At 37.5% G+C, this 72089-nt stretch overlaps 1 long non-coding RNA gene across 1 annotated transcript; it reads left to right on the top strand.

Moving 5' to 3' along the window:
* Positions 1–25086: 25086 nt before the first annotated feature.
* On the top strand, positions 25087–55261 carry LOC141570552 (uncharacterized). The gene is made up of 4 exons (XR_012494671.1): positions 25087–25217; positions 46052–46188; positions 47203–47303; positions 54114–55261. It is a non-coding gene; the product is annotated as an uncharacterized LOC141570552 (long non-coding RNA).
* The last annotated feature ends 16828 nt before the right edge of the window (positions 55262–72089 follow it).

Here is a 72089-nt window from a genome sequence, read left to right as displayed (position 1 = left end):
ATGCCTGCCAGAATCTCAGATCTGTTTGTTTGGCCACCACCTCGATGTGTGTCGTGGATTGTTGAGTACTTTATAGATGATTAAATTGAGTAAGGGAGAATTTGCTTTCATTAAGGTTTTATGTAGGTTAATTATTCATTTGTTACTTCATCAGATATACGTTCAGTTCCTATTATGTTACTGCGCACTGTTCTAGCTGCTTGCGGATACGGTGATCGAATCAGAACATTTAGGACAGAAAGGTCCCTGAAGAACTCTAGGACACTGGTTCTCAAAGTGGGCTCCTAAGATGGAGAGCATCAGCATCACCTGGGGACTTGTGAGGACGGTCAATTCTTGGACCCCACCTGAGAGCTACCAGTTGAGGAACTCGGGGTGAGGGGGGTGGTAGCAATCTAATTTACCTCCCCTCCAGGTGATTCTGCGGCTGAAATCCACTGCTGAGTCTAGTTCAGGCCCGTGCTAGAGAGGCCACCTGTGTTATAGTGAAGCGGACCAAAGTTTTGCCACCCCAAAACTATGCCTCTTAGGATATTGATTTTTAGGCCAGTTAATAAGAAACAAAAGACTCAGAAAGACCATTTGACCCTCCCCTTTTCCTTCTTAAGAGGTTCAGATGGAAAGGCTGGCTCTAGGAAGGGAATCTTAACATACTCACCTTAGCATTAGATAGGAAGTCTCCAGGCAGGAGCCTGGTAGCTAGTCCCCCCCACACACACACACACACTTGTGCCCCATAGTTTCCGGGTTACCTAGCAAGAATTTGACTGCCATGTGTATTCTGCTCTTCCTCAGCTACCTGTCAATTGCCTATCTCCTTTGAAATCTCAGACCCCAGCCCTCTTTCCCCTTTGTACATAATGGCATATAAATCTCAACTGCCCAAAATGTTTGGGGTCTCATATCTTATGACACCCCAGCATATCCATCCATAATAAACTTTGTACATTTTCTCTTGTTAATCTGTCTCTGTTGATGTGATTATTAGCCCAGCTAGAAGGACTCAGAAGGTGGGAGGGGAGGTATTGTTTCTAGCCCCACCATACAGCTTCCAACTGGTCCTGCAGATCTACAGCTCTCTGCCCTGGGGAATGAACCACAGCACCAGTGATTCTCATGCCCTTGACTTCCAGTTGGGCTCAGTCAATGGGCCGGAAGGGAGAAGAGTAAGGACAGGTATTTGTACATTCCTCCCTGCAGGATTACCCCAGGCTGCCTGTGTCTCTCAAGTCAAAGCCTCCTAAGAATGCCTTCTTCTCACAACACTTTTTGCAGCCTCTGGGAATGGCCCCTCCCCACCTCCCTTCAGGCCTGGGTGAGCTAAGGGCACTCTGTTGTTCCTAGCCCTACATTACTGCACAGGACTTGGGATCCCCTACTTGCACCCCACCCTCAGGTTACAAATAGCCCTTTTGTGAATAAACTCTCTTGAGTGTCTTTTCTGTTTTCTACCAGAATGTCACCATTTGGTTTAGATTTTACCATCTCATTTCTGGTCTTCTGCAGTCCAGGACTAACTTCTCCATTAGGCATGGTGAGTACGTGCCTAGGGCCATGATATTTTTAGGGGCTCATGAAAATGTTTCAATTTCTTTTAATATCACAAGAAAAAAATTGATATAATCCAGCCTGGATTGTGTTTGTCCTTATATTGTTGTAAAATAGAACTTTAAACATTTTTTTTTTCATGAAGGAAGAGGGCCAGAAAGACAAAAGTGCCTAGGTCCTACGAATGTCATAACGTGGCCTTGTTGTATGCTCCTGCTAGTTGATTTTCATACCTTTGTGTCATCTACCCCCTGGCTCCTCTCTTCCACCCACAAAACACTATACACACATATACACACATTCATGTATATCTGCCCCTCCATATTCGCACTCCACTTTTCTCCACTTTCTCCTTTCCTGCCTGGGAGGGAGGTAGAAGCTTCTTTTCTGGGACAGTCAATAGGAGGTGTCAGCAGGAGATCAGAGGGCCGGGGAGGGAGAAGTCAGGGTATTTACTCTCCTGGCACCCTCCCTGCTGCCCGTTGGTAGGCAATGGCCCTGTGCTACCTAAGGCCACAGCTTCTGCTGGTGAGCCCTCCTACACTACAGCTCTTTCCAGGTGCCCAGAACTACTCCCTCCCCTTGCCCCTTCAGGTCTAAGGGACTTTTGGCTCTTTATTAGCCCCTGGTGCCTCACCATCCCTTCTTAGTTTCTTTAACCCTTTGCCAAATGCCTTTGCAAATAGTTTTTTCACTAACATACATACAGGCCTATTGTTAATTGATAGTACAGAACCATAGCAGTTTTTGATTTGTTCGTTTAATATATCACAAACTTTTCCGGAGGTTTCTGCAAAGTCTCCATAATGACCATTTCATGGCAACACAACATCTTACCTTATAATGTACAATAATTTCCTAATATAGTTTCCCCTTTATTTTCCTTCCTCTTTACTTGCATTTCCTTTTTCACTGCCTTTTAAAATTTCCATTAGAGACAGAAAAAACAAACATTCCCAAGATGCAGATTTTTACCGCATATAGGTTTTTACTGCATTTATGTTCTTTAGATTCTGATGCCATCTGTCTTATAGCCACATTTCTACTCCTTCTTCTGAGTTCTTCTATAGGCAAATAGTTTTACTCACTTTACTTGGAATGTATTTACACTCAGCTGTCAACAGACATTTGTTTAAACTATTCTCTCCACTTGAAATACTCTCTTCTCCCCAGTTTTTCAAATGTCAACTTTCCTGCCTACCCACGTTAAATGTTATTCTCTCTTTTGAACTTCCTTTTGAACTAACCTATTCAAATAATTTATTTGGCAATTAGTGATTTTTCCTATTATTTTAAAATGTCATTTAAATCTTTTAGATTAGTTAACTTTAAATACATCACTATATTTCCCCCCCAACTTGATTATTAATTTCTTGACAACAGCAATTATTGTCTTATATCACTTTATGTTCCCTGTAGGGACTTTCATATAGTAACTGCTTAATAAATATTTGTTGATTTAAAAATCTTGGAGTCCCGTGTATGAAAGATTGACTTTTAGAATCCTAGATAGGTTTTTACTCAGCCATAAAAAAGAATGAAATCTTACCATTTGCAACAACATGGATGAAGGCCAAGTGAAATAAGTCAGACTGAGAAAGGCAAATACCATACAATGTACATGTGGAATCTAAAGAACAGAATAAATGAGCAAACAAAACAGAAATAGACTCAGAGATATAGAAAGAAAAACAAGAACTGTTAGTTGCTAGATGGGAGGGGAGTGGATAGGAGAGAAGATGAAGGGATTAGAAAGTGCAAATTGGTAGACACAATATAGTCATGGGGGTATGAAATACAGAATGGGGAATATAACCAACAATGTTGTAAAGATTATGTAGGGTGTCAGATGGGCACTGGACTTATCAAGGGGATCACTTCATAGGCTGTAGATGCCTGACCAACGTGCTGTACAACTGAAGCTGAAGTAGAATAATATTGTGTGTCAACTATAATTAAATGTGTGTGTGTGTGTGTGTGTGTGTGTGTGTGTGTGTGTGTGTGGTCACAGGAGGTGGAGTACAACATGAGGAAGATAGTCAATGGTATTGTAACAGCTATATGCGATGTCAGAGGGGTAGTAGCTTGTGGGAGCAGTGTTATCACTTTGTGAGGGGTGTAAATGTCTAACTATTATGTTGCTTTGTACACCTGAAACTATAAAAAAATTAAAAATGAACAAAATCCCAGATAGGTTTAAGTGTGATTAAAGTTGAGTTCTCTATCCATTTCTAGGTCACAAGCGGTGACTTCATCACATGATGCTTGGATTTCTTATATAAATTGGAGATGTTATTGTTCTTAAGTGTCACTAGGAGGGGACATGCTTTAAAAGCGTTTACATCTCTCTAAGCCAAAGATGAGCACATGTGTGGGAAAGAAGCACCTCAACAGTGTAGATTCAGAAGAAATAGTCAAGGCAGTAAAAGCAGTAGTGGTAACAGCTCAGCTTCTAATTACTAATAATAGAGATCCTGAGGCATTCTGTAACATATTGCCCTATTTAATTTTCATCAGAGCACGTATCACTTCCAAATACATTTCTCATTTGCTTTATTATTTGCAAATATAATAGAACTTTCCTTACTCCATCTAAGATATATGCCACATGAGAGTGAGGGCTCTTCTCTTGTATTCTGTCCTATATTTCCAGTCCTAAAATGAGTCTGGCATAGAGTATGCACTCCATAAACATTTGTTGAATAAATGAATGATCAACATTTAATAGTATTTCATGATTTTCAAGACAGTGCTCTAAGTGCTTGGCATGACTTATTTCACTTAAGCTTCACAACACCCTATTAAATAGGTACTGTACCTATTTACAGAGGAGGAAACTGAGGCCCAGAGAAGTTGAAGGACCTTCATTTCTAGTAACTGGGACTTAACTCCAGGCAGTCTGACTCTGGAGACTACAGTCTTTGCCGATATGTTAAATCTTAGTCAGTAAAATATTGTGAAATACCAACAGCTAGCATTTGCTATGTGCTTCTAAAATGTATGAAATTTTCATATGCATTTCCTCCTTTGATAAATGCAATGATCCTGAGCTCATGTTATCATTATCTCTACTTTACAGACGGGGAAACTGAGAAAAGAAGTGATTTGTCAAAGGCCTCAATGCCGTAAGTGGCAGTCCTGGAAATGAAACTCAGATATTCTGGGTCCAACCTCAATCTCTCTCCTACTCTCTCCTCCCGCCATGCACTTAAATGTGGCCAGAGACCACAATTTGTGGCTTTAGACATACATGAGAAGGAATTCTTTTATAGTAGACACTAATAAAACCATGTTAGTAGTCACCACTAAAGAATTATGTTTTTATATGCATTGATTCTGTTTTACTAGTTACTAAGTTGTTACCAAAAAAAAAAAAAAAAAAAAAATTACACAAGGGTTCTAAACAGGGGGTGGGGGTGCAGTCCTCAAACATTTATTTTAGAAGGATATGACAGTAACAAAATTTTCATTGGTAACTTTGACAAAGACTGCACAATCATTTGTTCAGAAACGTTCTGTGATACTTGGCAATCACTGTTATACTCACGTATCTCACCTTCTGCTCTTACATACTTAGTCCTACAATGGGTGATGGTAAGTGACTCCAAGCTGTATTTTCTTGACAATAAAAATTATAAACATGATTCTGATAATTAGGACTCATGGCAGGAATGCAAGGAAAAGAAAGGAGTAGCAACACAAGTCACTGAGGTTGAAGAGATCAATAAACTCCACGAGTCACTTGGGAATGGCAGGGGGATGGGATGGGGAGATCTTTGGAACAAAGTGCTGGAGGGTGGTCAATGGCAAGACAACAGGGAAAAGGAGAGCAATCAACAGTCTGACCCTGGCCCAGACTTCACAAGTTTGAAGTTGAGGGATAATGATGGGGATTAAATTAGAAGTGAATTAAGGAACATATCAACCTTCTGTTCAGGGTGATGGGTGAAGAGGCATTCTGCACTTGTGCAAAGCAGAAAAGGAACATTCTCATGTTATGTCAAAGTAAGATGGTGGAGTAACTGTTCAGGGTTATAGTGGAAAATGCAGAATAATTAGCTCTATAAGAGGAGATCCGAAGAATAACTGAAAATGACTTGGAAATCTTAGGGGATCAGGGACCAAATATAATTTAACATAGAAGTATTATCATTAAATAGAAAGATACTGTACTTTAACATAGCAAGGAGGTACTGCTATTGTTCACTCAAAAGTTTTACTTTTCATAAAGCTTTAATAGTTCGTAACATATACTGGACAATTTAATGTTCAATTTAACATTAATTTAATGTTAATCCAAGATTCATTTTAGAGCATGCAAGCCCGCTCACCTGCTACCGCAATCGACAGAGATTTCTTTCTTTATGAACATGTCTAGGTCTCACTTTCCATGCCATTCACTTGGAATTTATCACACCTAGACTTTTAATGACACTTTCATTTTATATGCATGTATGCATGTAAGCTCACTAGCTTGGTGTATATGTTTATTTGCAGGAAACTGTCTTCATGAGTACCTACCATGTGCTTTTTTGTTAGAGACACAATGCTTAGTTTGGAGCCTAACATAGTTGTTACTCATTTATTAATTGTTGAATGATAATTTTAATTTTGGCTTAGGCTATTGTTTTTTCTATGGCCAACAAGAGTTCAATAAAAACCATGTGGTATACTTTATGGAAATTTGTGAGTTGTAATTTACTCATATTTTCACTTCTTGATGAAATGCAATGAGTGTCTCTTTGAGTGAGAAATTTGATAAAGACTGGTTTTGGAGGAAGCGTCTCCTGCCCCCAAGGGTGGCTTCCTTCCAGAGGAGATCACCTTAGATAGCTGCCAAGGTTGCTAAGGCAAATCTTTGCATATACAAATTTGGGTCAATGTGTTGACAGGATGTCAGATTTGTGTAGCTAATGGAGCTTCAGCATGAATATCGAGCTTTATGCCACTCTATTGTTGTCCAAATGAACCTGTAGGTGCCTATTCCTGCCTGCCTCTAATGGAATAGAAAACAGAAGCTCTTCTTGTGAAAACCTGGCCAAGGTCCACAACCCACTCTTGACCTACAGTCACTGGTTTTCAACAACAACTGAAAAGAAAATTCAAAGAGATTTAAATGGCAGAGCACTGATATCTTTCCATCAAAATAGTTGGTAATTTCATGGTGCAGTTATTTTGCCCCATAGATTTTGCCATGAGTGTTTCAGGAATCTTGACCATGGCGTGGATCAATGAAGAGTTGAGTAACAAAGAACTAATCGGATCCACTGATTTAAAGGGACCAAGTCTTTTGTATTACAAAAGACCTCAAATATCATTTAGTGCATTGAAACATATAAATCTCAGTGGGGACAACGGGAAATGTGACAACTCCCTTTTTTTTTTTTTTTTTTTTTAGTTATATTTCAGGGCCATGGAAATATTGAGATTGAACATAGTAAACTGCAGCAACTTTTCTGTTCTTTGAGAGATGGAAGTGTGAATTAAACACCATTTACCATAAGCTCTCATTTAACTTTTAATGTTCAGTTACCTGTCATTGTGTTACCTAGTGCTTTCACAAATGAGCACATTTGCATATGCACACAACAATGATTTACTGGAAACCCATTAGCTAGATCACTGGATTAAGCAGAAGACCTTATCCTCCAGTTATTCAAATAATATATTTTCTTTGCTTCAACAGAGCACCTAATGCATTTTATACCTGGAACAGACCATTTTTTGATACTTCCCTTGTCTGATACAACAAAATTATTTTTTGAAAAAATCATGAAATGAAACTAATAGTAATAATGTCCAGAAAAGAAATGCAGACACTGAATATTTTTAATTGGACTTTGTATGCATAGTTGTACAAGTGAAGGAAAAATAATTACAAATAAAATAGAGATTAAAGTACAAAAATGAAAAAATGGATTAATAGTTTTAAAATACATGAATGCCTTTTTTGACAAAAGGGGAATAAACCTACATATTTGTCTGTTGCAGTAACGAGCATAGTAGATGAGTCCATGTGGACCCAGGACAGTGCACCTGGCAGTTTTCCATATGAACTTTTGTGTAGAATACAATGTTCGTAAAGCTAAGTAATAAAAATGGGCTAACTTGAAGTGTACACTTACATTATTAAAATTTAACAGTAACCACAGAAATCGTTCAGAACTTACACAAGTATGATACTTGTAGAAAGGAGTATTTTATTCCTGACATTGTTCAGAATGGTCAGTGCACGATGATACGAAAAGGCAGGTTAGATTTTAGTTGATTTTGATACTGGGTTTCCACTCTCTGTTTACAGTGCCATAGTGCTTGTACCAGAGGCCACCGTTTCCGCTGCTTCACCCCGACTTGGGTCCACTGCTGTTTTGCTTTATAAAGTTGTATTTCTATTTTCTACTAGCATACTTTGAGGTGCAGCTTTTAAAAATATTTTTTTTCAGTGCATTTCTTTTTTCTCCCATGCCTCCTCTCGGCATATCAGAAATCTTACTTTTTTTTTTACTATTTTTAGATTATTGATTGTCACTCAGAAGGCTGTATACTGTTTGATGAGAGCTAGACGTAGAGATAAATACTGATTTGTATGTGTACCTTAGTTTAAAAGGAATAATGCCTTTTAAAAATAAGAATGAAAGAGATTAAAGAGAAGAATGTGAAAACATTCCCAACAATTTTTTTTTGTGTGTTTGTATTTGCCATCTCTAGAAACCAACTTTTCATATCTTATCTCTTTCATGGAGGCACAAAGAAAGACTCCTTCACAAGAGCACTCTCTCTTCCTGTCATCTCTTCATCCCAGAATAGAACTGTGCGTGGATATTTTTTCATACATTTATCACGTTTTTTGTTTTTTTTCCCCCTAGCTGGTACCCCAAACAGTGCCCAGGCAGCATTATACTATGCATGAGTCTTTTTTTGTTGTTGACACTATTGTATTTTTTTCCTTCTCTAAAATTAATTCCTCTATAGCATCTGAATGGGTTTTTTATCAATTAGCTTTTGCTGGGAAAATCTTTTCCTGTCTTATATAGAATAATGATTTTTTTCATCTGTCAAGGGGGTTATTAATAAATGCTACCAGTGGGGTTACAACATTCTCTGGTGTTTGCTTTAGGGGAACAAGGGGATTGTCGGAAATCCTAGCCAAACTGAACCATAATTAGAGAGAAAATGTTAGCAATTAGAACTATACATTAGGCTTTAATTTACTACCATGGAAAAGTCAAGGGTGGCATTTTTATTCCATTTTTAGGTACAGCCAGATGGGTTGCTCATTACAGGATAATTTCTGCCGACCCTCTGCATTTTCTCAGGGTAACAAAGCAGCCAAGAGCAGCAAATCGAAGTCAGAGGCTCCGATTTGATTTTTTTTCTTGTGGGGGTGGCAAGTAAAGTGGGAGGTTGAGCAGTTATCAGTTTCCTATGTAGTCATTGACATTATTGGGAATCTTTTTATATGTTGAATAATTGTAGGCCAAGAAAACAGGTTGGGAACACAAACACGTTAATTTACTTTTCTATCCTTGCCTATATGTATTTTACTGACATGGTTTAACAACCTTCACATTACAAATTCCCCTCTTCAGTATTTCTACTTTTGATTTTTCTTAATGACCAAATTCAACATTTTAAATTATTGAAGCAAAAATGTCTTCTCAAACCAAAGATAATGTAGCTCCAATGTAATGCCTGCAAAGCTTCTGAGGCCACAGATTGAAACATTGATGATCAGTTTTTCTTTGTATCTCATGCCCAAATGGTATTTTCATAAAATAAATTTTGGATCAAGATGTTAATGACCACTTAAAATAAATGTATTTATTTTGAGGTAACAACGTTTTCATGAAGAAAAAAATTTTCTAGTTACTTTATATTACAATGAGTCAAGATCAGCCAGCTTCCTTTGCTTTTGAAAGTATAGTTGAATATAACTTTATTTTATTTTTATTGTGGCAAAATATATGTAACTTAAAACTTACAATTTAACCCTTTGTTGGTGTACAGTACAGTGACATTAGCACATTCACACTGCTGTGTACCACCACCATCCATCTTCAAAACTTTTTCACCTTCCCAAACTGACACTGTGTTTATTAAAGAATAAATTCTCATTCCCCTTTACCCACCATTCTACTTTTTGTCTCTATGAACTTGACTACTCTAGGTATCTCATGTAAGTGGGATCATACAATATGTGGCCTTTTGTGTCTGGTTCATTTCACTTAGCATAATGTCCTCAAGGTTTATCTATGCCATTGCAATTTCCTTTTTATTTTTTTTTAAAGGCTGAATAATATTCCACTATATGTACATACCATGAAGGTATCTTTATTTTAAATACTTTACACATATTTCCTAAAGGTTTACTTTCACACGCTGGTGTTGTTGAGTTGATATCTATAAACAAGCTATGGTTTTGCCACAGAAGAGGTGGATGGTAAAAGGGTTGATAAGGTTTGTCCCATGACAATTCACTATAGGCAGTTTGGATAATAAACAAAGGAAACCACCAATCTTTCCATAAAAGACCCAGTTAGAGGACAACCACGTTAGACTAATTTGAGTCATGACAGTCAGCGAAAAGCAGTTAATTAATTTTATTTTCAGGTAAATGTTAAGAAGGCATTACTAAAAATATTTACAGCCATATTCATTACAGAACTTTCAGTGGTTGAAAAATTCAAGCAACTAGGTATCAATATTTTAAAAAATCAGAATCAGAAGAATGAGAAATATTTTCCCTGTATTCCGTATTGTACCAGATTTTAGCTAAAATTTTTCATACTCCTTATGGACAACATCAACACAAAAATCCCATACTTTTATCAATTAAAAATTATATAGTTCTATAACAGTGTGACAGAAAGCATTTTTTTCCTCATAAAAATCCAGATTATGTAAACGAAACAAAACATTACTGAACTTTTGAGTTTTAAATGTTTAGAAGGCAAAAGTTTATTTAAGACTCCTCTGCCTGAAGTTAAGTTTCAGCTATAGTGTATCACCTTTCATAAGCTCCCTAATAAGGGAAACTCTTTGCAGGAAAGGAATGAGAAGACTTCTGTGGGGGCTGAAAAAATACTTCTCCTCCGACCTTCTAAGTTCTTCTAGCTGCATTAATAACCAAATTAGCAGAGACATTAACAGGAGAAAATGTACAGAGTTGATTGCAGACATATATGCCGGGGTTGTCATAAGGTATGAGAACCCAAACGCATTGGGCAATTGAGGCTTTTACACCGTCACGGACGGACGAAGGAGAAAAGGGGCAGGGGCCTGAGACTTCAAAGGAAATAGGCAATGTAAGCGTATGTAACCGAGCAAAGAGTGCATCCACTCGGTGCTGCAGATGCCAATTAGGCTGACGCCGGGGTGCAGGGAAAGCAAGTGGCGTTTATTGTGTGGCGCGACACAAAGGAGAACCAGCAGCTTGTGCTGGAAAACCCAAACTCCCCGATCCAGGGTTTGGGGTGGGTTTTTAAGGCCTTAAGGGGAACAGGTATGCGGAAGAGTTGGCTGGGGACGTTTTCATTGGAGGACCTGGGAGCTTGGCCATGTACGGTTATGGAAAGGGTGGGGGTCAGTACTGGATCTTCTTGGACAAGGACCCTTAGCTTCTGAAAGGGTTCCAGTGTTCAAGTTCTGGTTATGTCCCAGTCCTTTGGTTGGTTGTGTGTGTGTGTGTGTGTGTGTTTTGGTGGGGGCGAGATTTTGATTCTGGGTGCAGCTGGAGGTCAAAGTTCTGTCCTCTGCGCATGCTTTGGCTGTGTGATTTGAGGTTTTGGTGTGTTGTCTCTGAAAAGCAACTCAATATCTCAAACAGAATAGGACCATTTTGAGCTAGATCTGCTGGTTATAGGTAGTTGAGGAAGACAGAATACACGTGGCAGTCAAATCTTGTTAGGTAACCCCAAAACTATGGGACACAGGTGGGACCTAGCTGGCAGGCCCCTGCCCGGAGCCCAGCACCTATCTAATGCCAAGGTGAATATATTAAGATTCCCTTCCTAGAGCGGGCCTTTCCATCAGAATCTCTTAGGCAGGAAAGGGGGAGGGTAAAAGGGTCTTTCTGAGTCTTTTGTTTCTTAATAACCAACTTAAAATCAATATCCCGGGAGACATTGTTTTGGAGTGGCAGAATTTTAGTCCCCTTCACTTTACAGAAGAAAATTTAGAATTAAGTTTTAACAACTATTTTGTATTTTTCTTAATTCTTTACGTTCAAGAGGCAAACCTATAACTTTTTTTTTCCACTACTTGAAACAGTTCCACCTCAAAGATCAACAGCTTTTTTTTTTTAAGTGTGTTTTTCCAGGACCCATCAGCTCCAAGTCAAGTAGTTGTTTCAATCTAGTGGAGGGTGCATCTCACAGTAGCCCATGTGGGGATAGAACCAGCAAAAAGCACAGTGCTCTAACCAGCTAAGCTAACCGCCCACCCCAACAGCTTTGAGCGCCCCATTTTGACCCCAGTCTGATCTTCTTTTGCTTTTCTTTTTTTCATTTTTTTTTCTCCTGAACCTGTTCTTTGTTCTCATCAAGGACTCCATTCTCTCCTTCCTTTCCTACTTCCCTCCTTCTCTTCTTTCCATAATTATCTATGTGCCAGGTACAGCTCTTGGAGATTCAAACACTGATATGAGATGTTTACTGCTTTTCAGGAGCTCACTGTCTGGTGTAAGTATGTCTAGTAGGTTTCACATTGTGCGTCCATTCTAAGCAATTGGGACTGGCTCTGTGGAGCACTGAAATGAGGAGGATTCGGAGCTCATGTCTAGTTTAGTTAACGTTTCCTAAACTTTAGCTAAAGTAAAAAAGGATGCCAAGATCGATTAGTAATGTCTGTGCATGGCCTGGGGACAGAATAGTTGGTATATGTGCCTTGCCCTTGCCAGTTGCTAATCCAAGAGAGTCAATCTAGCTCCATTTTCCCCTCTCTGTCCAGTACAACTCTCAAGTTGAGAGCTTTTTTCTTTTATTTAACTTGTTTTCTTTTTTTAAGGAGGGCACAGCTCACAGTAGCCCATGCAGGGATCGAACTGGCAACCTTGGTGTTATTAGCACCACGCTTTAACCAACTGAGCTAACCGGCTGTCCCCTCAAGTTGAGAGTTTTAAAGGATGCTTTATCATTCTAGTATACCTCACTCCCTTACATTTCCACCAAGTGCCTACCAAATCATTCCCTAAATTGTGTTATCACTACCAATTAATTTCTCTCTTTTTCTCTAAGCTATCAAGTTTTGCAAGAAAAAGTCATGAAAGCATTCTGATTCATTTCACTGGAAATTCATACTGCCAAGCCCACCTGGTTCTAATTGCTGCTCTGTACTGCTTTTATTAATCTCTTGGAGATTCACTAATGAGTTTCCTACATTGGTTGTTCAAAAACTTTTTTTTTTTAATTGGGGAATATTGGGGTACAGTGTGTTTTTCCAGGACCCATCAGCTCCATGTCAAGCTCCATTGTTTTCAATCTAGTTGTGGAGGGCGCAGCTCACTGGCCCATGTGGGAATTGAACCGGTGACCTTGGTGTTATGAGCACTGTGCTCCAACCACTGAGCCAACCGGCCACCCCAAAAACTTTTTTCATATTTTTGGAACTCACTGCTTGATCTTCCCTCCCCTTGAACTTAGAAGATGATCTTGCCTCCTGCTTTACTGAGAAGTTCAAGGCCATTTGTAATCTCCTTCAATTTCCTATTCCTTTCCTAATTTTTTTCTCTTTTCGTTCATCCATCTGCCCTTTTGTCCCAGAGGAAGAGGCATCCCTCTTATTTCTAGATTGAACCCAACTCCTCAGGACTTTTCTCTGTAAATTGTATTTTCTTAGGGTTCCTTGAAACGCTAAACTCCCTTTTCACAGGTTCTTCAGTTTTAAGAAAGTAAAAAGTAAAGTACAGAGATTAGTATAGCAAATACGGGTATTTCCAATACCCAGAAATGACCATTGTTAATATTGTAAGAAATTGGCTTATCTCTTTTCTAATAAGAGAGAAAAATTGCAGATAAAGTTGAAGTTCCCTTTGACCCACATCCTCAGTCCTATCACTTTCTTTCCCTTCCCAGCAGCAATTCTATTATGATTTTGCATGTGTTCTTTAAGGTCATTAAAGAAGACGTTTACTTATGTGTATACATAAATAGTATGTAGGGTTGTTTAGTGGGTCATTCAAATTACATATTTCATATACTACAGCCTTCATTTTTCCCTCTTTGTGTTTTTGCCCTCTGTCCATGCGGTACATGCAGATCTAGCTGTAAGCTCCCTGAGGGCAGGGTCTTGGTTTGCTCATTGCTAAATCCCAGAACCTAGAACACCATTTGGCATATAGTAGGCACTCAATACATTTTTCTTAACTAAAATTTTAACTACTGTGTAGTAGTCAACTGTATGAATATCCCACATATCACATTTATTTATTTACTCCCCTACCTGTTGACAGTTCAGGTTGTTTCTAATTCCCATGCTTCTTAGTACAAACACAGTTGTGGGACATCTTTTATAAGTGGGACAGAATTTTACAAGTCTCCTTGTGCCTGTGTTTGAGATTTATCAGGAGTGCTTACCTAGAGTTGGAATTACTGGATGGTAGGAAATAAACATTAAACGTCATCTATCTAGGAGGTAGCCAAATTTCTCTGCAAAGTTTTCTGGTTTTAAAACATGTTTAAGAATTTCTCTCCACATTTTTTCCTCCTGAGTCCTCTATACCGTGAAGCAATAGTTTGTCTTATTCTTTATTTCAGCATCTCAGCTTTTCAAAATGCTAATCTATGGCCCCAAGATCCATTCATTCCCAATGCTTGAAAAAGCTAACCTTTGATTTTTAAGTTATATTAGTCCATTAGTCTTCCTGCACATGTATCCCTGGGAATACAGTTGTTCCAAGAGGTACCCAGGCATGGAAAGTTTTCAGGGAACTAATTTCTAGATTCTCAACTTCCACATGTATTCTTTCATATATTTATCAGTTTGTTTTGTTTTCCAGTTGTAAGATTCCATTCATATAAATCACAAAAATATGCAAAACTAATCTATGCTGTTATAAATCGAATGGTGACTACCCTTGTAGGAGTGAGTGATGGGGAGGGCTTCTGAGGTGCTGGGAATATCCTATTGGACCTAAGTATGTTCATCTATATAAGATTCATCAAGCCAAGTAGTTACCATTTAGAGATGCATGTTGTCAATAAAAAGTTGAAAATGGTCTATCCAGAAACAGAAAACTTTAAGAAGTGCTAGCATAATATTGGAAAGGACTCACATATTCATTAATAGTTATTTAAACAGCTACTTTCTCTCTCACTATTATGCTGTCATAAACAATGCTGCAATGGATTACTTTAAATATGTGTTACTTTTTAATGCATGCATATCTTTAATCCTAAATTGACATCACATTTCCAAAATTGAGATCACTGGGTCAAAGGGTAAATGGATTTGTAGTTTTGATGGATTTGCCAAATTCCCTCCATAAAGGTTGTACCAGGTTGAATTTCTACCAACCATTTATGAGGGTACCTGTTTCCTCATGGTCTATGAAAAAAAGATATCTAATACTTCTTATATTATAATACATATTATATATTGTTATGTAAGTCTTATCTGCCATGATATTAAAAAACAAAGAGTTATATAAAAAAATTGAGGGTTTTGGAGTCAAATGGGACTGATTAGAAGTCATGGGGTCCCTCTCCCCACCATATGACATCCTCTGATTTTCCGTCACAGCACTTCTCACAGCTTGTTATTGCACATTTGATCACTATCTGCCTTTCCTACTGGACCATAAGCTCCACATGGGCAGGGATGATGTCTAGGGGATAGTAAAATGGTGATATTCAATTCCTTCTTTGTTTATTAGCTGGAATACTTCCAAACAATGAATTCACATATACTATTTGGTTAATGAGTGATATGGTGTGTATAGGAAAGGTGGGATAAATACTTGTTTCTTTCTCTTTATTTACCAGCTTTCAAATAATGAGTTTAGTTGACCAGCATCCTCTAATGGTGACCAATTGTGGTAGTTTGTTTCAGGACCATTATGAATTCATGAATTTGAACACATTTGATGGGCTTTAAACCACATTCTCATTGATGCTCAAATTGTTACATCCTTGTCAAGAGGGTATGTCTTTGAGTTGGCACTTGGTAATAATCTTTGATGTTTTCCTTACTATCCGATAGGATGACAAGCTATTCCTGTCTGGTCTTGTACATATTCTGATTCAGACTTGAAACTAGCCATTTTCCTATGAAGTTCTCTTTTCCTTTGGAAGGAAATAGGATTTCAAGTCCACTATCTAAATGCTAAGGACACTTTCATACTTATTATTATCATAAAGCTACTCTAATCCTTTTCAGTAGATAGAGTCAAGACAGTTTTTTAAAAAAAGATAAAATATACCATGAGTTCATACTGATATTTCTAATTCAAATTTAGGACTATAAGTTTTGTTTTCCAAACTCTTCTATCTTACCTCTATTTTCTCTTGCAAAGAATTTGATTATCAAGGACATCACAGACGATAGAATTAGATTACCAAAAATTTCTCATTTTCCTTACTCCAGATTACACAAAATAATAGTACTAAAGCTAACACTCATAACATGATTATTGTAAAGAGTTTTAAATTCTTTCTGTTCTTTTTGTCCCACTAAAGACTGGACATGCATTTAAATTCATTTATTTTATGTTACTTTTTATTTTTAAAGATTGCTTTTAAATTTTAATTTTGTATGTTTACCAAGCCATATCTATAAAACATATCTATTCAAGAAAGACTAGTTTTAATTTATTTTACCTCCCTCCTATTCCTTCTCTCCCCTAGTATATAGTCATTTAAATAATTTTGTGGCTTATCTTCCATTGTTTGCTTTATTACTACCAGCAGATTATACACAAACACACACGCACACACACAGACACAGACACAGACACACACACACATCCTTTCTTTGAGAAATACAAACGTACTATAAATTCTCTGCTTGGAGAATATATGGATTTATATTTAGTTATAGATATATGATTTTCTCTACCTGCCTTGAAAAATATTTAATAATAGATCCTGGAGGTCAGTCCCTGGACGTGGACATGCATGAGGCTATTCCTCATCCTTTTACACAGAACTTCATCAGATGGAGATGCTGAAGTTTACCGAATACACCCATAAACTTTACAAAGCTTTTTACACACTTCTGTTTGTGAATCATGTGCTTCCTACCTTTTGAAAGATTTTCAAATTAAAACTTTTATTTGCCTTCCATAATTATCTTTAAGTTTCTCTATCAGGGTTACAGATTTACTTTGTGTTCTCTAGATTGAAATTTTTTTTCTTTTACTGTTTATATCTGTTCCATTGTTTTATTTTGTCTCTTTATATTTTTGTGCTCTGACCACAATTCTACCTTGAGGTTTTTCTTTTTTTTCAATCTTATTTATTTATTTTAGATTTTATTGGGGAAGGGGAACAGGACTTTATTGGGGAACAGTGTGTACTTCCAGGACTTTTTCCAAGTCAAGTTGTTGTCCTTTCAATCTTAGTGTGGAAGGCGCCATTCAATTCCAGGTCCAGTTGCCATTGTTCGTTGCAGGGGGCACAGCCCACCATCCCTCGTGGGATTCGAGGTGTTGAACTGGCAACCTTGTGGTTGAGAGGATGCGCTCCAACCAACTGAGCCATCCAGGAGCTCAGCGGCAGCTCAGATCAAGGTGCTGTGTTCAATGTTAGTTGCAGGGGGCGGAGCCCACCATCCCTTGTGGGAGTCGAGGAGTCTAACTGGCAACCTTGTGGTTGTGAGCCCACTGGCCCATGTGGGAAACAAACCAGCAGCCTTTGGCATTAAGAACCTGGAGCACCAACAGCCTGAGCCACCGGGCCGGCCCTGAGGTTTTTCCTCTATGTCCGTGAGTCAACAAGTGATCTCCTGCTCTACCCTTCTTGTTAAGCATCTGCACTCTGTATGCTTCTGTCCACAAAGTCATGTAGCTAATGGAGCTTCTGGGTCGGCTGCCTTTCTTAGCCTTTTATCTCATCACTTCCCTATATATGGAAAGCTATGTTTGGAAATTTATTTAAAGTCTTTATAAGTAAAAAAAAAAATCAGATTTTAAAACACTATCATGGGTGCCTTATTTTGTTTATTAAACTTTTGGCAATTTCTTCCCCATTAGGAAGAACCTGATCAAGAAAAACCCAAGTTGGTTTCTCTATATTTTCACTAGATAGTTGTCCTTGACATTCCAAAAACGTATCTAGTCATAAAATCCAAGATTCGTATAATGTAATACATCCATGAATACTTAGATTGACTTCCATATCCTGGTTGCTAGGACAAATATATGCTATTCATCAACAATGTATGATATCTATAATCTCTGTGAAGTGAAACCCTTGCCACGATTTTTGACCCCAATAGGATGTTAGTGACATCTCTTAAAAAGTTACAAAAAGAAAAACAAGCAAACAAAAAACCTTGAGAATCCATTCCTTCGAACTTTAACAGAGCAACTTTAGTTCAGGCATAACCCAAGGGCTTTAGTCTAGAAAAACAGTATCCAGTAAGGTACCTGTTAGCTACATGTGGCTACTTAAATTTAACTTGCACTGAAATAAAGTAAAACATTTAGTTGCTCAGTCACTCTACCAAATCTCAAGTACTCCAGTCACATCTGACTAGTGGCTACTGTATTGGAGAGCACATATTCTAGAACATTTCCATCACCACGAGAAGCTTTAATGGACAGCAGTGGTCTAGAAAGCTACAAATATCTGTGAAAGAGGCAACACAACTCATTGATTTTCATGATGCTCTATGGACTAGGAATAAAAACTATATTCTTAAGACATTCATTAGCAGGGCATAAAATGAAATTTGTGATTTTTCCACAGATTTCTTTCTGCTCACACCTCATTTTCTATGCTACACCCATACTTTTACATTCTAGCAATACTAATCTCCTTGTGGGCTTATTAAGCAGGACAAATGCAATCATACCTCCGTGTCTTGGCATGTGATATTCTCTACCTGGAACAGCAACCCTCTTCACTTCTCTTTGTTCTTACTCATTCCTCAAGTTCCATCTCAAAAGCTACCTTCTCTGTGAAGTCTTCCCAGACTCCATCATAGAATCTTAATTCCCTTCCTATATTCCCATTGTAGAGATTACCTTATTGTAATTATTTAAATAAATGTCTTTGTCCTCATGAGACTGTGAGATCCTTGAGGACAGGACATATGCAGGCCCAATCTAGATACACACCTGTTGTCAACTGAGAAGGCATTCAGTAAGCTTGCTGAACTCCAATGTTGACCCTTCCATTAGTACAAATGGTCATAAACCATAATGGCTGTGCAGAATCACACACACACACACACACACACAAACCTTAAAGGAAATTAAATAATAGTCATATGCAAATCCTTCGCTACAAGAAAATAGTATATTTGTCTGTTATCATGAGAACAGCCCTTAAAACTAGATATAAAAGCAACATAAAGTTTTATTAGTCTTCTATTTTTCTGTAGTCTTCTATCTTTTGTGCTTCTACTTAGGTATTAAATTACCTCTCCAGGGACAGACTTTTTTCTCCTTTACCATTAGCAATTATGTCTCTATTTAGAAAATGTTGGTCAAAACTTTCGTGCCATATATCTTACAAGAGCTTTCGAATTAATCTTCTTAGAGTTATCCCCCAGTCAAGGGCATTTTGCTGACTGGAAATAGCTATTGAAAAAAACTGTACATGACAACTTTTTAATTGTATATGTTTCTCTAAAGAAATACGCAATGGATTTCTTTTACTTACTTGAGGACTGTATTTGGCTTAGGTTGATCCCAAAGCCTAATGCTTTTATTGTATAAGAAGAGTTACTATATTTGACTTGACTTTAATATCACTGTCTCTTGTTTGTGAGTCGTTCTTTTTGATAATACTAATGATTACTGGATAAAGTTATTTGGGAAAGAAATTTCATGCTACTCTGAGGAATGTCAGAGTTGAAAAATCAGCCAGAAGTAAAGACAATAATACCCTAAGCCAAAAAATCTGTTCATTCTATCACACTGATAGGGCCTGTGCTTACTGGGCCTTCAAGATTCTGAAATGGGGGTGAGAAAACTATGCTCCCTTCTTAGCTCTGGAGGGTGGTGTGAGGATTAGGGAGATAAGGGTTAGACTGCAAAGCTCACCAGTAAACATATCGGCGTTTCTCTCCTATCATGGCTAATGCCGACCATTTTGGTGAAACCAGCATATTGCTTACCAGACGGCTGAGACTATGTCCTCTAATGTAATCTGGAGGCTATAGAGATCGGAGAAGCGCTCCCCAAGACAGGCCTAATTCATTCCCACCAGTTTCATACTTGTTTCCATGACATTATGAAGAAAAAAAGAACCTTTTTTCTCCTACTAAACTAATCCATCTATTGGGACCCATTTCGAGAGAAAGAAAGAGTGAAAAATACGAGAGTAGAGAGACAAGAATGAGGAGACAGTATTTCAGGATGGAAAGGAAGAATGAAAGTGGGTAGAGAAAGAGGAAATGGAGAGAAAGGACAGAGAAAGAAGAAAAAATGTGCGTGTGTGTGTGTGTGTGTGTGTGTTTGTGTATGTGTGAGAGAGAGAAAGAGACAAAGAAAGAGAAAGATGGGAGTGGGGTGGGTAGAGACAGAAGAAGTTGAAAAAGAGAAAGTTAATACAGTAAGTTTTCTAGCAGCTTTTGCTTGATCAAATAAGTGGAGACAAATGAAAACCTTCCCCCTAAAGTTCTCTCAATTTATTTTTCCTTGAATATGAGGTAAAATGTTAACATTTCTCCTAGGAAATATAATACTTAAGACAGAGTATATACTGTTACTTGGCCTTCACTTGTCCATAATGATTTCAAAAATCTAGAATAGGAATAATTTTATTTAAAAATGCTGACTATAGGGGCAGCCGGAGGGCTCAGTGGTTAGAGCGTGAGCTCTGAACAACAGGGTTGTCGGTTCGATTCCCACATGAGCCAGTGAGTTGTGCCCTCCACAACTAGATTGAAGACAACGAGCTGCCACTGAGCTTCCAGAGGGGCAGCCAGATAGTTCAGTTGGTTAGAGTGCGAGCTCTCAACAACAGTTGCTGGGTCAATTCCCACATGGGATGGTGGACTGTGCCCCCTGCAACTAAGATTGAAAATGGTGACTGGACTTGGAGCTGAGCTGTATCCTCCACAACTAGATGGAAGGGCAATGACTTGGAGTTGATGGGCCCTGGAGACTGTTCCCCAATATTCCCCAATACAATAAATAAATACATACATACATACATACATACATACATACATAAATACATAAATAAATAAATATGCTGACTATATTAGACAATAACACTTTCCCTTGAGAAGAGAAAATTCAAAAGCAAAGCTCATTTTATTGTCAGAGTGTGATGCCATTTTCAGAAGAAAGGGAAGAAGTCTATGTTTTTCCCTTTTCCTCTTAATGATATGAATGAGTGATCTTATTCTCCTGAGGAGCAGGCTTCACACACCAAGGCTGACCAGGGACTTATATAGTCAATGTTTGTTAGATGCCTTGCCAGCATCAACTTCCCCCTTTTCCCTTCCCAACAGTCCCCAGTGTTCTTTTGGGATTGATGTGATTTTGCGAAAACTGACCTCACTGCCTCCTAATAGGGGTAGAATGTGCCAAGCCAATCATCACATTCCATCCTTTTGACTGCAGCAACTGTAGCCAGTGTAAGCACATGAACTGAGCAGGCCACGCAGTGATTATAGGGGGTTTGGGACAAAGTTATTTTTTCTGAAACACATACAAATCACATGGCTCCAGAAGCTGCGAGCAGACATCTTGGGACTAGGAGTGGAGCTAGCCTCTGGATGAAGCTGACAAGGAGAGACGGAAAGAACCCCAGGTCTTTCGGATATCCTTGAGGCATTTGATCAAGCCTTATCTAAAACATCTGTATCTCTGGATTTTCCAGTTATGTGAGCTGATACATTTTCTTTACAGTATTATTTACTTTCAACCTATATACTTAAATACTTTCAGTAAAGGGATTATGCTCCCAGAAAGAGCCATTAGGATGCTTTCCGTTGTAAGTAATGATGACTATTCTTTTTGACAAGATAATAGGACAGGCAGCAGCAGCAGAATTTTATGTTGGGAAGGTACTTTCAAATATTGCAGAAAACAGAAAATATTTTCAGATGTTGGTCAAGGGATTTCAGTCTGGGATTCTTCCAACAATATGCCTCTTGTCATAGGATGTTAAGGCTTTTTGTTTTTGATGATTAAAATTCTGACTATTGTAACTTGCTTCTTATTTATTCATCTATAACATGTGCAAGAAATTGATGTATAGAAATTCACTAGCTAAAGAAATAGCCTAATGTGAAGATTAGAGTCATTTGAACTGGGTAAATTTTTCGTGTTCAAAAATCAAATAAGAGAGTAAAATTTATTTCTATTCTGCAAATATTCCTGAAGCCCTGAATACATGCCAGAATCCCTACTAGATCCTACAGGTACAACAGAAGAGGTAAGACATAGATCTTACCTTCAAGAAGTTTATAATCCAGATGGCCAGTTTTAGATAAGGGCTTACTGTAGACTCATAAGACTAGCTAATGGTATATCACATTAGCTATTCTTATAAGTAAAAATAAACAAGTAAAAAAGTAAAGAAAATATCATAATAAAGGTCTGATGTGGTATAGGGTTTGAATGAAAAAGAAAGGCCATATAATTGGGAGAGAATGGGACAGAACAGGTTTCACAGAGCTCTTGTCATTTGAGCTGAAGAATAGATACTTCTGTAAATCTCTGCCCTTTGTTGCACCTTCTCATAGTACTGTCCTTTCCTTTCTTAGCAGTTATCCACAATCAATACTTATATATTTATTGGCATGTTTACTTAGTTAATGGCCTACCTCCCTAGGGTGTAGATTTTATAAGGTGGGCCCCATGGTCCACTCTGATTTGTTTCCCATTGTTTCCCCAGCACATAGCCTAGTGCCAGGTACATAGTATGGAATCCATAAAAACGTGCTGAACAAGTAAATGAACAATTAGATGAGGGACGTATACAAATAGATACCATCACTTAACGCCTGTTAGGTAACACACACCATGGTAAACACAGAAATGATCAAATTTAATCCATTAAATAATAATGCCAGGCAAATTTTATTATATCAGCATTATGTCATATACCAAGTGCCTGGCTAAAGCCATACCCAGGTGGATCTAATTCCAAAGTTCATGCTGTGAATCACAACGCGATTTTGCCTCTCATCTATTAAGTATGTACTATGTGCCAGTCATTGGACACACCTTATCTAATTTTACTTTTTCCATTCATTTCTAGCAACAACCCTGTGAGTTAGATATTATTGGTCTCATTTAATAGATGAGAAAATCGATTCAGAGACATTTATTCATTCACACAAAAATACTTATTATCTGTCTTCCAATTGCCAGGCACTATGTTACTGCTGGAGATAAAATGGTGAGACAAATAGACTCATGCCTGCTCATGGGGTCCAGCAGGAGAGGCACATTAGTGGTCAAATATGCAATAACAAGCTGTGAGAAGTGCTATGAGGGAAAGTCAGAGCGTGTCATATGAGGGGGACCCCATGGCTTCTGATCAAGCCCATTTGACTCCAAAGCCCTCGGATTTTTTGTATAATTCTGTTTCTTTCATAACATGGTGGATAAGACTTGCACAGAGAAGAAGAACAGGCAAGGCCCCCCAAAGTGCAACTGGTATGACCAGAGAAGGTGGGGAGGTGTGTGTAGAGAGTAATGTGAGTAGCTGAGGCTGGAAAAACTGTGGAATGTTGACTGTCTAGTGAGGGATTGTTCTTAATTCAGAAGGCAATTGGGAGCCATCCAAAAGACTTTGAATGATTCTCAATCAAACATACATTTTAAGGAAGAGTGAAAAAGCAGAAACTGCTACTATTTATAGATAGATGATAGATAAAGAAGGAGAAACATAGCTAGTTTACTGTGGCACCTGTCGTACATAGGTCTGAATTTATTTTGTGTCTATTTTTAGTCAGCATATTAGTTAGGATATAGGTTTAGCTGAAAACACGGGACTTAAACAAGATAGGCGCTTATATCTGTCTCACATGGACGTTGAGCTGAGACGGCAGCTCTCTGCCAGGAAGCCATTAATGGCTCTTTATATTTTGATTTGAAGAGGAAAAGAGGAAAAGGAAGACCTGCTCTTGAGGAGGTCGCACGCGTCACTTTTGAGGTCCTGATCTTGGCCAGAGATGAGTCTTATGGCTGCAGCCAGCAGCTATTAGGAGGCTTGTAAATGTCATCTGTATTTTTGGTGGCTGTGTGCTCTAGGACAAGTCTATAACTTTGGAAAAAGGGATGTAATTATTAGGGGATAGTGGGCAGTTGCTGCCACACTCAGTGTGCTTCTTTTCTGAGAATGAGCAAATTTTGGTGACTCATTACTCCTACCAGAAAAAAGTCCACATTTTTAAAATAATGTTGAAATATTGTTACTACTGGTCAAGTTTTTTTTACTATAGAAAGCTAAACAAAATTTGACAGCTTTAAACTCTATTAATAACCAAAAAAAAAAGCAGAATGCATTCTAATCCCATAGACAGCTATCTAGAAAAACTATTTTAAGATAAATTACATGGAAAATGATAGTTATCCATAATACACTTTAATGTCTCGAAGTTTGCAAAATACAGTATTTGACACTCTGACAGTAATGTTGATATTATTGATATTAGCATTTTATATTAATATTGCCCATATTTTTTCCCCTTAATTTATCATTAACAAAAATGACATCCTATTTCCAATTTATAATTGTTTTTACCACATTTAAAGAATGAGCAGTCAAGAGAAAATGCCCATCCCATCCAGGCAGGTTCTACAATGTGACTTGTTTCTGCCATGCTCATGACAGAAAGGAGACCAATGGAGGATGAAGAACTGATCCACTTCCTGTGTCATAGTTGACAGTAACATATGGTACCCACTCCATAGATGAAAGCACATTTGCTGTCCTGGGCAGCTATTAATTTTAGTTCATTTTCCTATACCTGTTTATTTGGTAGCTCATTAATTGCCTCTGAGCAGAGAAAATGTTTCCTTTAAGAAGGTTAAACAAAGAGTTTGTTGACATAAGTGAATTGGTTGAAGAAAACATTATTAAGTAAAAGACACTTATTTAAACACCAAATTAATCATTTAAAGGCAAATTAGAGGTCGTATCCCCTCTTAACTAAATAATGTTAACCAGTAATGAGATATCCATTTTAGATATAAGCACACTTTTTCAGGCTTGGGCTGCTGACTGAACTGTGCCTTAGTTTTCCAAGTTTATTGAATCCATAATTACATCAGTGGTGTAAATTTCAATATTTTAAACTATATACCATCCATAATGTGAGGTCGTTTTTCATCAGATGATTAAAAAAATTAAAGCTTCTCTTTCATCCCAGCAGAAGAGAAGACTGTGCTCTGAGAGAAGACGCCCGCAGTGGAAATGAATTCATCTCAGGTTCTGGCTCCATTTAGGGAACTTTTCACATAGGCTGGTGCAGGAGCGTCCTTGGCATTGCCCTAGTCGATCTGGCTGAGCCATATAACTTTGGAACAAGCCAGATAACAGGTAACTTTGGAATATTTTAGCTGGGGCCTTATGCATAGACTACACCGCACCTCTTTCAGAGCTCCTCTACATAAGCTTCAGAGACTGATGAGAAAGGTACAGCAACACTTGTTGTGGTAGAGGTAGTTCTGTCACCAAGGTTGTCTGGTATTTCAGCTTTGTATTTTTCCCTTCCAGTTGGAGGCTGTCACAACTGCTGCCCACATCCAGACACACACCTTTCTCAGGCAGCCACAGGGGCAACGTCCCATACCCTGCTCCACTGCTGGGCTCTCATTAGATGGACTCTCAGCCACCATGATGTTGAGTGTTGACAGGTTCCATAGATTCACACTCCAGGCTCTTCCATTGCAAAACCCATGCTGATGCCAGCAGCTTTATTCCACGTAGCGCTGAAGTTTCGTTTGTAGCCAGACAGGAGTCAGGAAATTTAAGGTTAATTGAATCTGATGCTAGCTCACCCCATTTGGATATGACCATCAGATGTTCCAGCAGATTCCACTTTTTGTCAAAATATTTTATTGTGCCTATAGGGAAGAGATGGAGAAAAAGACTCCCAATGGACAATAATTTGATTTGATGCATATTCATTTTGAGCACCAGTTCCCATCTGATTTTTAACCCTTTTAATCAACTATTGTAGCTTTTATAATAAGTCTTGATTTAGCATGTTTTATCAGTGAATACTGCTTATCTAAACTCATTGCTACCCCTTGTTTGGGTAACTTATGACTTTTGAAATCAGGGGACTACATTCAGGCTTTAAAGCCCTGAGATAACTCTTGGAAATATCATTGAACAATCTAAGCCTCAATGTTTCCACCACATACTAACTGGAATTATGGTCTCCTCCAAATCCCATTCTCCTCCCGACTACATTATTTCTTTCTATTTTTTCAACAGCAATGAGAGAATCAGCTTATGACAAATTGCACATTAGAAAAGATGTATCTCTATGATGTGGGTGGGTAGCATAATTTAAGATTCCACAGGTTTATTCCCAACCTGTTATTTTAAGAAACAGTAAAAGGAAAAGCTGGTTCAAGCAGTCCCGATACTGCTCATTAACTGGGAAACAGAAAGGAATGAAACAAGATTTTTCTGATTATTTTAGGTCCTCTCTCCCAAGTTCCCTACTCTACATCCCCTCCCAGAACAGACATTTAGACTGAGGAAGAAAAGCACTGTGTTTAAGGTTAATCAAGTTTCAGTACAATTTTTTTTTTTTTTTTTTTACAAACTAGAATCACACTAATCTTTTTTTCTTGCTCTAATGTGTGGCTGTTGAAATCCTCAGCTGTGATAAATTAAGCTACTTATTAATCTAATTATCGTACATTCATCCTAGAAACTTTCATGTGACTTGAAAAGGCTATTCAACCTTTTCCCTCCCCTCCTAGAAAGGGCTCAACCTTGCACCAATTAAGATCATTCTGAAGTAAGGCTTTAAAAAAGCTTTCTCTAATCACCCAATGAAACATGGACCAGTGGAAACCAAACTCAGGGCTCTGGGAAAAAGTTTAGCATTCCTTTCTGTCTGCCAACTTTTATGGTTTCATTGCACAAGGGAGGAAGACTTCATTTTCCTATTTAGTTGTTCTTTCACTGACCTCCAAATAAAGTCCATGTAATTACTGAGCAAATAAAGTTGCAGCATGTGTTTTAAAAATCAATTGCCATTCTTGGACTATAGAAATGTAACAATACACAGATTTGCTGGAAAATGCCCAGCGCCAACCATATGAACTAAACCCTGTACTGTATCTGTACAATGGAGTAGTTTTGACCCCTAAAGCACATATTTACTATGCAGATTTTTAAAAAGGGCTTCTTTTATGACTTACCTATTGATATTAAAATGTCCCCACCATAATATAGGTTCAATTTAGGATTAAAAATATGTTGCAAATGTATCATATCTTAAACATCCATTCATTGCTAAATGCCTTACTTCTTTTTTTTTAAATGGTGGCATAAATGGAGCTATTTTACATTCAAATTAAACTAGCTATTAATTTGAATGCAAAGCAGCTCAAAGTACAGGATGCAATTTCAATGACAGGTTTACCCCAAGACAGAATGCAGGAGTGAGTCAACATGGGTGAGTCCAGGCGGATTGGCCCCTACTCTTGGTGCCTGGCAAACTTGCTCACTGTGAATAGTTTTTGAAGTGAAGATTAAAAGAGTGGAATTATAAAGTATAATTACATTTTATTGAAACTCTAGAAATCAGAAAAAATTCAGCAGGAAACTTTTAGTGAAACATGATGTGTTGTCATTATCATTAAAAGATAAAAGTTTCATACTGTTTTTATCTGTTTATTTGGAAGACATCCAGCCTTTACAGTTATGCAGGAAACAAAAAACGGGAATGCAGGAGTAATTATTAAAACTGTGTGATTTGTTATCTCAGCTACTGTCTTTCCAAATGGTAATACGATATCAGCAGCTGCAGACGGTGGCTGATTTCCTCTATTAGTAAACAAGTGCTTTGGAGACCTGTGTGAGGCACTTTAAGCTCGCTACTCCCCGAAGTGCTGTCAGGCTTAACTACTAATCCATGGTATTTCAGAGCACTGGAAATTCATCTTTATAAAACCTGAACAAAAAAGGGAAAAAAGCCTGGAGGGCATGAGCTCCCTCTGGTGAGACAAATGACATGTTCATTTATTAATGAAACAATAACCCTGGAAAGAGGATCAAAGCACATTCCATCCTCACTTTACAATCCCCAATTTTCTCAGGCCAAACCATTTAATTGAGCCATGACAATGGAATACTTAATTGTTGCCTTAAAGTTTTGAAGAAGCGACTTCTTCAGCATCAGTGTGCATTTCAGGATTATTATCTGAATATAATATAGCCCGATTGAAGCTGGTGGAATTTGACTCATCCTTCATTGGTGGGCCCTTCTCCAGCAGTAAAGGGGTTTTCTTGAACTTGCTCGTAGCACTGACCACAAATGCTCTGCCCTGTCATTGCCCTCTCCACAGCCTGAAACTGTCCTTATGGGTTGCTTCCTCAGGGTGAAATATCCGGTCTCACTTGTGGGTGATTGGGTAAGATGTAGGTTCTTTTTGGTCTGTCCCCCGCATCTGGGACATAAATGAAGAACAGGGAGTTGCCAATCCCAGAACCCAGAAATGGAACGAGTTTGGGAGTACCCAGCATGGAGCCCAGTCTGAAGTCCTGACAGGCTCGTGTCATGTGCGGTGTGCAAAATGCAAACTCACCTACTCTCCCGGTGGGTTCTTCACCAATGGTGTTTGAGAGTGATTGTCATGATTTCTATCCCTCCAAAACTAACAAACACATATGTAAAATTTTTAAAAAATGAAAAAGTCTGTGTTTGATTTCTATAATCAACCCTGGATTTGTTGATATTTTTTTGTTTATACTTATACAACAACTTTTTGAGGTCTTCCTTGACTATGCTATTTTTCAAATTAAACCAAACTTTCAGGAGAATCTTAAGGCTCACAAGTGCAGAGTTCAGAAAATGCTTGCTGATTTATTGGGCAAAGAGGGCTCTGAAGATGGTATATGTAATCTCTAGGGCTCACCTGTCCTGCACTTAAAACATTCCAGGCCAGATTGACTCTAGGCCAGTTTTCTATCACACAACAGCATCCTTTGGAGTTTATAAGTAGACTTTCTTTTACTTTGCATCTGCTCATATTTATTCCTGGGGAGATCAATGAAGCCGATGAAAACCAATAGTTAGAAATGAAGGTTGCAAGCAATACGACATTCATATTTCCATGTTTTTGAACATCATTTATTTTATTAAGCCTATGTGAGATGAAGAGTGTATTTTGAGATAACTTTCATTATCTTTACCAAGGATCTTTCTTTTTGATCTGCTTTTGACTAAGCCTTAAGTCTTTCTTTTTGTTCTAGATTATTAGACTTATGAGTCAATATTAGACTTAGAATTTTTACACTAAATTTTAGAGAAGTACCATGGAAATTCTTTATAAAGAAATTTTTATAATAAGGCCATCAATTTGGAAAAGTTCCATTTAGTCTGAGCTCTTCTTTGTAAAACTTTCTGCAGTATGATTGGGCTGCACACAGGGGACCAATAATGATTCAAATCATGTAGTGCCCTTCTACATGAGCCCTTGGGGAGGACGTGGAACCCTCTCAGTCAACAGTCATTGTGGGGACTGGACTATGATGGAGAAGGGAGTGTCAAATGGAATGTCTGTGTCTGCAGGGAACAATTCTTTCCCGACCTCTCCTTTTGTTATCTTTTATCCCTAAATATAGAACACTTATTTTAAAAAATGCACCTAGAAAGACTTCATGAGCCTGGCATATGAGTATTCAAACTGCTGTGACATTGATAGCCACAGCACAAATTTCACTCATGCCAACGCTGAGACAGAATAAAGATTTACTTTTACTGAAAAGATGTACTTCCACATCTCCATGAGCACACTCAACTAATATTTATATTATTCATTCATTCATTCATTTTTTTCTTTCATGTGTTTATCTTGTCGATTAGTTGTTCAATATGCCCTGATTGAAGTTCTACTGCATATAAATCATAAATATGGCTATAGATATATCTGGGGTTGTGTGCGTTTTTGTAAGATTTGTGGGAACTGATGATATGTAGGTAAGGGAAGCCAGGAGTGGGTTGGGGATGAACAATATGGACACAGATACATAGTTCTCCCACAACACTATTTTGAAAAGGTTCTAAGACCCTTTGGTGTGTGTTTGTTGAATGTATGATGGAAGTATTCAATCAACAGTATCCATCAAAGAACTGCCACATCCTATGTACCACGTAGAACACTCACACAGAGAGATCTTCCTGCCTCCCAAGATCTTCCAATCTGTAGTCTGGCCAGGTGCCCATGAAATATACACATAAGACAGTGAACGTGAGGTGGATGACAAGACTCCACTTTGAAAGGTACCGATACCAACTTCAAGGTGAATTGGACATTTTGAATAATTACAATTTTCATGATATGGTCTGAAAATTAGGGCTTGGTCTTCCTACTTCCCATCTTGCTGAGAAATGTGTATTCTGGAAAGGAAGGATGGCAAGAAGTGTATGAACAGGTGCATGCATTCACCTTTTGGCCCTTCTCACCGCCCACCCTTTATGAACTTTGTTTTTTGAATTGAGAAATAAGCTCGTTACTAAGAGTTAGTGTAATGTTTGATTATTTTTACTCTCTGCCATAGCACATACAAAAACTGGTACTTCTACAACAACAGTAAATGACCCCATATTTAAATCTGCAAGATGGAAGATTACTGACATACTTAATAGGAATTTAAATTAGATGAAATACATATGTGGCTACACGAACACCTTCAATAAGTACTAAGAACTGAAAAAAACTATGGTGCTCCTTGTCTCTTTTGCACACCAAGTAACTGAAATTTAAAACAATACTAAACCACAAATATAAGGAGGAATAAAGATATGATTTTTTTTCCCTTGGTGACTTAGAATTATTTTGGGATTTTTGAGATTCCTTAAAATATCAATTATAAAACCTAAAATATATTTTCTGACTTTTACTGGTGCCTCTGACATGCCCGTAATGGATAATCCTGCACTGTTATTGCTTTAGAGTTTAAGGTGGGACTACATTGTTTTTCTTTTCTACCGTTTACTAATAAGTTAGTTATCAGAATGCCCTGCTATAAATTCAAGTTCTACTTTCTTTCTATTCCAAAATTCCGTTGGTAGCAAACGGGAGCTCTAATAATATGCTTAACCAGTTTTACTTCTGGGGAATTATTTATTTTTTTAAACATTCGAAGCTATGGGTAAATTCTCCCAAATGTAACACAGGAACAGTAACACATATATCATCTCCCTAGGTTCTCTGTGGTCCATATCCATTTTATCACATGCCAAAAGGAGCGTATAATGCAAAATATTTAGAAAATATCAAAATAGTTCAAAATAAACTGTTCAAAATAAGGCCATGGCTCTTATTTACAAGATGTTATTCTTACTATTTGCTATTTGTTTCTTGAACTTAATAAAGCAATGAATGGTAGTTTAGTAATTGCCAAAATAATCAGTTGCAAATATTTAATAAAGTCAAGTCACAAAACCTAACCAAAACCTATTTTCTTACATTCTGAGGTTGATGTTTATATTTAATATTATAATAATAAAGAAATTTTAAATTAATAATTCAATACATTGTTTCCTACTTAAGATTTATCTTTCTCTAATATCTAAGGTGTTATAAATAATATTTTTAAGATTGCTATTAATTTTTTTAAAATTAGTAACTGATAATAAACAAATACTGCTCTTCTCAATTATCCCTACACTTTCCACTCCCATAGGATATGACTTTATTATATAAAATAATTTAATTTTGTTGATTATAAATACATGACAACATAATAGTAACACCCCAAATACACACAAAACAATTTATATCTCCTGCTTATAATTTCTGACTGCATTACATATGTGCTGAGTTTATATCCGCTGTGAACAATAGGAAGTAATGTGAGTGCTGGCCAAGAACTTAGAGATGTTCTCAGTTTTGGGGGAATAAAATGGCTCCCATAACCTATCTGTGGGGAGGGCATACAGAGGGGAGTCTACAGCACTTTAATTAGACTCAATACTAAAACACTAACCATTTTGAAATTTGCTGCTGTATTCCTAAAACTTCAGGTGGCTTATCTAACATGATAGATACTGGAGGTTAATTAATTAATCTACGCATTGCCTGGAGGCTCATGTTAACATCTAGGTCTATCTTAGTGATTAAAAAGTCCTAGAACATCTTTGAATGGAGAATATCTTCTGGCAGAGAAGCAAGCATAACACATTTGTATCACCAAATGCAGAACCTAGCCATAGGGACAGACAGGCCTTGAAGTTATTTCCCAGAGTCGTCTGGAGCTCGGGATGATGGCCTTAGAAAGGTGAAAAGTGGCTCAGGAGCATCCCTGCTCAAGTCAGTGGCAAGGGAAAAACAGGGGCTTCCAAACAAAACAGAAATAACTTTCCCAGACAGGAGAGAGAACACTTGGCATTCCTGAGGAACAGCTGCTCGCTGGTAGAAGTTTATGATAATAAACTAAACTGGGTGAGCATTTCCTAAGAAGAAATATTTAATTATCCTGCTCACCATTATGAGGAACTTCTGCCACTCTTCAGGTTATTATACAGTAAATAACCATTTTTCTAAAGGACAGAGCTGTTTTAATTATATGGCAATGAATGCATAATTATTGTTTGTTAGGAATGAATCACAAGACAACAGACTTGATATTGCTGCTCTGGTTAGTGCATCTTAATTACTTTTTCATTTATTTTGCATATAAAAGCTATTTGCTAATTGTCTTTGCTGTAAATATGCAAAATATAATTAGTCATTTATAATTCTTTATGTGTTATCTAACTGTACATTTGTTTCTGAGGAACATATATTAAAGTGTGAATATTTAATGGACTTTTTAATGTGTATGGATTTTTTTTTTACAAAGTTTTAAGTAAATATTAGGCATGTAACAGTTTTAACCCTCCTCTTAGAGAAACTTGCTGTGAAAAAAAACAAAGACTTAAAAATGTGGAGTTATGGAGTGGATGCCAAACTATGTGGAATTTTTAAAATGTTCCATGTGAAGGCACTAATGATGACATGATGAAGTATCTCTTATTAAGCCTTTAAATTAACCTTTTAGATAATCTCCCAAGCTACTCAGATAAATCTTTAAGCATTACCAATTTCAATTTAAGTTTTTACATATTTATGTGGATAGTTACCAGAGGAGAAGAAAAACCCATGGATGTGCTTAAACATGCATTTTTAATTGCTCCAAATAGATTGCTTTTATTTGTTTAAAACATTGGATGAACACTCTCAAAATTTTAAAATCTTAACTCTGAGTACTTTATAAAATCTCTGTGTATGACAATATGAAGTTGTTGTTTGTTTTTTTTTTAATGCAAGTTAATTCTTTAGTGAATAACGTGGATGTTATGATATGAATCCACAGTGAGGTTTCCGGCAGACATAATGGCATCTCAGAAGTGAACCGTACTGGCCAGTTTTTCAGCCTCAGGCACAATTGTCTTTTTCTTTTTTAATGGAAACAGACCTTGAGCTAGTTTCTCCTATGGCTATCACTTCAATATGAACTAACATTGCTGTGAATGTCTTAATGCACTCAGATTCATTACAGTGGCTGACTGGTAAAACGGCCCACATGCGTTCAAAATAGTACAGATATCAGGAACATCGACCAATGATTAAAATTTTTCTTTTCACTCGTCTCCGTAAAATCCTGCCAGTCCATTCTGCTAATGCATGTCACATTCCACTTTCTTCACCTCAAACATTTGATTTACTAACCGGTTGTACTGTTAATCCCATGTCATGACACTTCTATTCACTTCTTCTTTTTCCACTGAAAGCAGCTTCCTATGAAGATAAAGCTAGGTAAAATCTATTGTAAAGAGGAGAATAACTTGAATGCAGCTATCATATCAAAATGAAAACACACTTCTGCTCTCTTCACCCACTAGACATACTGAATACTTTTCTTAATGATGAAGTCAAATAGGATAGGTGATGAGAATACAACTGATGATAATTTTTTTCTTCAGAAGTAATCCTACTCTGTAATTATTCATATTTATGTTTGGCAAATCTTTTTAAATGAACTTATATAAAAACAGAATGATAGCAGGGTGTGAATTAGAAAAGAACTAGTAAACATGCTTTAGAAAATTGCACTGTGAATAAATTATATTCCTGTTTATCACAAAAATATTTCAAAGCAGCTTTAAATAAAGTGCTTAAACCTGCACTTGCGAAAACCACAACTATTATATAGGTTTGTTTCTATTACACGATTTTCTTTTTGGTTCCTCAAATATTTTTTTCTTTTGCCTTCAGAATAGCAAAAAAAAAAAAAAAAAAAAAAAAGTAGAATATATATTTCAAATAGCATTTCACTAATGTAGGAAAGTTGTAGGGATAACAAACAGCCTGTTTACCAAAATCACAATCTTAAAAACCTGATGTTCTATAATGAAATGGTTTAGCTGGATGAGGTTGTAAAATGGAGAATATTGTGTAAAAAAGAATCATTTCACTCTACAAGATGGTGAAATTCACATCAATGAATCACTATAAAGAGAATGTTTTATACCTTTTATGCATGTGTTGATAGGATAAAGTAGGTTTGAAAATTAAATTTCCGTTTATATTTCCAAATACTTTCATTATGACAAGAAGAAGCATAAGAATGATTTTGTTCATAATTTTTGTAAACCTACAGCATTCTCTAGTGAATGATCAGAAAACTCACTGTTTTTTGAAATGTGACTAAATATTCAGAAGAGGCAACAGGCCTCAGGAAGAAAAAAAAATCTAATTTTTTCAATTTAGCAAAAAATAACTTGGATTACATTATGTGGCATGCAAGTATTTAAAACTTTGGAAAAGTCTAGATTTGCCTTCAGTAATGACAAGGATCACTATCTGCCCTCGTTTACAAGAAGTTTGAGAGGGTAATTACTTGAGGGGCTTTTGGTCTTTTAAAAATAATCCTTATCAAGCACCTATTTCACAAAGAATCATGTCAGAATAATAAACTCAGTCTTGCCAGTAGCGTTATGCAGGATACAATTCAGAAGAATATAAATGTGAAGAGTGACTGATGTTGAACAGGTGATAGGAAGGTAAGAGCTATAAAAGCTTCCTATCGGTGTGTTGACTGAAACATTTATAGTCTTTTGTATCTTTCAAGATCCTAGATAGTTTTACTTAGAATTTCCCCAAATGTACTTCAATTACAAGCCTTCTTCACAAGCTCTAAGAAAGTTACTACCCCACTCTTGTGGGTTCTGAATTGCTTGTTGTAGAAAGGAACTATTCCATTGGCCTTAGTCAATTAACTATAGGATCTCAGTGCTCATTTCTAAAGTTAAATCACTCAAGAGAGGAATGGGAAATGGCCCATAGAGATGTTTTAATCATGTTTACAAACTCGTGGAGATAGTAAATAAAAATTCTTGCAATGAAAATCCCTAAGACATTGCTGGAGGAAATATTGTTCACCTAATGCTATCTGACTGTCAAGAGGATGTGTGTGTGTGTGTGTGTGTGTGTGTGTGTGTGTGTGTGTGTTCGCTTATGGGGAATAGGGTTTGATCTAAATTTATCAAATAATGAAATATCCCAATGGCCATCAGTATGACCTCCATGAATTCCTGTCTCTTTATTTTCACATTGTCTGTTAGTTAGAATTTGAAGTCAACAGATAAGAGATGAGTTCATTTATCATCTTTTTATGTCCTAGCTCTACATTTTCCTCTTCCTCTTCAAAAATTGTACAACCTTTTACAGTTTAATCAATTTCTATCCATCGTGCCATTATTCATACCCTCAGTAATAGTCTCAGATGACCATCTGAAGTGCCAAACGTAAAATATCCTACTTTCTAGAAATAAAAACAGCATCTTCTTCTCTGGCTTTAGACAAAGTCTTGGGCTGGGGGAAAATTATCCGCCTAAGAAAAAACAAGCACTCCTTCCCCTCTGTGTTTGTGTTTGCGTGGATCAATTGTGAGACAAACAACATTCATTGACAGTTGCTGGCCATGAGTCTGCCTGTTTGAAATACCTTAGTCAGGAGAAGTACCACAAACTGAACCGAACAATCTCTCACAAAACATCTGCAACCATCTGACCCTGGCCTTAACCTTTAAATCTATCTTTTCATATTCATCTCAAAAGACCTTGTCAATGGCCAAGGAGACTCAAGAAAAGGATTCTTCAACAAACAAAAAAGATACAGAGGAAATTCAACCCAGATTAGGTTGCAGAAGATAATACAGTTTGCTCATTTTTATTCTGCTGCTCAAACTGGAGTTGAATTCATTTTCACTTTATCTTTATTCATGTTATTTAAACATAACATTCATTAGGATTGTGAACTGCAACAGATAGAAGAGAACAAAACTACTCGCCAAATTTGTTGGGCATCTGTTCCCACTAGAAGCGGCCCTTTGCCAGCTCCACATCATGTCGTTTTTTTCCCCTGAATTCATTTCAAAGTCAATCCATCAGTTTATGAACTGTTTGATCAAACTTGTCATTAACCAAGTGAAACATTTAATTTGTATTAACAAAAATGGGACAAATAATTAGTGCAGGGATTAACCATTTTACTATTTTTTTGCATTCCTATTTATCAAACGTGTTCATTGTTGATATTTTTTCATGTTGTGACACTATCTGGTTTCACCAGAAATAATGGGAAACATTTCTTTTTTAAATGAAAATACGTATGAACTGGCCATTTAAAAAAAAAAAATCCATACAAATATCTGGACTTTACAGCTGCCAACAGTAACCACTAATTTCTAGTCACCATCTTCATTTAGATAGAAGCACAGGTTCCCAAAAGGCAAAGAGACTGAATGAGCCAACTGCCAAAGACTCATGAGAAAATAACCTCAGCAATATTATGTATCAAAAGATTTAATTTTCATTTTTGAATAAAAATTTCATTTCAGCATCGAACCATACTCTAACCAATGGCATAGGTAACTCCTCTTCCTCTTGCCTACAATATTGATTTCAGTTTCTCCACCCCAAATTGCTATTTATGTTAGAATGGAGCTATTGACGTGAGTTGGGATTTTTGCTCTTTGGAAGACTTAGTCATCATCTCGGGCAGTGGCCGTGACTGTGACCTCATTGGGCACTTGTCGGCCTAGCTATAACAATTTGTTAATGAACTAGTTTTTTTTTTAAATTGCTTACTTAATTATGGAGCACCAAACATAATAGCATTTCTAATTTGTTTCATAATTGCATGCAGAGATGAAATGTTGGTGTCTATCATATGCTTGCTTATAATCATCTCTTATTCACGGAAAATTTTCCAAAGAGGTATCTTCTTTAATATGATGATGTAGTACCAGTTATTTGAAATGTGCTCCTCTTAAATGCAATTGTGCCTGTCAACTAATTTCAATCTCTCTGAGTGTGTGTGTGTGTGTGTGTGTGTGTGTGTGTGTGTATATATGTATATTTTTCCACGGGGAACAAACTGTAATGAAGAAAATACACATACATATATATATGAAGTTATTTAAATTTTTTTATTTTCAATAAAAGTATGTAAACATGAAAAAAACACACATATCATTGCCTAAATAACAAACATTGGCATTTTGACAATGACATCTATAACCGTAACAGTATTTAAGAATAGTTTATAAAAATAGTTCATTTAAACTGTAGGAGGTTCTCTTCACTATTGCATTAGTGTTGCTGCTGCTGTATAGAATGTTTAAAATTCACAATTGGTGTGTGTTGTGCGAACCAGTTTTCAGCATGCTTCAAATCCACCCAGAGAAAATGAAGGCCATTATTAAAATCAAATCACGAATCTAATGATGGTTCTTTTTTGTCATGACTTAAATTTGAAAAATTCAGAGAATTAAACCAAGTCTCTTATAAGACAAAGAGTAACTGGAAACTATGCTTCGGAAAGGAAGTCATGGCAGAGGCCACTGAAGTCACCATTGACCCATGTCCTTCTCAATGAATTTTCTTCATTACAGTTTGTTCCCTGTGGAAAAATATATTCAATGCAAAACATTAGTTATAGGCCCAATAGCACAGTTTAAAACATGTGTAGCTGACGTATGTTTCCCCCCCAAAATACAAGTATTGGCCTGTTCATTGTCATCTACACAAAGAACTGAGTCCTAAAATCCTTTTCTCAACTAAATTCTTAATAAGTAAACTGAGACTAACCCTCTAATACCAGATTTGTTAAACAACATGATTTAGGCCCTTGCTATTCATGCACCTTGTACAACTAAAATGACTGGTGAAGCTAGAATCATGAAAGAGTCATTTTATGTAGCTGCTAAGTTCCTCTCAAATCTCCTGCAACTTAACGAGTAAAGAAAGCTCAACGTGTAATGCCGGCTAATGTGGTTTATGGTAGAAAATAGTATCAACCTATCTTTGTAGCTTATCTAAGCCAGGATAATACTTTTAGCCTTTATAGTAGACCCAACTCCATTTTTTCCACTCTTGACTATGTATTTCCTGAAATCCTTTTCCAAAGAGTTAAATTGGATGTGAAATCTGTACTAGGCTATGGAGCTGTCTTTGTTCTAAGTCTCGCCAGCAAAGCCTTGCCTCTGTATCACTTTCATTGCCTTCTGATTGAGCTTGACAGTGTGACAGGAAAGCAAAGGGAGGCAATTCCAAACTGAATGAGAGTCTTTTTCAGCCACACAGCAGCCTCCTCCTTAGTCCCTAAGAAAAAGAGGTAACAGATGCCGATAGCAAAGCATCCCTAACAAAGTCCTAACTTTGATGCAGGCAGAAGAAAAAAACATGCAAAAGATTGTCTCAGTGCAGGAAAACCTTGAATGGAACACAAAGGAAGCAAAATGAGAAAAATCGTGGTGCAGAAAATGGCTGGGAGAGTTATGTAGCTACAGAGCATTTAAGAAATTACTTTCCTCTTAAAAGAGGTTAGGATCTTCAAAACCTGCTCTGCTAAGTACAGTACAGTTGGAATAGTGACATTTTGTGGGCCCTGAACAAAAGTGATTGCTTGGAGGATGTTGTGGGAACTAACGCTTGTCCCTTGGGTGGAAAGTAAAACTCCGCCCCAAAATCAACCTTCTACTGTAGCCATTACCTTTATACTCTGGGGAGTAGATTTTTTTCTGATTGGAAAAAAAAAAAAAATACTAGTAGTTACTATAAGTTTTTACTTTAAGATGTTCTATAATTACATGGGTTGGAGCATCACTTACTTTATACTGCTTTATGCTATCTAAGGATCAGCAGCTGGCTTCATCAAAGAGTGGCTTCCAAGGGTACATTGATTTCCGAAAGGGAACCACGTTTAGTTGCATGATAAACATTTATTGTAAGATAGAAGCACGTAGAATGCTTATGCTAGTCTCTCTTATATTAATATGTGCACTCTGCCTTACTTCTTTTGGCAAGATGAAGTAGAGAAGGTCTACCCAACTGGACCAGGGCATCACTAATTCCCAGATAGTGCTGAGCCCATTTCTAAGATAAAGACTCGCATCCACACACAAGCCTGGGGTTACAACACCAGGTCCTGGGAGTTGGTGGAAATAACTCACTCAGTTGGTGCTGGAGTGGAAGATAGACAGTGGGAGAACAGTTTCATGGGGCTCCTGTCTGTATTTGTCTTCATTTATTTTCAGAGACTTAAAAAAAAATCAATATGATATAAAGATTGCTATACTCTAGCATGTAAAATAGTGGGGAGCATTTAAACAAAGAATTCCTTCCTTGATAATCCTCAGGGGCTGATGTGCTTGGTAAAGCTCTGTGAATTCGAATGATACTCAGTGACACGATACGCATCCCCTAAGGAGTCGTTATTGGCTATCATGATATCTATATGCTGGTGGCCTGGCAGGAGAAACAGTACAAGTATTTGTCCTTATTACAGGCGAAACCTAGGCAAGACCCTGGTTGACTACACCAAACACATGGTTATTATTATTATTTTGGATACTAATGTCACAGAGCATTTTTCTGGTTTTGTTTATTTGTTTTTGTTTTGTTTTTTCTGTTAACTAGACTTTACTTTTTAGAAAGTTTTAGGTTCCCAGCAAATGAGCTGAAAGTATGGGGAGTTCCCACATACCCATCGTCCCCACGCATGCACAGCCTTAGCCATCAACATCCTTCACCAGAGCAATGTTTAAAGTAGAGATATTGCGGCATATTTTTTCTCCAGAAATTTTATGATGACTTTTTTTTAAATCTCAAATATGATAAGGCTGCTTTTGTCTCACATTGAAATAGTCAATTGTGTACTTATACTAACTTAAAGGTTAGTTAGAGTCTATGGAAATAAAGGTTTGACCAGAAACATAGTTGAAGGAAGATAGTTGGAGCAGAATTTAATCTCTGCTAGAATTATGGTTGACAATGTACTAAAGATAAGAGAGGAAAACATGAGGATAACCTGATACTCTAGAACTCCTAGTTTAACTGATCAATGATTATCTGTGCTAAAATAAAGCATGTGTACATTTTATTGACAATTATATGTTGACTGCATATATTGTAATTGACATGCACAGATACAAAATTCATATATGGGACACTTCTGTAGGTTAACATGTATGTATATACGCGTTCTCATATACATAAAATGTTAGGAAAGTCGTAGTGATTTAAATAATTTCTTTCATACTCACACTTACATACAAGTTATAAAGTTTTCCACATAATTAATGTCCTCTGTCTAGATTTCACATGATTTCCTTTCCTTTATAGATAGCTAATGAGATAAAACAGGAACCATGAGCAAGTTAAATCAACCACCTAAGTTTGCACATGAAACATTAAACAGAAAAGAAGCATCTGCAATTAGCACATTGCTTTGATGTGACTAAATATCTGGCTGTCTGCATCACCAACACTGGTCTGAGTCCCAGAAGAAGCTGCTGATCGAGATGTACTGAATGTCAGTCTAATGAGCAGCATTTTCTCATGTAGCTCACTCCCTGAAGGTGGGAGTACCATTCGATTCAGGAGGGCTCAGGGGCTGTACACAAGGGGTGGAGGTGGAAGGGGGATGCAATTCCACATTCCATCTGGAAGATCTTTATTTCCGTCCTGAAAAAGTAAACCTAAGCACACTTCCAAAATGCATTAGGGCATTGCATTACCTAATGAGATGCTGAAAATGCAGAACTGGTGAGGGGACGGTGAGGATCCAGAGCTGATCCTAAGAGAAGACCTGGTCACTGGGCCAGTCAAACAGGAATCTGATGGACTCAGGCAAAAAGTACGAACTTCTTCACTGTCTGCTTGACAAAATTCTAGGCTTTACCCAGGAAGTGGGTGGAAGAACACACCTCTTTCACAATGGCATAGGTGTACCTGTGGGCAAAGCCAGGTGAAGAAACCCAATGGACATAAAGAAAAAATCTGCAGCATGTAAATGGTCACTTAGGAAAATAACATAAATTTTTTACTATGTGTTAGTCACTTTTCTGAGTGCTTTATTCAGGTCACCTCATTTAATCATCTCAAAAAAACATGTAAAGGAGATATTCTTTTTTTATCACTCTCAATGTGGATATGAGGAAACAGAGGCAGAGAACTCTGACAACTTGCCCCAGGTCACCCAGTCCCTTGGTAGATGGTGGACCTGGGATAGGTGCACCGGTGGTCTGGCTCCTACACCCATGCTCTTCACCACCACACCACCGCTGCCGTAAGGATTCCTAATGTGAGAACTACTGGTTAAGAAAAGGCAAGAAAAGAGTGGCAGAATGGGAACAAAACAACTGTGACATATTCATTTTGAAAACCAGCTAGATTTATGGGGGCATTGAACACGGCATCCAGACATTGAAAGTGAAGAGTTCTAGGTGTGATCACTACCAGGAAACTAAACTTACTTAAGATATTAGGAAGGAGAAGGGGGGCCAGCTGGAGCCACGGGCGTTTGACAGGCTGAACACGAAAGAGGAGTTTCTAGGTGTCAGGCATGCTCATGAGCATCATCTTCTTTGGGAGGCGGATGTTAAAGCCCCATTAAAAATTTTTAATAGACTTTGTGTATTAGAGAAGTTTTAGGGTGACTGAAAAATTGTGCATACAATACAGAGTTCCCACAGTTCCCATATTACCTAGCCCCCCTCCCCCCACTCCCCCCCCACCCCTGCATCCCTTATTATTAACCTCTTGCATTATTAGCATGGTACATTTGTTACAATTGATGAACCATTACTGATACATTAACTAAAGCCCATTGTTTACATTAGGGTTCAGTCTTTGTGTTGTATAGTTCTGTAAGATTTGACAAATACATAATGTCATGTATCTACTACTGCAGTGTCATACGGAGTAGTTTATTGCCCTGAAAATCCCCTGTGCTCCATTTATTCATCCCTTTCTCACTCCCTTCTCTCTGTCAACTGATTTCTTTTTTTCACTGTCTCTGTAGTTTTGTCTTTTCCAGAATGTCATTTAGTTGGAATCACTACTATATGTAGCTTTTACCTAGCAATATGCATCTCAGTTTCCTTCACGTCATTTCAAAGGTTGATAGCTCACTTATTTTTATAACGGAATAATACCCTATTTTCTGGGTAACTGACACTTTGTTTATCCATTCACCTATGGACGAGCATCTTGGTTGTAAAGCCCCATTTTTAAATGTGGAAATGGAGATGCAAAGAAGTTACCATGTGTTTACATTCCTACAGCTAGAAAGTGGTAGAACCAGACCTTCTGGTCGAAAGCCAAGGGCTTTCCTCCTACATGAAAGCTGTTCAAAGAGGATTAGGAAAAAACCAGGGTGGGAGTCAGGTAATAGTGTAAATTGAGGCACTTAGTTAGTCAAACTACATGCATGTCTCATTTTTCTTCTTAGGTTGCCCAGCTATATTTTCATTGTGCAAAATTTTGTGCTTCTAGAAGAGCTAGCCCCAGCAGAGTCATATGTCTCCCTAAAAGGGAGAGCTTTGTATATGCCAGAAAAGTTGACAAATACTCTATAGCAGGCCCTGGGTTGATAAAGTGAAACATCTTGGTAGCATTGGCCAGTAGATTGCCACCCAAGATAGCGTTGTTTTCAGGAGTCCTACAAAGGATTTTTTTAATGGCACAAATTGCCACTCTGAATTCTGCCACAGGACATTTATTCCTCTCATTGAAAGGTTTTGAATTCCTTTTAAGGGTCCAACTCCCCAGGGAAGGAAGCAGCTATCGCTTACTGCTAATAAGGCACTGAGAGCCAAGTGAGAAGGTGAGAGGTGGAGTAAAAGAAGATGAACAAGAGAGCAGGATAGGGCTGGATGCTAAACAGGAGTCACTATTCCCTACTCAGCCAGCTGCGTCCTTCTATGTGGACGGAACTGCAGTAGTGTAATACTCTGGGTCTCCTGCATTCTCACGCACGGACGCAGAGTGATGGTTGATTAGTGAATCTGTGAAACCCTCCCTTTCTCTCAAGTGTCAGCTGCCTGACACAGAACTCTTCCATCCTTCATTCTGGATTATATATAACATGGGTAAGACCTTTGGTTGTCCAGCATGGCCTGTGACTGTGGGTGGGGGTAGGGTAGAGGTCTGTTTATCTCTGTGTTCTGTATTAGAAAGGATGGTCTGCAGAAAAAGCCATATTCTCCAAAATCAGCTTTGCCAGTGATAAAGGTGACATTTGGTCTTTATTTGCTTTACTATTTTATTTCTTTCTAGTTGGTTCAGAATTAGTGAGAAGTGATAGTTTTGGGTGCTCATCAAACCCAATTCATGGGAAATCAGAGACCTCCTTTATCCCTTTACAAATTTCATTATTTATGGCTTTTTTCCCCTAAAGATGCCTTGAATGTTGACAATAAGAGCTGGGGTGAGAAGATAGAGGGCAACAGAGGGGGTTTGAAGACAGTCATCCATAATAATCATAGCTACTATTGCCTCATTGGATCCTTATGAAAATAATACCTGTGATGTTGATATTATTATACCCATTTTATAGATGAAAAGCAAAGGGCCTTGCCTAAAGTCACAGAACTAATAAATGGCACATCTGATGCTGGTTGATTCCAAATCCTCTGCTTTTCCACTGCAATTCTACAAGAGTTTCTATGCCTTTCTTCTCAATGTTCTTTTAATCTCCTCTCCCTTTCCATTCCTGTTGCTACTTTCTCTATCTATGGCTCATGTCTGGCCTATCTTCATAGACCCTCTTAACCTCTAGCCTTCCACTGAATCCCTTCTGCACACTACTGCAAGGTTAGTGTATCATTCTCATTTGTTCCACTGGCTCCTAAAATATGACGATCCTTTGAAGAAATAGAATACTCATCAACAGCTCCAATTTAGAGCCCCAAATCTCACCTGGTATGAACTATTTACATTGTATCTATATAAGTCATCTCACGCTTCTTTGAATAATAACACCCATCTTTTCTCCCCTCCCGATGATAGTTATTACAATTCACTCAATAATCTCACTTCTTAATGTGGAATTATAAACCGGCCCCCTGTGGGAGTACTACACACCCTACAATATTTACTTGTCCGTGGTCTTCTCTGTAAACTGGAAAGGGAGAGCACAATGTATCCCCTGAGCCCAGCAGACTGCCGGGAAGATAGAACTGGCCCCACAGACATCTGCTACATGGATTCAATGCCTTCTCGTCTGCCTTTCTTACAGTTTTAGGCATGATAGTTCCAACTTAATATGTGTTCCTTAAATACTTTTGAATAAATTAAGAATATTTATTTAATTACTTCAAATAGAGAAAACATTGATCTTGCCTCTTTCCTAAATACTTCACCCAAACCATACAAATACGATTTAAAATTTTTAACCTGTTTTTTGGGCGGGGGTGTCAAGTGGCTGCAAGGGTGTGTGTTGAGACCTTCACTTTCAGTCTAGTTTTCTTACTTACTAGCTATGCGTTCTAGGGCAAATTACTTAAACTGTGTGTGGCTTGTTTCCTACCTGGGGACAATAATAGTAGTGTGTGTGTGTGTGTGTGTGTGTGTGTGTGTGTGTAGATAAAGATATATTAAAATGCTTAGAATAATTCCTAGCTCAAAGTAGGCACTCAATAAATATTAGCTACTACTATTATTATTATTGATAGAACAATCATGAATGATATGGGCACTTAAATGTAGCATATTTTTAAAACTGCAAGGGACAGGAAAGAATTGTTCTTACACTCATGTCTTACAAGCTGTCACCCTTTGATATCCTTCTACCTTCTTCTCTACCTTAACCATTGTCTTTACTCTTCAAAGATTTTTGAAAACTTGCTAAAATTTTGCTCTGATGTGACTGTTTCTGGTTTGGGGGACCAGTTTCCTTTGGGCAGAACCACCTGCAAGTGATTTCTGAAGCTCGCGCTAAGCAGATCAAAGTCCACTGGATCAGGAGTCAGAGCAGCAATGATAGTACGGAGTGGAAAACAGGACAGCAGGAAGCAGCCACTGGAATTTAGAGTCGGAGAAATTTAGAGTCGGAGAAATACGATAGTTTGGTTAAACAATATTTAGTTCTTCCAGCAGGAGATGGGACATTAGAGAAGCGAGGAGAACAATTTCTAGGTCTCTAGGAGAAAAAACGAAATGAACAATTTGGAAGGTTGATACTGACGTTATCCTTCCATTTCCTGAAAGATTTTTAAAAAAGAAAACCTTCACTGATTACCTGCTAGGCATTCATTGGTTGCCCTTAAGATGCATCCATATCTATTGTTTTTTGGGTTAATAAGCCATTGGCAGAGAAACTAGGGTGAAGCTCTCTAATGGGCCCGATGCAACCAAGATCAGGAAGAGCAGTCAAGAGCTCAGCACAGTGACATAGGACAATACGGAGCAAAAGCCTTAAAATATGCATCTTCTTTAACCTACACTTTCACTTCTAAAAATTCTTTCTGAAAGTATGTTTGGATAAGTGGGCAAAACTCAGTGTAAAGGGGGTTTACCACAGAAGATGTAATAACAAATCACATAAAATAAATTAAATATCCAACAATAGAGAATTGGCTCAATAATTGTTGGGACATCTATCAATTGCCTGCTGTAGCCATTTAAAGCAATAATGCGAAATGTTCTGTATATTCACATAGGGAGGTGCTTATGCTTTATTGTTAAGGAATAAAACAGTATGTAAAATTTGATCCTACTGCAAACATATGTATTGTATGTGTGGATATAATTGTCTGGAAAGACATTTGCCAAAATTTTAATAATGATGACCTCTGGGTATATTCAGATAAATTTAAGAAATGGTTATCTGCATTTTAAAATGTTTCTACAGAGTATTACATGTATGATAAAAGTAAAGCAAAAAACCATAAACAGATGATCTGGAGAGCCACTGAGGCAGAATGTCTGGGCTCCCATGAGAGGCTGACAAGACTGAAGAAGCAGCTGCTCTGGGCTCAAACTTAAGAGGTGAGTATGTACCTCGTCTGAGGCAATTGCCCTTCATAAAGAGTAGTTGGGCTCTTTTACTAAAACTATGCTTCATGTGCCATACTCATCATCAAACTGGTAAAGAATTAGCCATTTAAAATACCTCTAATGACTAAACAGGCAAAACAGTCAAATCTAACAGCTTAACCCATCTTTCCCACTGGATGGTCAGCGTCCATGAAGGGCAGGGCCCCTATTGACTGGTTGCAGCTACCATAGGTATTTACAGAGGTGGATACCTTATACATATTTGCTACTGAGAGAGACAAAAATAGCATTAGTTATTCAACAGCTGCTCTTTGATCGCTCAACTGTATTATATCCTTTATCATTAAATTTAGAGTTCTAACTTCTGTCATAGACTCTTCTCCCTACTGAGATATATTTTCACGGTCTTTTCAGAGTTAAGAAAATAAATCTTACTTACATTTGGTAAGTCATTTTAGTTATCCATGGCAGAAGAAAATTTGACACTAGGGAAAATTTATCCATTGTGGCAAAATAGCGAATGTAACTTGAGAATTGCATTTTTGATGATATCTTCACCCATTTTTGTTTTGTTTTGCAAGTCTTTCCTTTCTCTCTCTTAAAAAGTTCAATAGATGTTTTTGAAAAATGATGAACCCTAAACCATTTCTAATTTCCTGAACTGTGAACCAGTATTACCAGTTGCCCTCAGGAGATCTCCATATGAATATCTCATAACCACCTCATACCCCAAAATGAACTCAACACATTCCTCATGAATCTACCTTCTCACCCTCAGTTTCTCAGTGTAGGAATGGTGCAATATCTTTTTAGTTCCCTGGTCCAGAAACAGAATTGCATCCCTCCATTGATTAAATCTCAGAGTCCTATTAATTCTACCTCCTAAATAACTCAATTCCATCCCCTTTACTCAATTTCCACCGCAATTCATTGACTCAATACTTATTAAGTTACTTAATTAGCAATAATAATACTTATTATTACGAATAACTGGTAATGTTCCAGGTACCACGCTATGCACTGAAGTTATGGTGGTGAGCACAACAGGTGAAGTCTCTGCCCGCATGAAGCTTATAATCTAGTGGGAGACACAGATGATAAACAAGGTTAGTTTATGTAACAATTTTAGGGATTGACAAGGGCAATGAAGATAAAACAGAGGGTTATGGGAAGAGAGTATGATAGATAGGATGGTAAAGCCTGGCCTCCTTGTGGAGTGGACATTTGTACAGGAAAACTTACAGGATGTGAAGGGTGAGCCATCTGAAAAGATCTAAGGGACGAGCCACTCTTGGAGAAGGAAAAATTTAATGTGGTCTAGAAGGCTAGAGTGTCTGGAGCATGAGTGAGGGGGCAGTACTGAGGTTGGAGAGCTCAGCAGGGGCCAGGCATGTAGGGGGCGTTCTGCTACTTGCAAGGAGTTGGGGATTCTCTTAAATGGGATGGAAGCTATGGAGAGGTCTTGAGGAAGGAAGTGACATCATTTGATTTACATTTTTAAAAGACCACCCTGACTGCAGTGTGGAGAATGTTGTTGGAATGCAAGAGAGAAACCAGAAGATGTTAGGAGCTATAGAAATGCAGACAAGAGGTGAGGGTGCCGATAGATGTGGATGTAGTGAGAAGGGACAGACTCAGGTGCATTTTGAAGGTAAAGCCAGTAGGACTCACAGACAGATAAAGAGGATGGTAGTGAGGGAAAGAGAGCATCAGAATCACACCTAGATATTTGGCCTGAGCTGATGCTTTAGTATAATTTATTAAAAGAGTTATCTTTTGCCAACCAGGAGAAAATCATCTTTCTGATGTATTGAGTTTCCTTGTAAATTTGGATCTATTTCCGGGTTTTCTGTTCTGTTTCTTTGATGTATCTATTGCTGGATCAGTACAGCACTCTTTTTATTCCTAATTAAAAATTAATAAAAATGATTAATATGCTACCAACTAATATATTACAAATACAATTAATACACAATAAAATTAATTTTCTAATTCTTATTTTTCAGCTCTGTTTTGGTTATTCTCACATGCTAATTCCACAAATAATTTTAGAGTCACTTTTACCAAGTTTCTCAAAAAAAGACCTGCTAGGAATTTGATGTTTTTGCATTGTATTTATAGCTTAGTCTGTATTAACATTTTAACATAATTTTTCTTTCCATATTTACAATGTCTTTCTGTAAAGTTTTATAATTCTCTTAATATAAAGCAAACATTTCTTGTTAATTTTTATTTTGTGAATGAAAAATTACTTTATCTGTCATAGTTTCTAACTAGTTATTGCAGGCAAGTAAGAAAATTATTATATTTGCATATTTGTACTTTATATAAATAATCTACTGAATTCTTTCATGTTTCTAATAGTTTTTCAGTTGCCTCACTTGGGTTTTCAAGACTATAATCTTTATAATCGGCAAATAATGATACTTCTGCCTCTTCCTACCCAATATTTATGCTTCTTATCTCATTCTCCCATCTAATTACATTGGTGAGTGCTTCAAGAACAATCATTAAATAATTGTGATGATAACAAGTACCCTTGTCTTGTTCCTGACTTGAATGACACTACTTCTAGGTTTTTACCAGTAAGTATTATGCTGGCTGTTAGTTTGTGAAGCACAAAATATGTATATCTTTTTAAAATATATGGCTTACAAAGTTATATCCTATTACTACAATATTCTACATTAAGATCTTTTAAAAAGTCAAGTTTTTTTTTCTTTTTGGGGGGGTTGTGTGGCAAATATTGAAATAATTATGTGGTTCTAATTCTCTGACCTATTTATACGATAAGGTTTCTTAATAAATTATTACTGAACTATATTCAGAAGTCTGGAATCACCCCCCACCCCGACTTGTTAATAATATGCTCTTATTTTATTATACTATTCAAATAGTAGAATATGCTAATATTTTATTTGGTATTTTGCATCTCATTCATAAATGAGATTAGTCTGTAGTTTTTCTTTCTCTGCCATTTTTGCAATCCTTTGGTATCATTAGTGTGCCAGCTTTGTGAAAAGACATCTTTCCTTAAGCTCTGATACAATTAAATGCCCACAATTCCATCACTACATGGAAAGCCATCTGGTCCTGACCTTGAAGTCCCACTTCCTTAACCACTTTTTCGCAGCAAAATAGGCTTCATATCACTTTGTAGAAAAATGAAATCTGAAGTTTTGTAGATTTATATATTTTTAGGGAATGGTTTTATTACCCAGGTTTTCAAATTTATTAGCATAAGATCATAGTATTGTTTAGTATTTTACACTTTCTTGCTTAGATATTTTTCAGGTGCTCATACCATTTACATTTATTGTTATAGTGTATATGTTTGGCCTTAGGTCAGTCTTCAGATGCTATGTTTTATGAGTTTAATAGTTTCTTTTTGCCTTCTTCGTTACTGTTTTTTTTTTTTTTTGTTTTGTTTTTGTCACAGTAGAGATTGCTTATCTAGAAGCCTAAACATTGGAAACATCCAAACTTCAGAATTGTTCTGTAAGTCTGCACTGTCATGGTAGCCCAATCCAAACAACACGTGCAAGATATGAGGTTATAATGGATGAGAAACCATTTTTAGAAGTTATTTCATGTTGTAAAATATTTCGTAAATTTCATGAAGAAAATAGTGATTTGTTGCTAAGAAGGAAATGCTCTCTCTTTACACATGGAGAGAAATCTGAGAAGGAAAAGATCAGCAAGGGCAAGTAGACACCTCTTTCCAAAAGCACTTATTACTTCATTCTATTTTCTGGTTTGCAAAATTGTTACAACTTATCCTGATAACTACTGATTTTGCCACTATATGAAGATCAACAGGATTTCTTGAATATAATTTTCACATATTTACATTCTTGTGTGATGCCCCTTCCTCTTTCCCTGCATTTTTAAGGAAATAGGTATGCATTTCACACAAAAATTTAAGTAAAATGTATTCATTGTGTTTATATTACTAAATACTTAAGATTTTACATAATGCTAGCTTTTCTGCTTTCAGGTAAGTGTGGATATTTTTAACTGATGCAAAATTATGAGAGACAATTCAATATTCAATTGTTTGGCATGATATATTTACATTATTTATAATAAAAAGTGATATTCAAAATATACATATTTTTAAAGATCATTAATTTCTTAACTTGCTTTTTTCTATATTACATACCATATTTATATATTAAAATTTCTTCTTTGCTTATTTAGCTCTTTTGGAATTTAAATATGTTAAATGTCATCAATCTAGAATAGGTGAAGTCTTGGATATTCTGGATAAAATATCTTCTCCCATAAATAATCTTTGTTTTCACTGCCCTTAACCCTCCCTTTCCTCCTACCAGCCCTGCCAGCATTATATTATTAAAGATATATGTTTTTCATTCTGGTGAATTTTATAACTTTAAATAATATATATACATAAGCCTATATTTCTCAATTATCAATTTCAAAAATTAAAATTGCTATTAACTAACTCTTGGTTGACGAGGAGGAAATTTGCTCACTTTACATCTCTTGTAGTTTCTCTTTCCCGCTAGCTAATTTTCATTAATAACTATGGAATGTTGAGTCCATTATGTTATTTTTAAAATAACATATTTTAAAAATATTTAACTTTTAACATATTTAAAAAATATTTTATTTTAAAATTATTTAACTTTTATTTCAAGATTTTAAAGATCTACTTTATATTTTATAATTGCATAGGTGTAATAAGCAGCCATTATTCAGACTTAATTAAATGATTACATTCATTTACCTGGAATCCTTATATTCCCAAGCTTCTCTATCTCCTAGTTGTTTATTTTTACTTAAGTTTTGATTGGATAGATTATATTTATCAAATATATTTTTTTCAGGGAGGAATTGTAGATAGTGTCTTTTGAATATTTACATATTTGAGAATTTTATTGTTATCTTTACATGCAGAAAAACAACTTGTCTGGGCCACACAATTTTCCTCTGAAAATGCTTCAATCATTGCTTTCCTGTCCCCTGGCCTTAAATGTTGCTACCCAGCAGTATGAGGCCAGCCTGCTAGTTCCCTCCTTTGATTTACTTCATCAGCCTCGATGTTAGGATTCTTTTTCTATTCCTGAAGTTCAGTAATTTCAGCAGGAAATGTCTTGGATTAATTATAGTATATTAATTGTATTACTCTGAAGATTCAGCTCTTCTGTGACTTCAGAAAATTTTTCTTCTATTATATCTTTGAATATCTGTTTTTTTCTCTCCTTCAGGGAGAACAATTACCTATATTTTGTAACAACTTGGCTATTTTCCACATCTACTAACTTCTCTGTAATAATTTTAGATTTTCTTTCCCTGTTCCTGTTCATTCAATGTGATTTTCTCAAGTCTATCAACCAGATCATTGACTCAGTTTTCTGCACAGCTAATTTTGCTCCTTGGTGTTTCTAGATAAAATTATTTTTCTCCTTTACCTCTGCCAGCTTCCTTTAAATTTCATCATTTGCTGATTCTCTTATCTTTAATAGCATCTCTCATAGAATCCATGTTCTCTTTAATTATGTCTAAGTATGCAGCACTTATTTTATCAAATTTTCTCCTGCTTGTTGCTCTTTCAATGGTGTCTTTTCTTTGTTTTTAGTAGTCCCTCTCTCCCTTCCTCCTTTTCTTCCTTCCTTTCTCTCTTTCTTCCTCCTTCACTTCCCTCGCTTCCCTCCCTCCCTCCCTTCCCTCCCACCCTTCCTTCCCTCCCTCACTCCCTGCTTCCTATACAATCCTATACAATAATTATCACATAGATCACATAGCTTTTTTTGCCCCTGGTTACTGATCTTTAACCCATGGCAGTTTTATATTCTGGCCTGTGATTTGCCCCAAAATTGTGTGGATGGATTTTTTTTTTAATTTTTATTTTTCTTCCTATTTACTTAGGCTTGCTTTTTTTTTCTTCTTCTTTTTTTTTTTTAATACTTCTCCCTTGGAAAATTAGCTGGAAGGTTGGGATATAATGCCCTGAAGCTTCTTGTTCTTTTCTTTCCCAACCACCTATAGGGAATGGTGAGGTGGCATGGGGTCCTGAACAGCTAAAGCAGGAAAACTTTCTTCTCTCACTCTCTCTTATGTATATATACCCTTGAGTATTTTTGTTGATAATATGGTATTTTATGCCCAGCCTCTTCACTGAATTGGAGAAATGTCCTCTTCTGTCTTTAATCTGTACTTGGACTTTTCTCCCTACTGCAGGGTGAACCACACACTTATTGTTGTGTGAAGACCTTGCCTTAGACATTTCCTTCAGTTTTCTAAAGCTAGATCAGGCCTGCCTTCTTTCTTTCCTCCCTCCCTCCCTCCCTCCCTCCCTCCCTCCCTCCCTCCCTCCCTCCCTCCTTCTCTCCTTCCTTTTCTTTCTTTTTTAAATAAAAATATCTGTCCAAATGGGCTTCATTTGCCACATATATAATTACGTCTGCGATTATCCTCCCAACCCTTGCTTTCCTCCTCTTATTCTCTCCACACCTGCGGGCGCCCACACAGTCCTCTACTGAATCATAAATGCCAAACAGTTTCATCCCTTGTAAGGGAGGACATTCCTTTCCTCCTTGTTACCCTCCGTGAAGGCTTTCAACAACACCACATCCTAGATTTTAGCTTACTGTAGTTCCAGTTTTTTTAATTTCTAAGCCTCCAGATTTCCATGCACAGTGCTGTGTTGGGGTGCGTTCCTAGCATCTGCCACACCCTGTGCCTGAAATCAGCCCAATTTTGCTGATCCTAGCCCTGGCGTTAACTCTGGTTACCAGGCACCCTAACTTCTCCCATGCAGTGAGTTTCCTTTTAGGAGTCCCTCTGTTCTTGCAACGTGGTCTTAGTCAGATACTCTGGTTTATCAGATCAGCATCATAATTTTGAACTTTTAGTGGGGAGGAAAGCTTTGTCAGAATCCTATTCCTTCTTTCCTGCGGGACTGCTCTGAGTCGACATGAATTTAGGCTAACCAGCTTCCTTTGGTAGCATATATGACCCAGGTTCTTATCATGTTGAAACATTAATAACACTTAGCTCCACACAGTAACTCTATGCCCAATGTCCTTGTGTGTCTCTTATTATATCATACCTGGTATGCCCAAGGTTGCACATTCCAGCACAATGTGGGATTAAAATGGTCTTTGCTCTGGCACCTAGCCCTGTGGGCTTGAGCAACCAGTGGCGGTGCCCACATACTGTGCCAGTCACACAGCCAGCCTAGTGGGTGGTATGCTTCCTCAGCACCTTCTTCAAATAAATGAGTGCTGGGCTTGCTGGTACCCAATTATTTTAGCTCCCTTTCTCCTGTTAGGGGCTAGAAAGCGAGACTCATTCATTCAATAAAGCAAACATACAATGCTTATCAAGCTCTACTCTGCTGTGTGCCAGGCGTTATTTGAGGTGCTCACTCTATCACTATGAACAAGAAATCAGTTCCTGTCCTTACAGAACTTCCAGTCTGGAGGCTGGAAATGCTCCTCTTCTGCCATCCCTGCAGAGACAACGTTCTTGCAGGTTCTATGTAATGTCAAAAACTGTGCCTCCTCAATTGGGAGCAAATATTAGGGATCTGAATCCTGGCTGTATAAGTTCATCTTTGTTCTGCAGCCCCCCCCCCCCTTAAAGGATGCATTTAAAATGTATTTTCTGAAGTTAATTCATGTATGAGAAAGTTCTAGAAAAGCTGCCGGGCCTGCGGGGCAAGGTAAGCATTAGCATCGCTCATTAAGGCTTCATTTCAACACTCTGCAGGTCCATTTGCAACCTGTAGTTTGAATCTGATTAGTTGTATAATAACTCTTTACATTTTTATACAGTGTGGCACCTTTCTTGGGATGAGCTTAAAGTGTTTTACAGTCATTATCCTATTAACCCTCACACTAGGAAGTGTTGGGGGTGGCATGGAATATGGTATTATCTTTCTTTTATAGGAAGGACGTGATGGCACAAAGAAGTCAAGGAATTTGAGCAAGAGTACGCATGAGGTGAGGTGGAACTGGGGCCAGAAACAGGTTTCACAAACAGTCTTTTGCTGCTTTGGCATGAATCTCTCTGTTTCCCTCTATCAGAAACAACTGAGTGGGCTTAATGGTGAAATTGAAGGTCCCATCTTTTGTTGAAAAGAATGGGTTAAATATATGCTAGGAGGAAGGGGCAGATGAGTAATATTGAATCATCTAGGGTGATAGGAGTTGCTCAATAAACTTGATCAAACAATATTCATAGTACTTTATGCCTACTCTACTTCACGGCGCAATGATGCCAAATGCTGTAGGAGAAATCCAGGAAGTGATCTTTTTGCCACAGAATAGGCACTAAATACATATTTATTGAAGGAAAGAGGGAAGGAAGTTGGGAAGAAAGAAGGGGATATAAGATGTTGTTCCTATTTTCAAGGACCTTACCCCTGGGGAGGGAGAAACACTACTAACGAATATAAAGAACAATTTTGTGCTGAAGGAGGGAATATTGTCCGTGGAGACAATAGGAGCACAGAAAAGGAAGAAACCACTATGGCCTGGAGTGATTAGAAATCTTGGACTAATGGATGGAAGCCTCTTGCAGTCGATGGAATCTGAAGTAGCCTTGGAGAAGGGAAGGCTTCTGGGGAGGTGAAGAGGAGGGAGGTTACGTTTGGAAGGGCAAGGGCCTAACTAGGCTGGTGATGGAGACTGTATGATGGAAGGGGTGCAAACATGAGTGGTGTTTTTTTAAAGAAAGAAGTGGGTTTTATGATGTTGGAAAGAGGGCTTCTTTCCTTTCAATAGATACTGTGGACTGCCTGTGATCTGCTAGGAGATAAAAAAAGAAAGAATCAAAGCAAACTCTTAAATTCTGAGGTGGAAAAAATGCCATGGTTGAAAAAGAAAGCTTGCATTTGTGGAGCACTGTGTAATAACTTCAAGGCACTAGTCTCAGCACACTGATTCTGATGCTTTATGGATGTCATAATCTGTTTGGAGTGTTCGTTTCTCCCTTACATGTGAGATTGAGCTCAATTGTTTTCTGTTATGGTACTTGGGGTTTTTTTTGTGTGTTTTTTTTGCTGGTTTTTTTACTCAGTTTAATCAGATAAATATATTTATGTTTTTAACATTATTATTTTTATTATAATTATTGTTTTTACTATTATTCAAGTTCTAATGAAATATACTACTGCCTCCATCACCATGCTATCTCTGCTCCACATTTCTCTCTTAATGTGGTCCATATCTGGCAGAGATTTTCCTTGCCACTCTCTTCTTCGGACCTGGGTCGAACAATTAAAATTATACATTTTGAAAATACTGTCTTTTGGAATTTTTAACATCTTCAGGTATCAAAATACTCTTGTTTTATTTAGGATTCTCTCCTCTACAAAATTGGGAAGTCAAAAAGCTTCAGAAACTGAAATCTCCTCTATTCCCAAATTATGTTGGCCTCAAACTAGGAGATAATCAAAACAAGAAACAAATTTAACTCAACGTCGTAAGAAATGCATATAAACCTGAGTAAGAGATTTCAAGTTATTCAAAAGTGATTTTGATTATTCGGGGGTCTGAAGAGGACAGGAGAGAGTCTAAGTACTTTGGAATCTGAAGATTCCCAACAGGACGGTGAAATTGGAAGTATTAATATACACCAGTGCAGAAAAATGGGAACTGCAGATTTGCAGACCAGTTCCAAATATGACTGGGGTGGGGGAATACATAAGCAAGAAGCTCAGTTTTTTATATTTCAAGCATCCCAAACATATAACAGCAGGGGGGAGAGGGTAGAATATTTAGAAGAGACTGGCAGAATTTTCTGAAGTTTATTTCCCATTTATTATTACCTTTCCATCCAATGGAGAGCCTGACTGAGAATGAGGTTCATATCAAATTCCTATTTCTCTTTTCTCTCTTTGAATGTTCCCAGTTTAATTCAGGCACATGCATTATCAAACATCTGTTTTAATTACAGCCATTGTTAAGGTAGTTAATCAGTTGTCTTTTCTCACCAGCCAAAATCCTGTATTGCTGAATTTTCGTACAATCAAAGATACAATAAATATAAAAGGAATTCTTGTATATCAGCGCAGAAAAAAAATGCATACAACTTCTTTGCTCACTGATGCAACCAAAACACCCAGGAGTTATTATAATGTGTATTCCCCTGACACAGACTTTTATTTCATGCAAATGACTGTGATTAAGATTCAAATACTTTTTTTTCCATTTTCACACATTACTTAATCAATGTGAAGTACTGTGTAAAAATTGTATCTCTTCATAACAGTGATTTTGACCAAGTCAAGTGTTGCTTCTAGAATTATAATCCAGACTTGTGATTCAATTATCATTTAGAGACTTTCTAAATTCAAATGAACTTCACTCCTTTCTCCTCCTCCCAACACTGTAAACTTAATATCAGTATGGATCATTTGTAAGGTGTGATCAAAATAACTTTCCACTGCACCGAAATATACAATGTGATGTGTGAATTTTTCCCTTACTTGCAAAAAGCACAGCAATCAATAGTAACTCGCTATTAAAATGTATGAAATGCACAAAGTACAGTCTATTTTTCCATTTATGTTACACTTAGCTTTTAGGCTGAAGAATAGTGACACTTCCCAGTATATTTATCTATTTAAACTTACTTGGAACAGTTGTACAAATAGCCATTTAAAAAGTTAAAAAAGAACCCATGGAATACTTAAAGTTTGGCATCTCTGTTCAATGATTTAACTATTGGACATTCTAAAGCACATTTTTACAGGACTCAACAAGGAATGCATAAAATAAAGTAGGATTCCAGAAGCCAAGTAGGCAACTCTCATACAACTATAAAACATTGGTCTATTTACAGTTTACTGCACCCACTCCAGGGGCTGAATCTTGTTTTGTTATTATTTGTGACTATCTCTTTCATGCTCATCGTGCATTTCATTTATACGAGACGAAAAATTGGATTTTGCCAATGACTAGGTTTGAGTTATTACCAAATACTATCCACATCCATTTTCTTAAAATATGTTCTTTAGCCTCTGAGTTGAAAATAAAAAAATCTACTTTTAAATTGTCTTTTTCTTTCAACATCACCCCAAATTCCTCCTTTTGTGTCCAATAACAATGAGCAGAGAAGACAAACACTCATCTTATATACTCCATGGTTCCTAGAACACAATGCTATCTCTATGCCAGAGGTGAATTTGTTGAATTTGAATAATTTTTTTGAGAGAAATAGAATTTGCATTTGATGGAGCTGGATGAATTCAGACAGATAATGTTTGAATCTGGAAATTCCTTTTTGGAAGTTGTTCATTGAACATTCTTCTGGAGATGGCCCCCCTCTCCTGCCAGGAAAGGTTGGAGAGACAGTAACCATCCAGATGAGGGTCCCAGCTTGTAGGGACATTGGCCAGGTGGAACCAATCATCTAGACTTGAATTTCCTAGAAGACTAGGAAACATCCGTGAGGTTGAGGTGGTTCTACAGGAGGAAGAATTATGAACTGTAGATTTGTCTAAGCAGCCAAGGTAGCATTCCGTAGGAATAAGAGTCACCAGCCATGTGTGAGTCTTAAGCCAGAACAGGGCCATTTGAAGTCAGTCCAGGTTACTTACAGAGGACGAAAGGGATAATTCCTGTTTATTCCAGTCCTATCCAGAGGATCTGGTGGGTGCTTTAGGATAAAGCTTTGAGGGAAAAAATGAAATTGTGTCAGAGACTATTGGCTGGGTGCTGATGTCTAATCTTCCCTATTCTATCGTAATAGAATTTTTGCTGGGCACATGGCTACCCAGATTGAGGCTACATTTCCCAGGCACCCCTGCAGCTAATAGTGGACCCATGACTAAGTTCTGGCCAATGGAATATCAGCAAAGTAGAGGTCCAAAATTCTTATCCCAAATTTCTTATCCCAAAGATATGCTTTGGAATTCAGATTTTTGAAGGTGATGTGATGCACATATTGATTATATTCTCATCAGAAATGCAGAGGGTTCCAATTTCTCCACATTCTTGCCTACACTGATTTTTCTTTTTTTAAAAATTATAATAGCTATCCTAATAGGTGTGAAGTGGTATCACATTGTGATTATCACATTTTTAAGTAACCTTTAACATGATATGAAATGGTCTTGTTTATTTCTTTTTCTTAAGTTAGTAATTTAGTCTGGAAATTCTTGAAGACAATATCCCTTCTATTATGTTCACTTCTCTATCTTCAGTGTCCAAAAGTGCTGCTATCACATACAGGCATTCTGTTGAATAAATGAATGCAGGGTCTCCTCACAGGACTATATGACTATCATTGTTAATTTATTTGTCCTCAGATCAATGTTTAAACAATAGCACATGAATTAGATAATAAGTCCATAGTTGTTTGTATCTGGCGTCAGAAAAATCCTTCTGGTCGCCTGTACCAATGGACACCATTATCTTCAGGACTTCTAAAAGTGAAGACTGAACCCAATTTAAACGAGAAGATGTGTCATAAAATATGTACATAAATCTCAGTGATTCGAATTGGAATTCAAAGTGCATCACAATAATTTTTATATAGCTTGCATGGAGAATGGCACATGCTCCATTCTCAAGCTGCCCAACACTAAGGTTGCTTTGTACCAAATGTAAATGAAAACATTGCTTTGGGGCGTTGGGAGCAGCAGTGTCACCAACAGCCAAGTCTTAAATCGCTAACTATTGAGTCAAGTTGGGTTGATAAGAAGTCGTGGTACTCCCCAACTTTTCATTTACAGCAGTAGGGAGAACAAAATTTCATTTCTTAAACTGAAGCCTGAAAATTATGGAGTCATTGAGAACAATGTGAGATCTTAACTGAACACATGGCTTCTGTGCGTTTTATGAACACACAATTTCACAACTGACAGCTTTCAGTGATTCCATTACCTATTGCTAGAGCCAGTCTCTGGATGGAGGGATCCCGGAAATGGCCAGAGGAGCTAGAGCAAACAGAAACTGTGTGCTGCCTTGAGCCGTGGTGAATTGCAAAGCATTCTGCCATGTAGCCTACATGCCCACCTGGGCACCACCCAATTTCATATGATGTGTTTGCTAATGCTGCAAACACAGACCAAATTATGTCAATTATGTAGTCCACAAGTGTTCCTGGTCCCTCGCTGAGTTACTAAATAAAGTTGCATAATGATAATATGTTGAAATCACAAAGTTTGCGTCTCTGAAGGGTTCACAGAGTGTTTTAATAAATGGTAAAGGAAGCCAGGGAAGGAGTTGGATGGGTCCTGAGTATGAGAAGAGGACAGAAGACACACCTGAAGCCAGAAGCAGATTTGCCTTGAAGCTAACGAAGGTGGAGTTTTAGAACCCCTCACGTGTAGGGGTGCCTTCCAAGGGCAGAGGGAGGTGGGAACAATGTTTTGTAATTGTGTATTCTTTTTTCTAAAGAGAGTCTCAAGATGTTTCAGGCCCTCCAAAACCTGAACTCATCCAGCCTCTGCTTTCTCTAGCCATTCTCGGAAATTTTTGAAATGTCACCAGCCATTTTCTAGAGAGAAACACTGACAGATAGCAGCACGGTGTTTGGTACCTGTGCAGGGCCTAGCACCAAGCCTTCCACATTGCAGGGCTCAGTAAGCTATTGATATAGTAAATTAAATGAACAACATACAGTAGACAATTGGTTGCAATGTGTGTGTGTGTGTGTGTGTGTGTTTGTGTGTGTGTGTGTGTGTGTGTGTGTGTAATACTCATCTGGAAGTTTGGCTTTAGATGCTTTACCAAAAAGATTTACCAAAAAGTGAAAGAAAGAAAAAAGAATGGTGACATTTTACCTCTATAGGAATAGCTAAAGACCTCTATAGGAATAACTAAAAGCTTATGAGGACCAATGACAAGGGACTCAGGAAGAGACCTATGCTTTTGTTGGATGGCTGCAGACAATGGCTAATGAAATAGTTTCTTATTAATTGACGACTAAAAAAATTAAAATCTGTGATTTTAAGATTGAGATATTGTTTATCTCCACCCAAATTCTGCTTTGATTAAAATAGATCTGTGCAAACTGCTTTAAATGTGCTGCAAATCTCTTTGCACAACATTGACTAATTAGGGTCAGAAGTGAAAATTTTTAAATGGCAGTAACTCCTATGCACACAACCCCACCCCCCACCCCTTCTGGCTCTTCTGGACTTTGAAATTCAATCTGAGAAGAAACGCACTCGTCTGCTGTGAGAAGGCCTACCTAGTTCACCTCAGGTTAAATAGTCAACATGAGTGCTCTCAGGTTAGGCCTCTAAGTGATGTGTGGAAAATTCTCAAAATAATCAGTTTCTTACAGGTGCTTTGTAAACGTCCTCATCACACAGAACAAACTGCAACTTCCACCAGTCCCTAGGGTTTGTGCTCAATGCCATTTGTATTTCTTGTGAGTGACTCACTTTTTAAGGTCTTGGCAATAAAAAACTGCCACCCCCAACCCCTGTCATTCATCTATTAGAGAGGAACTTGGTGGGCATTTCATATTTTTCTTTCAGCCCTGAAAGAAGCATTAGCAGGGAAATTCAAAAGCCAGCAGAAAACTGGCATAGCTAATTTAGGCTAATTAGGATGGCGGAAGCTGAGATTCATACTTCAGAGCAGCCCGTGCCCTCCTGCGTCTCCACCTGACTGCTTTGTCCAGCAGCAAACCCAGGAGGCACTTCCAATTACATCATATCCTCTTCAAACACCAAACCACTCAAGCTAATTTTATCCTATTAAACAGACTGAAGGATCCAGAAGAAAGGTTCTCTCCCCCTCCCCAAAAGCTTCAATTACCAGGGTCCCTGATTATCATCACTTCAATCCTATATGCACTGCTAAATACTTTTTTTGCTTAGCATTGCCTTCTTGATTCAGATGAAAAGCAAGTATTATGAGCATGTCTTTACAGCTAGAGTAAGTGACATTAAGAGTAAAACTGAAAAGAAGCACCCTGGTTATTAGCATGGTTAATCAAAGTCAAGTTTGAAGTTCCCAAAGACATTGGAATCACAGAAATCTCAGCCCCTCTCTGAATATTAGCATTTAGAGAAAGCACTAAAGGTTTCTTTTTCTTCTTCTCTTTTCCCTTCCCTTGCCTTCTTCTCCCCTTTTCCCCTCCCTTCCTTCCTTCTTTCCAAGGACTATGCAAAAAATTACTAGCAAACTGAAATTTGTAACTCCTGATAATAAATATGGCATAAACAATTTGGCCTTGGAAGAAAATGTAAGGAGGGTTACAGATGAATAATAGTCATTCATCATTCGGTCTCCTTCTTCCTAGCAAACAAAGGTAAATAACATATTTTTCATGACTAATATACACATAACATAACTGCTACAGTGTATGAACTTTTAATTTCCAAAGTCAAAATCAACTTTCCATTCAATTTTGAGCTAAGAAGTCTTAATCTAAAAGATTTTTAATAAACATTTTTTTTCCCTGATTACAGCAAGAATAGAACAATGTTCTAATTCTGAATGTAAAGTCCTTTCCAAACTGAAAGTTTAATATATGGATTGATAACCGATTCTTTCTTGGAAGAAGATTTATTAAAGTCACCTTAAAAAAAAATCCTTGCTTAAGAAGACATGTCAAGTAAAAATATGAATGTACATGAGGGGGGGTTTGGTGTCTAAAAGACTTGAGAAATTATTTTTGAAGTTTAATATATTTACTGTGCAAGAACTGCTCCTTTTCTCAAAGAAAAGAAACAGATTTGACAAATCTTAAAAGGTACAAAGGTAACAAAAAAAAGTTTTCCCACCTTCAATATCATTCAGTAGCCTAAAGGATCCTTTGCAATGAAAGAAATAATGATTTTTCTTTTCTCCTAGAAATTGATTGCAACTTAAAGAACAAACCTTTCTATAATAAGACTTTTGGTGGACCTCAAAGTATTGGTCAGTTTTAATTTCAGAAAATCTCATTTATATTCTTTGTAGTCAGTCCAAACAATTGAAACTAAAATCTTTGCTTTTTTAACAGTTTTTTTTTCCTTTAGCAGAAACCTACCCAATGGCTCTCACCAATCACCAGTTTCACAGGTATCCAAAAGCCATTGTCTTGGAACAATCACCCCCCCACCCCCAAAGAAACAGCCACTAAACAACAATCCATCCAAACTCTGTTTGGGCCAATTTTCTTAATGTTTCAGCAAGGCTTAATCTGTTGGCATAAGTGTTTAGTCCCATTAACTGCTAAAGTCAGAGAGTCCACAACTCGGCTGATGGTAAACAAGGAATTTGAGGAATGGCTTTTAAACAATGACTAAGCCTCAAGCCATTTTGTCTTCAGATGCTGTGAAACTTGTCCACGCCAGAGTTGCCTCCTTTCTGCAGCCCTACTTCTATTTAAAATGCATCTCTGTCCTACTCTCTTGTTATGCACTGATTAGATTTGTCATGGTAACTTCACCCTCCTTTGATTGGCCGCTGAGGATCCACATGATTGTGAAGATAAGCCACTCATTATTATGTTTTAGAAGAACAAGCTTTAGTAAAAACTGGAAAATAGGTGTTTGTTCACACTGGCTTTCTCTCCGGAGAACCCCACTCAGTCTTCTGTGAGATGTGTCCTTTGGGTTAGAGCGGGGATTTCTTGACCTCTAGTATAGTCTATTGTACCTGGAGAGCAGAGAATACACTAAAATGTGTATGAATGTATCTCTTCAGTGACAGAAATGATCTCACAAGGGATGTTAAAGAATAATATTCACCAGAAGTGGTTAATTCTCTTTAAATATCTAACCTCATTTTGAAGCTCTCGTGGACATTTTAATCAATAAGTGTGTCCTCGCCTATTATCTCTTCAGCTAGTATTTCTGTTTGTTATTTATGCTACAAGAAATAGCCAAGAACTTTGCTTCTTTTTATAACTCCCCATCCTTTTGCTCTTTCCCCATCACCCGCGTTGCCCACCCACGACTTCCCAACAATAACAAAGGAGAGTGTTCTTTGCCTCAGGATCTTCATTTGATTCCAGGATTAAAGCGATTCCCCAAGGGATCCAGGCTCCATTTTGGGGGCTTTTTCACCTAGTGATCTTTTTAATGTGAGCTCAAATCTCCTACTTGGCCAACAATAAACATCAGTTCTTTCCCTGAACATGCCACTTCCCTCTGAAATATCACACACGATATTCAGACTCTCTCATGCATGTTGTCCAGGATTGCTGAACAGAATGGGGTTGCATTAGGCGTGTGGTATTCTGGCAGGCTGAAGTTGGGCTTGTAAACAAAGGGGGTAAGGAAAGAGGCTATCACTGGAGAAGTTGACATAGTCAGTAGGGAATTTCCAAACTCTTTTCTCAATCTCTATCAAATTAAAAAGCATACAAATTAAGAGGCAGAAAGCAGAGCAAGGAAGGTGAGGAAGTGATATATTTCTTTAACCTTTAACCTTCAACAATGTTTAGCAAGCGTACTCTATGTCAAATGTTTTGTATAGTATGTACTAGGTGAGGAGGATATGGGTATGGCAAGATACACTTACCTATGCATAGCCTGGGAGGGGAAGCGGACCAGAAAACCAATCATCACTATCCAGAGTATCAAGGTAATTTGGGAACCCAGAAGAGAAACCCAGAGGAGAGGCATCTAAGTCATCTGGGAGTGGGGTGGGTGGGGGGGTTAGGGATGAAGGTTGCTCAAATGAGAGGGTGCTTTAGATAGGCATTGAAGGGCAAATGGCAACTACTAAGCAAATGAGGGTGGAGAGTTGTAGAGATGCAAGGTGTGATAAGAGGGACATCCCAGAAAAACAAAAAACCATAAACAAATTCCCAGAGATATAGTATATTTGGAAACTAAGCATCTTGGTATAGCTAGAGATTAAGGGGGACAAGACCAAGCACAGTCCTATCTCTTAACTTACAGGAACCAATAAATCCATGAAATATGGTATAGCTTATTTCCATATTTCGTTTATTTCAAATTTGGGGGAAATACTGAACATTCTAAAGTCTGTGGTCTTACCCAGATAACACTAGTGTGGTGTCTAAAAGTCTTGTGGACGTCAACCATGAGTCTTACAGCTAGAACGATAACTTGTCTTCATAGTTTGGTCCCTGCAGAGTCCCTGTGGAGTCACCCCACTCTGAGACGAGGCTGCTCCTTCTCAGAAGTCCCCCATTAAACATTGACGTTTTCCAGGATTCTGACTCAACAGTGTTAGGACTTTACCCACTCTCCCTGGGCAATTTTAACCACTTCCATGGCTTCAACCAACACTAACCAATGACCTCCAAATCTACACCACCATCCAGATCTTTTTCTGAGCCCTCAGTCCTTATTCCACTTGCTCACCTCAAATGGAGCATGTTCAAGATTATATTCTTCGTTGTGTAAATCTGTTTCTCCTCTTCCAGTTGCTATCTTGTGGTGGCACCACCATTCATCTAAACCTGGACACCTTGGCATAATCTTAGACTTTCCATTCTCTCATCTTTCACTCATGCATTTAAATCCAAAGTCTTGTCCATTTTTATCTCTGAATAACTTTTTCATCTTTCTCCTCTCCATCTTGACTTACCACTACATTAGAGCAATTCAGTTTAATTCCATTCAACTATTTATTGAATGGCTACTATATGCTGTTGATCAAGTTGATAGAAATGGCCCTTTGAGGAACTAGATTAGGTGATGGATTACCAAACATTTTTATCTCCTTGCCTCCATCTTCTCCCCTTCTATCACTTTATTGCCTGTTCAAGACTTTTTAATGGTCCTCATTGTCTAAAATCTAAATGTCCTAACACTAAGGGGCTTTAAGCTTGGCTCCTAACATTCTGTTCAGTATCCTTTCCATGCACCACAGCCATTTGGAAGCGAGTGCTATGTATGTATGTATGTCTGCATTTCATGAGCATAATATATTCTGGCATACCTCCATGATGGGTTGTTTCTCTATCAGGAATACCCTGGTAGACTCGAAAAACTTTTCTTCACTCTTCAAGCCTCAGCACTATGTTACTCCCTGTTTGTGACCCTCTCCACAACTACCCCCATGGTTCTTCCATGTTCCCTTTATACCTTGTAAAAACCTCCTTGAAACAATTTCTATATTGTGTTGTAAATAACTTCTTAGAAGTCCTGGTTATCCCCTCACTGAACATTAGCTCAGCGAGGGTGAGGTCTATGAGTATGTGTGTCTCTTGACCTCTGTGCAGAGGCTGGAACTGAATGAGTGCTCAATGCATTGTTCGAGCTCTTCTGCAATGAAATCTTATTAAGCATGTGTTTCAGGGCTTAATAAGGAACACCGGTTCTTGGGCAGGTGACTTGTGAGTGACCCAAGTGATCCGGCCCCTAGCTACTCTTCAGTGATAGGGCTAGTGGGGCCGAAGCCCCATGTGTGCCCTGGGCACACATAGCTCATTCCCCTTCCAGGGGCCTCAGGGAAGGAAGGCAAGTGGAGCACCACTCAGAGAGCAGTGCCTGCCATTGTCTCCTTCAGCCAGTCCTCTAAGGAACATGGGCCATTTCTCCAAGGTCCTTCAGCATGTGTTGTCTTGCTCCTCCCACAGCCCAGCCAAGTACAACCACTTCTGTTCCTTGAACATATCTCGGGATTTCTCACCTCTGCAGCCTTGTTCGTATAACCTTTGCCTGAACTGCCTGGCCTTTGATTCTACTTCTGAATTCATGCACAATCTTTCTTTAAGACTAAATCTTAAGTGCTATTTTGTTCGTGAAGTTTTCTCTATCTTCCAAATTGGAATTGATCCCTCCCCCTAAGAGCTTTTTGTTCTTAGATAGTGGCTTATTATTGGTACCCTTCCTACTACCTGGTCAGATTAACTCAGTTGTTTTCACCCCTCAGGATCTAGTATCTTGCACAAAGCAGGTACTCAGTCAATTCAAGTCTCAGCTTAGATATTCCTTCCTCCAGGGAGCCCTCCTTAGTCTGGGTTCTATGGCCCTTGTATGTTCACCCTTAGCATCCTGTGTCACTCATTGGTCTGTCAGCTTTGAACACCAGGGACTGTTTTTCTCTTGTCCACGGTATCTAGCATAGAACTGACCTCAATAAATACTTATTGAACTAACAAACAAATAATTAGCAAATATGGGTTATTGAATTAGAAGAACTCAAGGAGAAGGAATTATCCTGGGGCCTGAGAATGGCAGCCTTTTAATATATTTGTTTGAGTAGCTCTGTGCCTTTACTTCACTCTGCTGAGGTATGTTGCCAAATGTAGATACCGTACTACCTTCAAATCAAAGGGATGCCCAAGAGCTGGCTAGAGCTATTAAGGAGTTCTGGCTAACTGAGGATTGATGCTGGATATGGGGGTGGTGGAGGAGAGTGGGTGGGGATGGAGGAGATGGAGCCGTGGGCATCATGTCCTCCCCAGCTCACAGTCTTTCACTGTGGTAAACGGGGCCTCCTTCCTTCCTGATACTCCATGTATGTCCATTCTCCAACCTCTTACAATTTAGGCAAAGGGTGATGCACTGTGATGGGTTGAGGGATGTCCTGACACTGTAGCCTTAGGATGGACTTCCCTGTCCTTGGAGCACATCCTGCTTTTCATGGACTCAACTATAAGTGCCCCTTGGCCCAAGACCTTTGAGAAAGGTGGATGGTTTATCTGGGCTGGGGTGGGAGGCTTGGTCCATCATCAGTTAGAAAGGAAGTCACTTCAGGATGAGGAAGTCTTTTTTTTTTTTTTCAATTGTAAAGGTTATTTAAATTTTGTAGTCAGTCTACCCTGTTCATCATTCTTCAAAGAGTAAGATTCCTTTTCCCCAGCTTAGCGGTAAGCCTCCAAACTTTACACACACAATTTTCCCCCCAAATGGGAAAAAATAGGATATTCAAGACTGAGAATACAAATTCATCACAAAACCGTCCTAAGAGCTCTATTATTAAAGTTACCATCATTCAGTTGGATATTATCAAGGCAAAAAAAATTAAGGTAGAGATTGTGAACATTGCTGCTCTCTTTTCCTCCCTTGCTTGTAAATGAATGTTTTTCAGCCTCGGCCATCCATCTTCATTAACATTGTGAGCAATTTGTATTGGCCCACACTGCTGCATCTGTACATTGTGCAAACGCATGTGATGTTCTGGAAATGGGCAATTTAATATGAAAAGCACACCATGGCTCAGATTTTTTTTTTCTAAACAGTAATTTCTGTTAGGAATTATTCCATGATTTGTGCATAATTTCATGCAGATGGTTATTTAAATATAAATAGAGAAATGTGTCGTTTAATACCATGCCTGACTCTACATGTGTTGGCATATCCACATTTTAAAATAGTGCCATAAATAAAAGATAAAAACATCCCTAAGCCACACACTAGTCAGAAGACCATTGTGCCTGTTCGTTAATTGTCATTTGAGTGCCCTCCAATTAACTTTCTTAGTATTTCTCAGTTTTTAAAAAAAAAAAAACTTAAATGAGTCTTTTTGTAAAATGTGTTTACAATGTAATGAAAAACCTCTCTGTTTACCTAATTAAGACTACATTCTCCCCATAGCAAAAATAAAACTCCTTCTTTGGTGACCAACTCACTTTCTTCCTCTGCACAAGCCAACTTTTGTCACTCAAGTCATATGAAAATGGTTGGGATATGACACTGTATACCCATGAATGCAGACCTGTTCTAACCATTTTATAATTCAGGTATATCTTTTGCAAAAATGGCCACATAGTCATTTGCCTTGATGCACTTTATAATAATTAAAATAGACAACATGAGAAAAACATGTCTACTGCAATTAACCATTATTTGAACAAGACCTAATTTAGTGGCAGCAGATTTAGAGTTAAAGTGTTTTTGAATGTCAGTCCCAAACATCACTTAAATAAATATGCTACAACACTTATTAACCAAAAAAAATATGACCCTGAAACATGGTGATGAGAACTTATAAAATGGAAAAAGAAAACATATGTGTCCTCTCCAAAGCTCTGCCTTCTGTTAAGTCATACTGTGTTCCATTTCTTCATCCATTCTGGTGGAAGTGTTATGAAGATTTTTCCAGATCAAGTTTACTTCTATGAGTATGAGTGGGACACTCACTTAGAACAAAGGTGGTATTTTCTTATTCCTAAATGAAGTCTTGTGGCAAGAAGTAAAAAGAGAAAGAAAGGTGAAGGTGTGTGTGTGTGTGTGTGTGTGTGTGTGTGTGTGACTAATTGGAGCTCCTCATGCAAATTCTTGTGTCCCGTTGACTTTCAGATCTGTATCTCTGACCTAGATCTTTTCTTGCTTCCTATTTCCAGACTTCTGAATGTCAACAGGGCATCTCCACTTGGAGATCCAATTTCCAATTAAAAGCAAGTATGCTAACATTTAAAATTTTATTTTCTATCTTGTCTCCCTTCCCAATTTTACCATCGCCCTAAAATTCCATTTGAAGTCTTTTTCCTCTATTGTTCATATCAACTGTGTTACTAATTCAATCCCGTAGACATTTCCTTTCTCAACTTTAAGACATTTCAGCAATTTCTATTCCTACCAGGAGGAGAAGGCACCACCTTCATACATATCTTTTTGTCCACTTTGTTATTTCCCAAGGAATCCTGACATAGCTTATTGACTGAATACTGGGAAGAGGCCTCGTTTGAGACTTAAGAGAACTTGAGAGTTCTTGCTCCTGTTTTACGTCTGACAGTGTGAAAGTCATTTCACCTATCTGGGCCTCAGTTTCCTCATTTGTAAAATAAAAGGGTTAGACATAAAAAACTATTAACTCCTTTCCAGCTCTCACACCCTATGCATCTAGAGGTCTGGATTAAAACTCCCAACAAAGAATTTAGGGTCTTATGACAATTGCTGTCTATTGCTGGTCCTAGTGACTCTATCTATAACTTCCTCCTTTACCCTGGGCATGTGCTTCCCACTGTAAGCCTAGACGTAATTTGATATTTTCAGTTCTATTGAATGTGTGAAAGGATAGTGCAGGGTGGTTAAAACAAACTTGAGTCAGATCAACTTGTTTTGAATCCAGCTTCACCACTTACCAGAAGCATGACCTTGAGCATGTTACTTGAATCTCGGTTTCCTCATCTATAAAAAGGGTATTATAATAATAACAGAATTCCATAGGGTTACGAGGACTAGATGGGATGGTCATTGTAAAGCCCTTAGAACAGTGCCAAGACCTTGGTCGGGGCTCAACAAACGCTAGCCATTAAGAATGAAATACCCTCTTGTTTTCACATTATAGATGAATCAGTAAAACATAGATGAATCAGTAAAACATACAGGAACAGGTTGGACACAAATGGCTCATATTGTCTTTTTTCTTTGGGAACATTAGCAATAATACCTTCCTTTAGAGCTATGCCTGGTAAGGAACACATGCTTTTTATCATAAAAAATTTACACGTGTTTATCTTCATCATAACAGTTTCTACTTATAAGAGTAAAAAGTCTCCTCCTAATAGCTGTGCACATATACCATGTCAAATAAGCCAACTGATCGAGTATAGTGTTAATGATCCATTTAGAAAAATAAAAAAAATAATTTATACTGGGTCTAGCTACAGGAGCAATTTAAATATCCTAGTTATATACATTAAAATGAATAAATATTTTTAAAATGAGAACTATGGCATTATTATAAGTTTAAAATGCTAAGACTGTTCTTCTCCAACAGGAGGCATGAGACTGTTAGGCTATTGCGTCATATTTAACATACCCACATTTTGGAGAATCCTATTTGTATCTTTGAAAGCCTTCCTAATCATAGTAATCCAAAATTATTTAGCTAATGGTATTTAATGAATGTGTTGACTTGATGACACGTTGTATTAAACAGCTCCTGCCATTATGAAGGTTAAACTTTAAAAGGGGCATTATTGATATGTCATAGAAAACTCAAATAGGTTAATCTGAGTAACATGCTAACACTATGTACACAATGTAAAATGTATATACAATATTCTGTATGAAAAATATCACACTGCTGGTGATCCATTGATGAGCTAAAAACTATTAAAGATTCTGTAAAGATTAGCTATCAGAATGTTTTGATTAATTACAAATCACTTTTTTTTAAAGCTCAAGCCTGATAGTTAGAAAGATATTCTGGCCATTTCTCTGTTTTTGGTGTTCACAAAACCTAAAATAGAAAGTTTGCCATCACCGTCCACTCCTTTCCCTCCACTTCATTACCTCTGTGAATTCTCTGTCCTGTGCTGAGTGTTTCCTCTGGGCCACACTCTCCCTTTCCCTGCCCACTGCTGACGTCATGCCACTCCAGGGTACAGAATAACCTAAATGTTGCTTAACACAAAGACCTCCACACCTCAATGCTTTTCCTGTCAAGTCCTTAAAACAACAACAACAAAAAAACAAAAAAAACAGAAAAAAAGAAAAACCACTCCAGATTACCCAGCAGAGGGTATTCTGTGTTTATTTGACATTACATGTCTCTGAATTCAACAATTTGACCTCTAAATTTAAACATCGGTGTTTTATTTCTAGACTTCTAAGAGCCTTGTTTCTGAGGGTGGGTCCCCTGAGAGGACATCCACATCTCTGATCTGCGTGGGTGTGAGTGTGTATGTACACAAGAAGAACCTACATGGTGTGCCCTAAGCAGGTGGAAGACCAAAACACTTCTGTGAATAATTAAAAAGCCAATGATTTAGAGACAGCGTATCACAAGTTTGATTAAATTGTGTCCTTAGAAATTTACCAGAAGTGTTAGTGACGTAAGATTGTTTTAAACGAAAGCCACTGTGTATATAACTAGTTTCTTGTAGCCACAGACATTTCTGTCCACAAGTACATGGCAGAGAAACATATAGATATTATAAATTATAAAAATTACAAATACTGGAATAGCAAAGAGTGATCTTTAAAAAGTATGATTACAAGCGAAAAAATAGTTAAAGAATGATACCTCTCATTCACATTTTTTTACAGTAATTTTATTTTTAATCTTCCTTCCTTGCCATGTTGCTAATTCCACACACAGTCTTCCATGGAGACATAACTGATGCAAACTAAAGTGATTTTCCTTAAATGAAGACAACACAATTGAGTCCTCTGTACTATCTAGGTCCACAGTTCATTTCTAGCCAAGAGACAGATATTTGACTAAAAATTCCAAGCCAGAAGAAATATGAAAATAAAGAGCCAGAGCTGAGTTCTCTAATTCCAAGGAAAAGCTCAGTGAAGATTTTCCCCAGTATCGTAAGGGTTATGAAACTTGAGATAACTGCTTTCTATGGACCTAAATATCCATTGCTTCTTATTAATAGTTAAAATGAGCTGATTAAAAAAAGTATTGCCACAAAGATAAGCTAGGAGTGTCCACAGAAAATATGAAATAAAATTGAACCAGAATCAAGACTGGGGGTAGGCTGTATTTTGTGGGTGTTTTATTTGGAGGGAGGACAGTGGGATAGAATGACACAATCTACAAAAGAGTGAAAAAATAAAATGAACTACTAAGTATTCAAAACCAGGAATCTGGAAAAACACATATCAACATAACGCCTCATCTGTTAAACAAAAACTACTATCTCATGAAATTAAACTGAGATTCATGCAAATAAGCACTGTTACTTTTAGTGAATATTCTGTTAATTCTTAACTATATGTTTGGAAAGAGGTTTTTTCCCCTCCCTCTACCCTATATGTGTTTCTCTAAAAGCCTACATATATGGAAATATAAATAGATACCCACCCAAATATGAATTACACAAATCTGCTTTTACCTATATGCTGAATGTAAAACTGCTTAAATGCACAACTCTAAGGCAAGGGGGGGAGAGAGAGAAGATAAAAGGTTAGTGATTCAAGACATCCATTTTCTTACTCTCAGATAAACATACTTAACACCCATGAATTATAAGGTAAGTTTTAAGTAGCTTTAAGCAAGCCTTTAAAGAATTTTCACTAATAGACCCAAAATGTACATTTTACTGCCTTTCCCAATTAACCTTCTAAATTACAGTCAAAGTACCTTCTG

This window comes from Rhinolophus sinicus, linkage group LG03, assembly GCF_036562045.2.
Source record: "Rhinolophus sinicus isolate RSC01 linkage group LG03, ASM3656204v1, whole genome shotgun sequence".
Classification (NCBI taxonomy): Eukaryota; Metazoa; Chordata; class Mammalia; order Chiroptera; family Rhinolophidae; genus Rhinolophus; species Rhinolophus sinicus.
This window is presented reverse-complemented; position numbering and strand designations above follow the sequence as displayed.